Raw genomic sequence first — 72,089 nt, 5'->3', positions numbered from 1 at the left:
CCGTCTCTCCATCTTATTTTTGGTTACATTCAATTACTTTATTGGGGGAAAAACCTTTGCTATATTAAAGAATCTTTGTTACATTGATGCCCTTGACTTGAAATATTTCCTACTCATTACTTTGAGAGTGTGCACTTGCACTAGACACTGGTTTTTTTTTTCACATGTTTCATTTTTGTAGGTAGGTGTTTGGTCTCCCTCAACTATACAATTCATAAAACAATTAAAAAAAAATACAAATTATCCAAACTCAAACATCAATAATTTGCACTCCAAATGTAGACTCAAAAAATTCAAGCTTCCATATCTTGCATTCCAAATAAAGACATTTGTGATATATAGGCCACATAATCCTGTCAAATAAGTCCTAGACATTTGATTCTGAACTCTTGCATGTGAAACGCCACTAACACTTCTATGAAATTGGAAGGCTAAATAAACATATTTCTAAGACTCTGTTTGGTAACTATTTGATTTTTAGTTTTTTGTTTTTGAAAATCAAGTCTATGGAAACTATTTCTACGTTCAGATTTCTTCATTTGTTATTTGTTTTTTATCAATGGTTTAAAAAGTCAAATCAAATTTTAAAATTAGGAAAAAAAAAGTTTTTAAAATATAATTTAAAAAAAAAATGATTAAGAATTCAACTAATATTCAAATCAACGTAAGAAGTGAGAAAAAAAAAAATTTAATTTTCAAAAACTAACAAAGGAAAAATCAGCTTTTAGATTGCGGAATGCGTAAATAAAGTCGGCCTTCTCAACGTACTCCTCTACTCGTCTAAATAGCAAATTGTGATTTCAGCTTAGAAATTTGGTTGAAATTTTATAGAGCCACTGAAACTTCAATGCAGCATCCAGAGTTCAAATTCCCAAGAACATTCAACTTTCGCCCCATAGCTTTAACAAATCAAACTTCCAATTCTAGGATTTCTGAACTGAACTGAACTGAAGCTGATCAGCTCTTGTAGAAATGGCGTGGAGTCTGATCTTTTGGTTCATCTCTTTCTGTTTCAACATCGCCCTCCTCGTCCTCAACTTTTACCAGGTATATCCTTTCTATTCTCTCATCAACCGTAGTTTCGGAGATCAACTGTCTTTATAATTGGTTAAGTTTGAATGCGTCTGCTGAAACGTATCCCCAATGTTCTTCTTGTTGTAATCCGGTGGTTGCTTATTCAATAAGGAGTGAGGTTTGATGCGAATCTGAGATTCGTTTTGCTGCCAGACAGCATTTGGACTTCAATTTGATTTACGGCTAGATGCGACCTAGATTTTGATTGACGGGACCTTTACACTGTCGCTGAACCTATTTCTGAAATAGATTATATACCTTCTTACTATTTCACGTTTTTCTCTTGCTTTCTTAACCAAGTAGTAGAATAATCAGTTTTACGGTGATGAATTTGATTTTTATTTTGATCGACCGTGTACTGTTAGCCAAAGAAAACGTATTCTCAAAAGGGCATATCATCCTATCAAATAACCTGCCACTTCCAGGAAATTGATTGATCAACCGACTCAATGATGTAATTTGACCTTACTCTTCAGAAACGTGGATGTATATATATTTTGTGGAGATGAACGATAATAAATGTACTTGAACTACAAAATTGACTTGGTACTATTATAGTTGATATCGATGTTTATTATACTTCAATTACTGGTTCTTGTTGGATGTGCCCCCATTTCGTTTAACATGTTCATGTACATTGGCAGAAGGCGAGAAGTGACTGCTCTGATTTTCTATTGAACTGTGATGGTTTCTTCTCTCTACTGCTTTATATATTTTTATGGGCTTGATGAATACTAAAGTTTTCATTTATTTATCAATATCACTACCCATTGCAAAGTCTAGTATTAATTGTCTAGGTACATTTTTGCTTTCAAGTTGGAAGCATCTAATGGTCGTGGTGGTTCTTTTTGTAGCTTTTGGTATTAACGGATTTGGAGGCAGATTATTTGAACATCTATGATTCTTCATCTCGCATTAATAAACTTGTCATTCCAGAGTTTTTAGTGCAAGGAGTATTTTGCTCTCTTTTCCTCTTCACAGGCCATTGGTTCATGTTTCTTATAACCGTCCCTGTTAGCTGCTATCACATAAATTTGTAAGTATTTCTTGACGTTGATGTGAGGCATAGTTTAGTTTTTCCTTTTACTGTGTGTTATGGACGTGGTGTATTGTTGGTGTTTCTTTGTTATGGATGAAGCCCTTTTACTGTCTAAAGTTTTATGGATGTCAATTTGAGCATAGCTCAATTGGTTAAGACATATACCTTCAACCATGAGGTCAAAGATTTGAATCACCCATCTCATGTTGTTGAACTCTCTGAAGTGCTATGGATGGGGCTTATGATGTTCTTCTTTACTAGTAATCCGTTTTTTTTTTTTTTGTTATGGAAAAAAAATTATATAAACTTCTTACTGTTTTAATAACTTTCGGTTTGTCTTTAAGCACAGTATTCTTTAAGATGCAAATATATAGTGATAACTACTTTGAAGGGTCAGGAGCATTGAATATTTTCACTCTGAAGTTGAGTTGAGATAGCCATTTCTTAAATGAGTGAACTTTAGATACAAATTACCGGGTGTCCTTTAAGTTTATGGTAACAGTTTTCCCTCAATATTAGATATGTTCTGCGTAATTGGGTGCATGTACGGGTTTTCTGTTGGCACAATGAGCTTATAGGCTAAGATGTACAGTCAGTTAATAACTTCAATTTTACCTGGTCTGTTCAACTCCTGTTACCATGTTTTTAAATTGATCTTCGTCATCCCCCTTTATTGGGATGGTTCCATGTTTTTTAATATGAATAATGAGGAAAAGCAGTTGGTTTGTTCCCCAAGCAAATGTAAATGACTTTTGTGGAATACTCTTTATGGTAGGTGTTGTCTCTATTTATCTACTTTGTTTTGAACTTATTCATTTAATTATAAATTATAAATTTTGTATTTAGTTTTGAACTAACCTATAAAGTTGCGTATCTTGCAACTTGGGCGGCATTGCCACCTCTTTTCTTTTATTATACGGGTGAAGCAAAGATTTGTGTCAGAAATGTCCTGACTGAGAAACAAGAATCTAGAAACCCAATTATCCAACTTGATTGAGAGGGATAACCATTCTTCCAGATCTCTGCTATGGTTGTTCCTTCTGGCATTGGGCATTCACTCACCTAAATCTTCAAACCAGTAGTTCTAAATGGCTTTGACTTCTCAATCAAGGCAAAAAGTCTTTGAATCAAAGAGCATAGCCGACCTGGAGAAACATTAACCAAAAATCCCCTAAATATCTGATGGTGGATTCATTAGTGATTTTTAATATGGACCTTGAAAGGTCATGGGTCAAGAAAGAGGCACTCTTAGGATACCTCCTAACAAGAATACTCAATAAATACAAAGAACACTAAAGATAAAAATATACATTGCAATATCAATGAAGAAACTACAATATATCATAGCTTTTTGAGAGAGTTAGTCTCTCCCAAAATTCCCCAAAGGAAATGCCACAAAATTCTTCACATTTTTTATCCCAACCCCACTTCCTCTATTTATAACTAAAAGTCATAACAACTTACTTGTATTTACTAATATGCCCTTTCTAATAACCTTATTTATCCTAATTAGGGGTCTTATAGGCATACAACCTTCATTAAGCCTCCAATGATCTAGTTTGCTTTAGGATGTTATTTTCCTTATCATTCAAACTCTAGCACTTGGCAATAGAAGGTCACAAACTTGTGGAGCTGCTACGCTAACAACATTCAAACTCTTACACTTGGCAATAGAAAGGTCACAGACTTGTGGACCTGCTACGATAACAATGGGTTGTACACCATCGTGAAGGACCCTTGTCATATATGCTAGAAATGACCTTGTTCAAATTGATTTGGCTGATAATGTTCTCATTCCTCTTCGTAAGATTGCCTATGTATACTCCACCTCTATACAAAGGGACCCAGTATGTAAATTCACATGATGGTCAGTGGCTACCCCTTCTATGTTCATCCCTTGCCATAGGCTTATTGATGATCTTCAAATATTTTTAGATCATAAAAAAGTCTTTTTTTAAAAATACAATGCTATCAGAATGAGCTGATGATTGAATACTGAACAGGTCTAGTTGGATAAAACACTGAAAGTCAACGTTTTTGTATACTTGTGCAATTCTTTTTATTTTTGAATATTCAACTTTTTCATCAATATATAATGAAAGATAGGATTGCTTTGTAAATGTGGTGCCTGTGTGCTAACCCAATTATCGTGGTGCCTGTGATTGCTTTATTCTTTATTCATTCTTTGTAAACGTTATTCCACGTATGGACCGAGTTATGCTAACTTGTTTGAATTTGCGTCCTTAAATAAGTGTAATTGATTTTCAGTGATGGATTGCTGCTGATCTTTTTTAAGAATAAAACCAAAATTTTCAAATGTATGACAGCCTATTATATGTACCTTGAATCCTTCAAATATGTCTTTACTAGATTCTCTGTTATGGATAGACGTCTACTGCTGATATTTTTTAAGAATAAAACTAAAATTTTCTAATGTAAGTTTCTATTGCACTATTTGAACTGGGAAGTTCTTTCAAGTATTTCTCCATTTTTGTGTGTTTATGACGTTTATTATCCGGTTCCAATGTCTCAGGTTCTTGAAGAGAGAGCATCTTATTGATGTCACTGAGGTGTTTAGAGCTCTTAAGCGTGAGAAGTATTTCCGTTTGGCCAAGCTTATCTTCTACTTGCTTCTGTTCCTCATAGTAATCTTCAGGTCAGTCTGCATTTTTTATTGTCTCATTCCTCTCAACTATTTAGAAGATGGGATTCTCCTGATTGAAGTTTTCCTTATTGTTTTCTGTATAGAATAATAATGGTAGCAGGAATGAAATCTGTTTTTGACTCTGCACCTGAAGATATAGACATTCGCTCCTCTGTTCTCGAATTCTAGAGTATTTATTTAACCATTACCATCTATTTTGCAATAATTACATGAGAAATTATCTACTTTTTTATTCGTTGCAAATCTTAAAGATAATGTTGCTGAACTAATTTTGAGATTGTTATGTTGGTTTTAGAACCTCTCTCTGTTGCCTTGATGCCAGTATGTTGTACTTTGTTCTGTTTGCAAATCTTGCTTCTTTCTAGCTTTGATGGTTCAGTATGTGCTATAAATTTAGTGTTCGTAACTCTTCAAATATTAAAGAGATGTAGCATTTTGTTGTCTTATGGACGACTTCCATGCTTCTCGACATCCCAGTACATATGCACTTGTATAAACATAATTCTCCCTTATGCATCAAGGTTTCATTTCGTCTTACCAATAAAGATAAAGCACAAATATTGATATTGTTTATTCAGAACTTCGCCCGTATTACTAGCATTATTCTTACATGTATTGAACTAACATCCAATGCAGGCTTACTTTGTCTGCTTTCAACTCTTTATCTGACGAAGACGATGTCCTACATTTATTTTGATTGCCATTCTCGTATCTGAAGTTTGTATTGTGGATTCTATAGCGTGTCGGGTTGATATTTATGTGGGAATTACACGAACAGAATGAATTTGGACTCAGCAACTTCGAACACATTCAAACAGGTTTTTCCTCCCATTTCCAGTATTTTGGTTTGGTAGGCTTCAAGTAGCAATCTCATTGACTTTCACCCAAGCAATACTTGTATGTAGAGGATAGCATTGTAGGCATATTATGTGATTTGTCTTGGTACCTTTGACAACTCACTGGTGGGATCTTTAAGATTAGGGTTTCATATTTAATCATTTTTGGAATATCAACTACTTTCAAGTCTTAGTATTCTTGTAAGGATTAAAACGATTTCCATCATTCAGTGTCAAGAAATATGTCAAGTGTTGATGTCTTTGGTAATCAATAGTTCAAAATGTGTTTGACTTTGATATATAATATATTTAAAAATCATAAAACTAGTTGATACTAATATTAGGTTGAAATATAAATTATTATTAATTAAGTTAGCAAAATGGGAAACGTGTAAAATTTTTGTATAATTATTAATTTGATTGAATTGTTTTCTTGGTACAACAATTGCAAGGATAGAGGATCGAACCTTCGACTTTTAAAGAGGAATGCAATATCAATTATCGCTAAGTTGAACTCATTTTAGCATAATATAATATAACATAATATATTATATAATGCACAATTTTTTTAAAAAAATAATAGTACTATTTATATTATTCCTAATTCAATTATGCATTAAAACTTTAAATTCAATATATATATATGTATTAGAATTTGATTGTTTAGATGATAGAATTCAAAAATAATTTTCAAAAGTAGATCTTAGATTGCATATTGATGACTCAAAACGTATAAATTGATTTGGGTTAAAAGCTAATCAAAGCTGGCTAAGAATAGTTGATGGTCAAAGTTTAAGCACACTTCGAACGAGTAATTCTATATCGGTTCACAAGAGATTGTTTGCAAAATTTAAATTTAAAAAGAGAATGTTTTTGAGTTGAAACTTAAGGTAACCAATAAAATAGTTGTATGTTATGTGTAAGTGAAAGGTAACTATCAATGGAAAGCATGTGATTCGGCCAAGTATCAGCCATTAAAATAAGTCATTCAAAGATTGCAACCGCATTGTAATCACGCTTTGGGTTGTATTGTTTGAAAGGTTGAGATTGGTTGGATTAGATATTTTAGCCCATGAGACCGGATTTAGAAAGTCTTGACTTCCTACGCCATTTTTTCATGGGTTTGAATAGTAAATACTATTCGAACTCATTCAAACTCATACGTTACCATTTTTTCTTTTTTTCAAAAAAAAAAATTAATCTTGAAAGGTCGCCGACCAACTTTTGGACATCATGTGACCGTCATGGGTCAACTCCGACCACCACCTTCGATGACCACCACTAGTCAAACTCCGACCACCAACTCCAACGATTCCCACTGGCGGATATTTTTTTTCTAAAACATTCCAAAGAGATCCTTAGTTTAATCACAATAATATTTTTTAAAATACACTTTATCTTTCTTGTGGTTATTTTTTTTAGAGTTTTTTTTTTTTTTTAATAATTATTACTATTAGATTATCTTTTTTAATTCTCTCTCTTCTTTTCTTTGTTTAAAATTAATATTTTCTTCATTTTGGGAGATTTCGTTTATTTTTTATTTTTCTAGTTGAAAATAAATCACTTATCTATTGAGATCTCAAGTAAATATCGAATATACTAGCAATATAGTGGAAAATGTAAATATACATCGCATATACCTTGGTTTATTTTTTGGCATGTTTACAAATATACTAAAAAATGTAAATATACATTGAATATATTATTTGGTATATAAGACCAATTATACAAACTATATTGTGCATGCATTTATCAAATATACTGACTTATTTATAGAAAATTCAAATATCAAATATACCTCATTTATCCTTCAAAGCTTCTCATCGATTCTTGGTTTCATTTATGAGGACAACAACTTTTGGATTTTTAGGGATACTTTCCTTACTTGTATAGGTTTTGAAAAAGAAAACTGTTTTGGAAAGTTTAAAGCCACAAGAAACTTCCCTTACATTTGGACGGCTAAAAAAGTAAAGTGGATCATATTTTTGCATAAAATAATAGTTTATTAGACTACAATTGTATAATTAGGTATATTTATAAGCCATATATATATATAAAAAGCCCTAATTTAATTTAACATTTTTTTTCGTTTGTCAATTTAACTAGCTCGAAATTTAGGATTATTTTTTAAACGTAAAGGATTAAAATGTTGGTAATAACTTAGCACCAAATAAAAATTAAAACTCAAACTTTATGACTTTTTTATTCTTCAAATGTAATTTGATAAAAAAATATTATAATTTTTCAATAATTAAATTTAATACTAAAATCCTAGTTTATTTCAATTTGAAATTAGCATGTTAATGTAAAAAATTGATCAGTTCCAAATTAGTTAAAGTAACAAAATTTTACGAAGTTTTATCTCAAACCTAGTAAAATCAAAATACCAAAATATTAAAATAGTAAATTATTAAAATTATAAATTACTCACATCTCTATTTCAAAATTAAAAAAAAAAAAAACAAATATTCTTCTAAAATTTTTAGTTCATTTTAACTTTAATTATATTAAAATAATTAAGATGACAATTTTGAACCAATCTAAAATCTAACAACTGATTAAACACAATAAAATATTTCACAAACTCAAGATTTATAAATTTGCACTTCATTCTCAGGTTTCCTAAACTTGTAGTCCAAACATAGACTTTTTAAACCCAAACCTCCAAAACCTGCATTCCAAACACACTTTTCTTAAATCAGGCTACCTAAACCTTCCAACCTAACCCCACGCTTCACATTTCCAGGCTTAAAATTCTAAACTTCCACACCAAACACCTCTTTCTATACAAGTTGATGCCCTAAATCTCTTAGGATCCTATAATTTGTAATTTTATTGTACAAACATCTTATTCATCTAATAAAATATGTGATATTTTATTTGACATTTAGTTGCATTAATCCACAAACCAATAAACTAACATCCAAGGTTATCTTGTAGCTTAAATATATAGAGACATACGAGTGGATCATGTTAAGTCATACCTAAGTTATGACACTATGTGTACGACTCATTTTATAGATGTTACAATTGTTGTAAAGTGCTACAAATGATCTAATCCTGATAATTCATGTGGAGACATGTGAGCGGGGGTATTCTATACAAAGGAGTTTGTATAAGACCAGATCACGAAATGTTTAGTCTCATTACATAACGCCGTTCATAATAGAGGCTTACATTTCACCAAGATGACTATAGGTAACATGACCTGAATCCTGAGTGAGTTGTGAACTTCTGCCTATGAAAGCGGTCCTTTGATTTGTATGGGTGAGAGTAGCCAGATCGCCGACTCAACAAGCCTACCATTTTGGGGATTCGTCTAATTGGGAAGCTAGGAATACAGCTACACAAGAAGAAATTTACTCATTCCTCACGTTGGGGTAAGTAGATAAATTTCTCCATTAAGGGATGATTCTAGGACTTGAACAATGTGGTGTCACACCCTCTCCTGGCCCGAGATGAATTTGGTCATAGTTAAACCATGATTTGTTGTTCATTAGAGGGATCAGTGGTACTTAAGGAGTTAGATATAACTACAAGAGAAAAGTGGTAATTTTGGCCCAACTATACTTACGAGCAATTTGTGAAAGGTCATCGTAGTGTTCGTTGGTTATATCCAATGGACACAGAAACATATCTGTAGTTCAAATAGTGCAGCTGTTGATCTTTAGTGGAGTGCCCGACAGTTAAGGGATGATGAATAATTTAATTAAAGGAGTTTAATTAATTATTCACCTACCGTTAGAGCTTCAAGCTATAAGCCCATGAGGTCCTTTCTGTAGCTCAACGAGAATTAATGAGAATCAATTTTTGGATTAATTTAAATTGGTCAAATTAATTGAGGGAATTAATTATATGTGATATAATTAATTTAATCTAATTATATGTGATATAATTACTATAATGTATTTTATACATTATAATATAAAGTTGATTTGAGAGGAAAATATTTGAATATGATTCAAATATTAATTTATGAATTTGATTCATATAATTAAATTTAATATAAATCCGACATTGATGAGAGAAGTAAAGCTATAGGTTATATTGTATTTGATATAATATTAAACCATAGGTTATATGTTTTATATCATATAACTTATGGTTATATATATATATATATAATAGTTTTCTTATAAATTAAAATTATTTTTTTAATTTTTTTAAAATTTTGAATTATGATGAGAGAGGGAAATAATTTCCCTCCCAATTTTTCTCATGTACAGAGTGGGAGTGGTTATTTTGATTGGTTGTTTTGTTTTTTCTTCTTCTCTTTGGATTATCACATAAACTAATAGAACACATAAAAACACAAAATGGTTCTGATTTTCTTTTTCTCCTCTCATCTCTCTGAAAATCTCTCTCTTCCAAAATAGTCAGAGCCCACAAAACTCCTGGATTCTCACTCAGAGAATACTAAGGTAGCTTTCGTAGTGGTGTTCGTTTCGTTCAAGGGATTTCCATTGAAGATCAGTCTTCAAAGGTTAGGGTTTCTAAACCCAATGTATTTTTCTATATAATTCTTTAAGCATGCTATCATTATTCTCAAATGCATATCATTACTATAAAATTATTGTTCTGTAAAATTTGGATTTTGGGTCTGATCCCGTTTTTCGCTCAAGAACTTCCGTTGATTCCTTAAATTGGTATCAAAGAAAGGTTTTTGCTGNATTTACCATTTCTAGTGGGATTTAAGCATTCTGTAATTTTTCATATGATGAATGTTTAAGAATGTGTTTTGTTTAAAATTATTGGATGTTTCGGGATTGACACTTTGTTTATTACTTTGAATTTACAAAATTTGGTTTTTAGTAATGAAATGAAATTTCATGAAGCATGTCACCACTTTAAGGTCATTTATACTTGCTATATTATTACCTAAGTATACTTTTACATGCAATGTATGGTTTTAACTTTTTTTCATTTACTTATAATTGTTATAACAAAATGAAATTAGAAATTAAAATCGATAAATCAGAATTGCATGCGAACCTTAGGTTAAAATCATCTTTTAAAATTGTTTTAAAATATAATTCATTTAGACCTAAGATCATTTTTCTAATGAGATTAGAAATTTAAGTTTAATCTTTTAATCAGTTTAATAGGATTAAATTGATTCTTAATTAAAGATTAACATTGTAACAAATGTATCTATAAGGGACCTTTCGTCTAAGGCAAGTTCTGTCTAGGCTGGGGTATTTAAGTTGACGAAAACGTAACACCCCTACCTAGGAACTTACCTAGAAAAGTGAATTATATAGATTTGTTACAAGCATGCAACTATTGGTTAACGTTTGTTAAAGTGTTTAACGAACCTTAATAAAAAAATGTTTAACTATCCAAAGCAAATATTGTTTTTGGGCAAATTAAACAATCACTTAGTTAAAATCAGTAGCCAGATTTTCTTAAGTTAATTAACCCTAGGTAAACGCTCAGTGGGAGGAAATGAGGTATATGATACTTCATTTTATCCTCTTCATGTTTCTCTCTAAAAGTTCACACCATGAGATATATAATCGGCCTCGAGGAACCTTGAGTGTCACCCTACGGATGGTATTTGTATACATCAATATTAAGGTGAATAGAGAGAGTGTTTATAGTAAGTGGGAGCGGGATGTGTGACAACACATCCCTCGATCTCTCTCATTAGTTTGAAGTAAAGTCTCATGCACGGCCTCGTGGCACCTTGAGTGTCTCCCTATGGATGACATTTTTGCATGATGCTTTATTCAAACTCCAGAAATGGATAAGGGTTACTTTAATTTTTGCCTCAATCAGTTTTTCCCTACGGCTGGCTCATTAGGTCGAAACTCTAGAATCTAAAATGAGGGGTTACACTTACAAGAAATGTTAAGCGTGTTTAACTATTTTTGGACTGAACAATGGTGACTGATAGTTATACTAACAAGGAGTTGTTCTATCTATTGGTTGAGATTGTCTCATTTTAGTGAAAGGGCACTTAATCACCCTACGGTGGCTTTTGTCCTATCTTACTGAAGCATCATTGCAAAATAGATGTCACTTAGGGTACATTAGATTATTTTGAAAATATTGATTGGTTTTTCTAAGTGATTTAATGCAAATATACTAATATAAATAATTTGTATGGCTTCAGCAAATTAATTCAGAATGACTTCTGCAACTGTTAATTTACTTGTTGCTGACAAACTAACAGACGATAATTATACAACTTGGAAGAACACAATCAATACTACTTTGATCATCAATGACCTTCGGTTTGTCCTAATGCAGGACCTTCCTCCCATTCCAGCTTCAAATGTCGCTCAAAATGTTCGAGAAGCATATGAGCGATGGACACAGGCAAACGAGAAGGTCTGAGTGTACATCTTGGCAAGCCTTTCTGAAGTCTTGGCCAAGAAGCATGAACCCATGCTCATGGTCTATGAGATCATGGAGTCCCTAAGGGGAATGTTTGGACAACCGTCCACATAACTCAGGCATGACGCTCTCAAATTCATCTTCAATGCCTATATGCAAGAAGGAGAATTTGTTAGAGAACATGTTCTTAACTTGATGTCCACTTCAACATGGCGGAGATGAATGAGTTCGTCATCGATGAAGCCAGTCAGGTTTACTTCATCCTGGAAATTTTACCTGAAAGTTTCCTACAGTTCCTTAGCAATGTTGTTATGAATAGGATTGATTACAACCTGACCACCTTGCTCAACGAGCTATAGACTTTTCAATCCTTGATGAAAAATAAAGAACAGAAGGGTGAGGCAAATGTTGCTTCATCCTCTAAGAAGTTCTTCAGAGGCTCAACCTCTGGGACAAAGTTTGTGTCTTCTTCTTCTGACACCAAAAAGTGGAAGAAGAAGAAAGGTGGAATGGGGAAAGCTAACCCATCAGCTGCTGCCTAAAAGGACAAGAAGGCCAAGGTTGCAAAGGGAATCTGTTTTCATTGCAACCAGGAGAGACATTGGAAGAGGAACTGTCCCAAATACTTGGCAAAAAAGAAGAAGGCCAAGCAAGGTAAATTTGATTTATTTATTTTAGAAACTTGTTTGATGGAGAATGTTGATTCTGAAGGAACTCGTTTAACAGAGATCCTTGAGCGGAAGCGGATTATCCAAATTCCATTTTGATTGAAAAACTAAATCTACAGTAAAAATACAAGATATTCATTCATAAACAAATTACAGCATGCTTTTTACAAAGAACAAAGGGTTCAAAAGATATCACCTTTGAAGAACCTTTCTTCGTGTAAATCCCTCGAACGATCACGAGCCTCGAACTCAACAAAAACTTGAAGGCCTTCTTCAAGAACTTCACGAACCAAATAGAGACACTACCACAGTGAGCCTTTGGTATTCTCAAGGTGAGAATCTATGAGCAGTGGGCTCTGACTATTTTGGTTTGGAGGGTTTATTTGAGTTTGGAGGAGGAAGAAGATTGAAGAAGACAGAACGTTTCTGTGATGTTCAATCGTCTAGCAAATCTCTAAATCGTATAGGTACTGTCGTGTAGTGTACTAAGGAAGAATATAAATTAATTTCTTTTATTCCTTTTGCCAAACCACCCACTAAGGTGGTTGGAGAGAAAATAAGAATTTATTATTCAAAATAATAAAATAATATAAATAAATATGATAATTAACTTATCATATCTTATTTATATTAAACAATATGTTATATAAAATATAATATATAACCTATAGTTTTAATATTGTATCATATACAATATAAACTATAGTTTTTTTTTTCTATTTTATGGCATTTAATATAAATCATATTTATATTAAATTTAACAACTATGAATCACATTCATAGAAAATATATTTGAATCCCATACAAATATTTATTTCCTCCAATTAAACTATAATATATCAAATACATTATAACAATTATATCATATATAATTGAATCAATTAAATTATATCATATATAATTAAATTCCCACTTATTAATTTGAACAATTTAAATTAACTCAAAAACTGATTCTCAGTTAAATCCTTTTAAGCTAGGGACCTTATGGACCTGTAGCTTGAAGCTCCAACGGTACGTGAATAACTAATTAAACTCTTTAATTACATTATCCACTATCCGTTAACTCTCTGACACTCCACTAAAGACCGACAGCTATACTCTTCGCACTATAGACATATTTCTGTGTTTATTGGATATAATCAATCAACAGTACGATGACCCTTTACAAATTGTTCGTAAGTACAATTGGGCCAAATTATTGTTTTACCCCTATAGTTACATCTAACTCCTTAAGTACTATTGATCCCTCTAATGAACAATAGATCATAGTCCTACTATGACTAAACCTCTCTCAGGCCAGGAGAGGGTGTGGTGCCACATTGTTCAAGACCCCGAATTAGCCCTTAAGGGAGTAATTTATCTACTTATCCCTACTTCGGGGAAGGAGTGAATTCCATCTTGTGTAGTTGAGTTTTCAGCTCCCCAATCAGACGAATCCCCTAAATAGTAAGCTTATTGAGTCGACAATCTAGCCATTCTCACCCATACAAATCAAAGAACCGCCCTCATAGGTAGGAGTTCACAACTCACTCAGGATTCAGGTCATGTTACCTATGGTCATCCTGGTGAAATGAAAGTCTAAACATTTCGTGGTCCAGTCTTATACAAACTTCTTTGTATAGAATATCTCCGCTCGCATGTCTAATACATGAATGATAGGATCAGATCATATGTAGTACTTTACAACAATTGTAACACGTACAAAGCGGGCCATACTCGTAGTATCACCAGGATAAGGTATCCAGCTTTATCCGTATACTACAAACCATTTAGGTTATCACTTAAACATGATCTACCTGTATGTCTCCACATACATCTCCACATACATGTTTAAGTTACAACGACAACCTTGGATGTTAGTTTATTGGTTTTTGATTAATGCAACTAAAATATCACATATTTTATAGACAAAGTGAATAAAAATATCATAGAAGTTGACAAAGCGAAGATTGATGCCATCAAAAAGTTACCACTGCTAACCAATGTTAAAACCTTAAGAAGCTTCCTAGGGCATGCTGGTTTCTACCGAAGATTTGTGAAGGATTTCTAAAAAATTACTAGACCATTGAATCTATTGTTAGAAGTGGATAGACCCTTTTATTTCGACTCCAACTGTTTGAACGTGTTCGAAAAACTAAAAAGTGCACTAGTCATAACACCCATTTTGATCGCACCTGACTGGATGAAACCATTTGAATTAATGTGCAATACTAGTGACTATGCTATGGGCGTAGTCTTAGTCCAATGCATAGATAAAATTTTGCACCCTATCGCCTATACAAGCAAAACTCTTAACAGTGCTCAAGAAAATTACACCACTACTGAAAAAAAGTTGCTTGGTGGTCTTTGCCATGGAGAAATTCAGGCCTTACTTATTAGGGTCAAAGTTCATTATTCACATGGAAAATTTAGCAATTAAATATTTGATGACGAAGAAAGATTCCAAGCCAAGGTTGATTAGATAGATACTTCTTCTACAAGAGTTTGATACTAAGATTATTGATCGAAAAGGATCAGAAAACAAAGTCATGGATCATCTGTTGCGACTTGAAAGTCATGAAGTCGATTGCACCTAGCCTACTGTAAATGCTTCCTTTCCTAATGAATCAATATTGAAAATTGACGAATATTTGCCCTGGTTTGCAAACATTGTCAACTTTTTGGTCTGCAAACAATTCCCTGAAGATTGTACATTGTAGGAAAAGAAGAAGCTCATTCACGATTACAAGTTCTATTATTACGATGAGCCCAACAAGTATAAAAGAGGCCTTGATCACATTTTTAGACAATGCGTTCCTAAAATAGCATTTCATTGCATTCTCTACCAATGCCATGAATCGCTCTACGGTGGCCACTTTGGGAGCCAACGCACAACGGCGAAAGTACTACAAAGTGGGTATTACTGGCCTACCTTATTCAAGAATGCCCGGGAGTATGTCATGAAGTGTGGTAAGTGCCAGCGCATAGGAAACATCTCTAAAAGGAATGAAATGCCTCTGAACGTCATTCTGGAGGTTGAGTTGTTTGATGTATGGGGAATTGATTTTATGGGACTATTTCCACCCTCTAATGGCCATAATTACATCTTGGTGGCTGTCAACTATGTATCAAAATGGGTGGATGCAATTTTACGCGCCTTAAATGATGTGATCACTGTTCAAAGTTCCTATAGACGAACATATTTACTCACTTTGGCACTCTTCATGCTATTATAGCGATGAAGGAACTCACTCCATCAATCGCATCATTAGTAAACTACTGATCAAATATAATGTTCATCACAAAATAGCCACAGCTTACCATCCCCAAAAAAATGGTCAAGTTGATATGTCCAATAGGGAAATTAAGACAATACTTGAGAAAGTCGTTAACTCAACACGAAAAGATTGGGCGCTCAAGTTAGATGTAGCATTATGGGTATGTTGTACCGCATATACAACACCTATAGGAATGTCCCCATATGTGTTGTTCTTTGGGAAAGCATGTCATTTGCCACTAGAACTTGAACATAAAGCATTTTGGGTCACAAGGAAACTCAATTTCAATATGGAAGTTGCAGAAGAGGCAAGGAAACTATAGTTGCTGGAATTAGATAAGTAGAGATTGCAGGCGTATGAAAATGCCAAAATTTATAAGAAGCGTACAAAGCATTGGCATGACCAATGCATCTGTAAGAGAAATTTTAAAATCAGTCAAAAAGTATTACTATTTAACTCAAGATTGTGTTTGTTTCTAGGGAAATTGAAGTCGCATTGGTCAGGAACTTTTATCATTAAGGAAATCTACCCACATGGAGCGGTGGAGCTAACAAATGAAAATGGTACCAAAGCATTCAAGGTGAATGGCCAAAGGATAAAACCCTACTATGGAGGCGATTTCAATCACGAAAAGACCTCCATTGACTTGGGAAAATCTGAGTGATGAAACACACAGAGTCCCTACACCAAGAAGTGATGACATCTTTTTCAGGGACATCATATCCTTTTTGTATTCTTTCTTTTTGTTATTTGCATACTAACATTTTTTTTTTATGCTTTTCTTCTTTCTTTTGTTTTTGTGATCAATGACTGTTGGGCAATTTGGACAAAATATGAGAGAGTTTAGGGATTTTATGCGATGAGAATAGTGGTGCGTAGGGATTATCCCATCGCATACCTAACAAGCTCATCGCACATAAGGGAACCAAACGTCAGCCTGCCGTTAGGATAATGAAGAGACGTGTTGCCTGACATTCCATCAAATCTCATTTATTGTGCAGGCATCATCATTGCCTTAAATCGTAAGCATGGCCGATTGTTTCCTCTCCCACTCATGTGTCTATTTAATCCCTTCCCTTTCAACCTCCTAAGGCTCCTCACGCTTCAACTGAACTTAGCTCTCTGATTTTTCTTATGTTTTGTGCTTTTCGGCTATCTAAATCCCTCCGGCTAGCCTATTTTCCTTAAATCCCTAGCTCTCTTCATCCCAATGGCTCATCAAAGCACCCATTCATTTCTTATGCCACCACTCCCTCCACTCCCTATAAAGTGGTTGCCTCCTCTTCAAATGTGCATCCCATTGCCTTCTCGGTTGTCTCCACGCCGGTTTATGCACCACCACCCACGGTGGCATTTCTTCCTCATTCAAACCGGCCCTCCTCTAGTCTGCACCAGCGTTATTGCGATCTTCATCAACTCACGGATGTCTGCAACCAATTGTTTTCAACACCAATGAAGCCAGATGGCGAGACAAGCGAGAAGTTTACGGAGATATTTTGAAGAATTTGAATCCACTTGAATCCTTAGACGATAGAGTCAAAACTAACCAAGCAAGGAGAAGGTTAGTGCTCAAACGTCTTCGCATGTTTCCAACCATGTGATACGTGGCCCCGAGACATTGGCATCCAACGTGCCAAGCCCAATTAGTGTCAAGGAAGGGCTGTTGGGAAGAATGTTCGCCGCATTCAAAGAGAAAAAAGCGAATAAACAAAGTGGCAGGACGAGGGGATGTGATTGATGTAGAAGAGGAACCCCTGTTGAGGAAGAACGCAAGGGGAGAAAAGAGGAAAAACGATGAAGTGGTTCTCCTCACTTCATCTGTAGAAGTGTTGGCAGACAAATTCAAAAGCAAGGCAAAAAAAGTAAGAGAGGGCCTTAAAGAGATAAGGAAGGAAGCAACAACTCTCATCGCAGCAATGGAACTCCACCATGAAAAACACAATGAGGAGCTTGAAATACACGATAAATCGTCGAATAGTGTGGATCACGTCATAATTCAATTTGAGAAAGAATGGCACGAAGAGAGCAATGAGGAGAAGAAGGCCAGGAAGGAGAAGGCTCAGAACATGAAGCAACACTTAAAGAAAAATCAAGGAGAAATTAGATTGTTGAGAGAATAGAATGAGAAGAAAAAGAAGGTAAAGAAGAAAAAGAAAACAGAAGCGAGGCGCCAAAATGCGAAATGGCAAGAAAAGAAGACAAAGGCAAGGCGCCAATGGTTGAAGAAGAGAGAGTGCCTAAGAAAAGACCGCCAATTCTGATTTAGATGGGCTTCTTCCCCGAGAATGCACCATTGCCCCTCTTCATCACTGACACAATCGATGCACTGGGATGGAGAGTTTTCTACGAGGGGGCAAGGGTGGTCAAACCATCTGTAGTGACCGCATTCTATGAAAGGAAGCCTAAAAAAAATCACTACTGGGCAAATGTTGGATAAGCTACAATCAAATTCGACGTCAAGAAAATCAACCATCTATACAATTTGGAAGATATTCCCAATGCCGAAGGTAATAGAATCATTGATGCTTCAACACCTGAAGAGCAAAAGGAAACGCTGAAAGTGGTCGCACTACCTGGAACAAAATGGACCACTTCAGCAAAAGAGGTCAAGACATTGTCGCCTCACAGCTTAATGCTTGAAGCAAATGTTTGGTTGTACTTCGTCAAGAGGAAACTGCTCCCAACAACGCATGATCACTCGATCTCACAAGAGAGAGTGATGGCCATATTTTACATCATACGACTAATCCTAATCAACATTAGTCGTCTGATTGCAGATCAAATATGGTCATTCTTCTTAAAACCTAGGGGCAACTATTCTTTCCATCGCTTGTAACTGAGCTATGTGTTGTGCAAGTTTAGATTGAGGAAGAGGAGGATGTTGAAGTTAGAAGTACACTCACAAGTAATTCTCTCCACCACCTCATGAAACTGCCAGCTCAAACTGAGAGCCAGCCAAAATAGAAAGTCAAGCGACGATTCCAACAAAGCCAAACGCTTCCAAAATCCTTTCAACAAAAAAAGCAGAAGGTGACCATTGCCCCAGAAATAGAAGAAAAGGTGATCGCATCACCCCAAGAAGAAAGGTCCCCGCCGCCTCAGCCTAGAGCAACTTCTCTAAAAAATGATGATCATGAGAAGTCTCTTAGGTTGAGCATTAACTTCAACAAGTGCCCACTATCGCTTGAGAATCCCATGCTCTTGAAGATTACCCTCTTCCTATATCTCCCATCACATCTAAATTACCAACACCACCCCTCCCTTAAATCCAAATAAAGTTCGCCATGCACCACAACTGATGACCCAAGCTTGACTACACCTAGATTAGAACTGGTTAGTGTCACACCCCACCCCAGATCACTCTCTTAGCCTAGAGAAGGGCGTGACTGCAGCAGTTATCAACCCTTAGGCTGACACTTATTGCCTAAAAACTCTTGCGGAATAACTCTGATACCAAATATAAATTATATGCAATGGGACGGCTGTAGGCCCACAATTTATTAACTTAGAAATTTAATATGTTTAGAGTATTTACAACATTAGATTTACAAGTCCCAAAACCCACAAACCCTAGTCCCTATATGAACAATAGTAACATGTGTACAATATTAACAGTAACCACCTAGCAAATAGTTATAAGTCTTTTGGTCCTTTAGTGGCAGAGCAGATACTGAGCTGTCTTCAGAGGATTTGACCGCTATCTGTGGGGGGGAAAAACAAAAACATTTGAAAACGAGGTGAGCTTACCCCAGTGAGTAACCAAGAAAACATAGTAAATTCTCATGCATAATTTCAGAAAATAGTTTTATCTGAAATATAAACTTTTGCAGCATAAATAATTTCCAAGCGTAATGTATATAAAATTGTTTTAAACATAAAATAGTAAAATCATTTCTCAAATCAAAGTACTGTATATCTGGTAAAATAATCCCAACACCAACTACTAGTCCAGAAAGAACCCTTTTGCTCAATCTCTGACTTTATTCACCTGTGGCCACACTAAGTACCTTAACACATTAGGTACTACTACTCAGATACCTTCTCCTTATACTTTAGTATCGAGCTACTAGGATACCTTCTCCAACATACTTCAGTATCCCGTTGGCTTAGTACCTTCTCAAACGTATTTTAGTACCAATAGATACCTTCTCCTTGTACTTCAGTATCTAATTGGGTGGATGCCTTCTCCTTGTACCATCGCATTTTACCAAAACTATTTATAAACAACTTTTCTCTTTAAAGCATGTACAATATAACACATATACAACATAGCTTTAAAGATGGTAACGCATGCTGGATAAAATCAATACATATACATATGTAAATAGTTTTTCAACAATATGCATGCGTTCAAATCACAATTCAAACTTGCTTGGAAACCACTTTTTAAAACTAGTAAGCATGAGAATTATTTTTGCAAACATGCTTTCTGTAAAACTTTTGCAATCAAAACAGTTTAAAAACATTTTAGCTACTCACCTCGAACTCTTAGGAACTTTTCACTCTAGTAGCTCCTCGGGTCCCTTTTTCACCCCAAGAATCTAGATTCAACTTACAACTTAGATTACTTATAGTTCCGAACCTTATTTGGAAATACTTCCTTCTACCTTATTCTAAAATATCTTAGGAATATCATCCTAAACTTTCAGCTCAGAATTCCTCGTGGTTTGGCCGGAATCTCAAAATATTCAAGACTGGCTCAGACTGATCCGATAGTCTGACCCTTCTACCTTCTTCTCAACCTCCAGCCCAGTTCCTTTGAGCTTTTTCCTCTGGCAACCCTACTCTGAAAACTAGACTTCCAGAGCTTTCAGATGGCTTTAAAATCACTCCAAACGCACAAGTATATTGGAAGATCTCCGCATCCAAATTTGACACATTCCTCTGAACCCTCACTGCCCTCTACTTTCTCTACGAAATTTCTGATTTTTGTGTGATTTGAAAATGAAATCCCAACTCCCCATTTATAGGCATTCAAATTGCTCATGAGATTGACAACACCTACTTGGCTGCATGGCCAAATGTTTGATCCTCCCTTTATCAATGTAAGTTGACTTCACCTCAGTTCAATGTGTTCTTCCCAAACGCATCCAACACAATTTCTTGGTTTAAGAATTTCTCTTAATCGGACACCTAGATTTTAATTGACGTTTACCCTTACGTCTTCAAGCTTTGCTTGTATTCAAATTAGGGTTTTTACATGCATAATCCACCCCAACGCGTCCAAATACATTGCCCAGAAACTTGCTCGGCCGTTCAATGCATAGGTGAGGCGTGGGTGTGACGTTCGAATCAGACAAAGCAAGGCTAACGCATAGGTGCTCTCACTCTTTCCGCTCTCGACAGTGTCGCTCACTCCACTCTCGGCAGTGTCGCTCTCTCCCATTTTCTCGTTGGTCTCGCTCTCTCCAGCAATCTTGATGGTCAACTCTTTCCAATCTCGCTCTCTCCAGCTTTAACTTTTCTCTCCACTCTCGCTCTCTTCAGCTTTAACTTTTCTCTCCACTCTCGCTCTCTTCACTTTCTCGTTGGTCTCGCTCTCTCCAACTTTTCTCTCCACTCTCGCTCTCTCCAGCTTTCTCGCTAGTCTCGCTTTCTCCCATCTTCTATCCAATCTCGCTCTCTCCCATTTCCTCTCCAATCTCGCTGGTCTCGATCTCAATGATCTCGCTCTCTCCATCTTTTTCTCCAAGTTTTCTCTCCAATCTTTAGCTACTATGACAAATGTTCCCCGTATATATTTTTTACCCGTTTACTCACCACTTAATGATATTTTTACACGGATCTTCCAGGATAATTTCAAAATAATATTTTCTATATTTTTCCTTAATTCCTTACTCCGTACTTCACCTAATTTTTCATACTTAACCGTATTCTTCCCCGAATTTTCCAAACTCAATCTTCATATTATTCCACATTAATTCCACGTACTTAATTTCTATATTTATTCCCACTTAATAATTTTTCCCAACTTTTCCAATATTATTTTCTCCTTTCAAATCTCCATTCCTTCTTTCACCAATCACACTAACTGTTTTCAACAACCTATTTATTATACAAATTTCATTGCAATTTTACCAATTAAAGCTCAACTTAAATTATTTAAAGAAAATCTACTTAACACTTAGAAATTTCCTTCCCCTTAACTTAGTATTTAACTTTCACTTAGTTAATTCCTTTTATCACTTGCTTAAGTAAGGAAAATAGAAATTCGGGTTTCACAGTTAGTGGTTTAGACATTGGTGAGGATAGTGAGCAATCAAATCAATGAAGAACGTCAGCACGATGAAGCCAACGCATCGGAAGGAATTGACCCTGACGATGAATGGTATAAATTCCTTTATGATGACCTCCGAGAACCAATTTTAGGAGGTCTTGATTAACTGTTGCAGTAACAACAATCACTCCAAACGCAGATGAATGATTCGAGGCGACAACAAGAAGAACTTGTTAGGCAACATAATGAGTTAAAGGAATTTGTTCAAGGCTAGCAGAGTGTAACATGCAACTTCATTTGACAAAAGTTGCAGAGGTAGCATGACCAATTCTATTTCATGATCTAATTCTTTCAAGACATTGTCGCTTGCCTTATGGTGGGACCACCTATTCCCTCGCATCTCCAGGCTTCTCTCCAATTCCCTAACGACGATCCACCACAGGAGCGAAACAACAACGATGCGAGAAAAAATTAAATTTGGGGTTGTCTCCTATATTCTTCTTCTTCTTTGTATTATCGCATCGCATTATCAATTAAAGTCTGAATTTACTGTGCAATTGCCTACTTTTCTTTACCTTTTCTTTCTGTTTGTATCTTGTCTATACTTTTGATCACTTAAGTTGCTCGATTGCTTTGTTGCATTTAATAATGACCTCAATGATGATATCCTATATCAATGCATTAATTAGCTCGATTGGTGTCAGTATTAAGTTTTAGGATTCTGCCTCTGAGTGGAAGTGGATCATCCAAATCCCATTGTGATTGAACTCAAACATTTACAGTCACACAGAACATATTATGCATAAATCTTAAATTACAGCATGCTTCTGAAAATAAAACAAAGGATTAAGAGATTATACCTTTGAAGAACCATTCTTCAAGTAATCCCTCGATCCAACTCATTCACGAATGCATCGAACAATTAACTCGAACACTCCTCGAACAAGCAGCAAGCAGCAACTCGATCCTCACACTAACCGGACACTACCACTTGGTGACCTTGGTATTCTCGGTGTGAGAATCTAGGGGTGGTGGACTTTGGCTAATTTTGGTTAGAGGGAAGTTTGGTATGGAGGAGGAAGACGATCGAGAAGGGAATAACATTATCGTGTAGACGACAAAGTCTATTGCATAGACAAGCTTACTCGATCGTGTAGATAATGAGGCTATCATATGGTCTCTCAAGCAATCATGTAGATACTCGATTGTGAATGCTTATCTTACCGAATAATTAGAAAACCATTTTCATTTATCCCACTTTTTCCATAAAACTAAAGAACTACCCACTAAGGGTGGTTATTGAGAAAAAATAGTTAATTATCATATAATTAATAAATTATAAATAAATATGATAACTAACTTATCATATTATATTTATAACCTATAGTTTTAATATTGCATCATATACAATATATAAACCATAGTTCTTTTTCTCTATTTTATGGCATTTAATATAAATCATATTTATACTAAATTTAACAATTATGAATCTAATTCATAGAAAATATATTTGAATCATATTCAAATATTTGTTCCTCTAATTAAACAATAATATATCAAATACATTGTATCAATTATATCATATATATTTGAATTAATTTAATTATATCATATATAATCAAATTCCCTCTTATTAATTTCAACATTTCAAATTAACCCAAAAACTGATTCTCAACTTAAATCCATTAAGCTACAAAGGGGACTTTATGGACCTGTAGCTTGAAGCTCCAACGGTACATGAATAACTAACTAAACTCTTTAATCACATTATCCATCATCCGTTAACTGCCGAACACACCACTAAAGACCGACAGCTGTACTCTTCGCACTACAGATATATTTTCTGTGTCCATTGGATATAACCAATCAACAATATGATGATCCTTCACAAATCTTTCTATGTACAATTGGGCCAAATTACTGTTTTGCCCCTATAGTTACATCTAACTTCTTAAGTACCATTAATCTCTCTAATGAACAATAGATCATAGTCCCACTATGACTAAACCCTTCTCGGGCCAAGAGAGGGTGTGAGCCCACATTGTTCAAGACCTGGAATTAGCCCTTAAGAGAGCAATTTATCTACTTATCCCTGTTTCGGGGAAGAAGTGAATTCCATCTTGTATAACTGAGTTCCCAGCTCCCCAATCAGACGAATTCCCAAAATGGTAGGCTTATTGAGTCAGCGATCTGGCCACTCTCACCTATGCAAATCAAAGAACCGCCCTCATAGGCAAGACTTCACAATTCACTCAGAATTAAGGTCATGTTACCTATGGTCATCCTAGTGAAATGAAAGTCTTAATTATGAACAACATTATATAACGAGACTAAACAATTTTTGGTCTGGTCTTATACAAACTCTTTTGTATAGAATATCCCCACTTGTATGTCTAATACATGAATGATCAAGATCAGATCATTTGTAATACTTTACAACAATTATAACGCCTACAAAGTGGGTCATACTCGTAATGTCACCAGGATAAGGTACCCAGCCTTATCCATATACTATAGACCATTTAGGTTATCACTTAAACACGATCCACTTATATGTCTCCATATACATGTTTAAGTTACAACGATAACCATGGATCTTAGTTTATTGTTTGTGGTTAATGCAACTAAAATATCATATATTTCATGGACAATGTGAATAAAATATCATACATTATAAATTATAGAATGTTTGTTCATACAAGTGGTTACAAACTATAGGACCCTACAAACTACAGAACCCTACGAAATTTAGACATGTCTGGAACGACTTCCAGATCAGTCAAGAATTTTCTGAGCCGAACGGCCTCCTTAGTAGCTTCACAAGCAGCTACATACTCGGCTTCCATGGTGGAGTCTGCGATGCATCCTTGCTTGGTGCTTCTCCATACTACAACTCCTCTATTAAGAGTGAACACTGATTCTGAAGTGGATTTTCGAGAATCCTTATCAGTCTGAAAATCAGAGTCAGTGTGTCCTGTAAGGATCAAATCTTTATAACCATACACAAGCATGTAGTCCCTCATTCTCCAAGGATACTTGAGGATGTTCTTGACGGATGTCCAATGATCATATCCTTTATTAGACTGATATCTACTGACTATCCTCACTGCGTAGCAGATGTCAGGTCTAGCACATAACATCACATACATTAAACTGCCTTCGGCAGATGTATAAAAGACCCGTCTCATTTTCTCAACCTCTTGAGGTGTCTTAGGACACTATTCCTTAGACAAGGTTACTTTGTGCCTGAAAGGTAATAGGCCCCTCTTGGAGTTTTGCATCGAGTACTTGATCAACATCTTATCAATGTACGATGCCTGAGACAGTGCTAGCATTTTGTTCTTTCGATTCTGAAAGATCTGAATACTAAGAACAAACTGAGTCTCTCCTAAATCTTTCATTTGGAATTGGGTCGCTAGCCAGTTCTTAACTGTAGTTAGTAAGCCTACGTCATTCCCAATGAGTAGGATATCATCTACATATTGAAGGAACTCCTATCAAAGAGTACCTTTAAACGGAAGCAAGATCATTCCAAACTCATCGTGACAGAAATACCGCTTTCAGTATCAAACATACTAGTTATACATTTCTCAAGAAATTACAGCATGCTTTGAACTTTAAACAACAAAGGAATGAGATACATACTACTTGAAGAACTCTTATTTGCTTTATCTCGCTCTCGTCAAAGGACTGTACCTCTCGTTGTCGCTGTGCAAGCTAAACAAATCGTCCACAAAATCTCGCTGTTGTCTACCCACGAATGAACTCCTCACGAACAAGGCAACAATGGAGGACACAACCACTCGGAAACCTCGGTATTCTCAGAGTGAGAATCCAGAAGAATGTGGAATTCTTTTAGATTTGGTAGGGGGGGGGGGGGGAGGAAGGAATGACCATTTACCACGACCAAGCAAGTGGGAGATATCAGAAGTCTATCATATAGATGACTGTTTGATTGTTTAGTAAAAGGTGCACGATCGTGTAGTAAACTGGGGCTGATCATATAGACGATCATTTAGTAAAATGCTCGGGCGCATGATCGCTTAGAAAAAGCTAGATGATCATTTAGGTAAGAATATGAAATCGTTTAGGAAAAGCGTGCGAGTACACGATCGTTTAGTAAACTTTGAGCTATCGTGTATGCTATTGTTTGCTAGGCGATGGGCAGTGAACCAATTCGGGAGGTGATTATCTGATGTCTTTGCAAAATGAAAATCATTTTTATTTTATCCTTCAATTACGAAAATTGATTGCAACCTCTCACTATCTCATTCCTTTACGGAGAAAAAACCACCAATAATTATCCCATAATTGTTAAATTAAAAAATAAATATAATCATATTATATTTATAACCTATGGTTTAATATCACATCAAATGCAACATATAAACCATAGTTCTTTTCTTCTCCACTAAATATAAATCATATTTATATCCTTTTCCTCCAATTAATGCATCTCATACATCATGTCAACTATATCATATATAATTGACTCGTTTAATCATATCATATATAATCGAATTCCCTCTTGTCAATTTGAACTCTTCAAACTGACCCAAAAACTGATTCTCAACTTGAATCCATTGAGCTACCAAGGAGACCTTATGGACCTATGACTTGAAGCTCCAACGGTACGTGAATATCTTACTAAACTCTTTAGCCATGAAATCCACCACTCGTTAACTGTTAGACATTCCACTAAAGATCGACAGCTGCACTCTTCTCACCACAGATATATTTTTATGTCCATTGGATATAACCAATCAATAAGACGATAACCCTTCACAGATGTTTGTGAGTACAGCTGGGCCAATTTACCGTTTTGTCTCTGTAGTTACATCTAACTCCTTAAGTACCACCGATCCCTCTAATGAAGAATACGACATAGTCCTACTATGTTTGGACACCTTTCGAGCCATGAGAAGGTGTGTGGTGCGATATCGTTCAAACCTCAGAATCAACCCTTAAGGGAGAAATCTATCTACTTACCCCGGCTTCGGGGAAGGAGTGAATTTCATCTTGTGTAGCTGAGTTTCCAGCTCCCAAATCAGATGAATCCCCAAAATGGTAGGTTTGAGTCGGCGATCTGGCCACTCGCACCCATGTAAATCAAAGGACCGCCTTCAAAGGCAGGAGTTTTCAACTCACTCAGGATTGAGGTGTACCTATGGTCATCCTAGTGAAGTCTCTATCATGAACGATGTTAAATAATGAGACTATAACACTTCGTGGTCCGGTCTTATACAAACTCCTTTGTATAGGACGCCCCCGCTCGCATGTCTCCACATGAATGATCAGGATCAGACTATCTGTAGCAAATCACAACACTTGTAACTATTCTACAAAGCGGGCCGTATCCATAACGTTACCGGGATAAGGTTTCCCTCCTATATCCATATACTAAGACCATTTTGATTATCACTTAAGACATGATCCACCTGTATGTAGGTTGCTCGTAAGTACAGCTAGGCCAAATTATCATTTTCCCCTGTAATTACATCTAACTCCTTAAGTACCACTGATTCCTCTAATGAACAATAGATCATAGTTCAACTATGACTAAACCCCTATCGGGCCAAGAGAGGGTGTGGTGCCACATTGTTTAAGACCCGAAATCAGTTCTTAAGGGAGAAATTTATCTACTTACCCCTGCTTTGGGGAAGGAGTGAATTTCATCTTGTGTAGTTATGTTCCCAATTCCCCAATCAGACAAATCTCCAAAATGGTAGGCTTGTTGAGTAGGCGATCTGGTCACTCTCATTCATACAAATGAAAGGACCACCCTCATAGGCAGAAGTTCACAACTCACTCAGGATTAAGATCATGTTACCTATGGTAATCTTGGTGAAATGTAAGTCTCTATTATGAACGGTGTTATATAATGAGATTAAACATTTCATGGTCAGGTCTTATACAAACTCTTTTATATATAATATCCCCGCTCGCACATCTAGACATGAATAATCAAGATCAGATCATTTGTGGCACTTTACAACAATTGTAGGTGGCCATACTCGTAGTGTCACCAGAATAAGGTACCCAACTTTATCCATCTACTACCAACCTTATCCATCTATTACAGACCATTTAACTTAACACTTAAACATGATTCACCCATATGTCTCTACATACATGTTTAAGTTATAAAGATAACCTTGGATGTTAGTTTATTGGTTTGTAGTTAATACAACTAAAATATCATATATTTTATAGACAATGAATAAAATATCATATATTTTATTAAATACATAACGAGTTTGTTCAATAATGCTTACAAACTATAGGACTCTACGAGATTTAGAGCATCAACCCCAACACTTAGTCAATTCTTCACTTTCCTTGACCAACTTGAAGTTCTTTAAAGTTCATAGCATAACTTTCCTTTCGCATAGCATAGTTTCCCAAAATCTCATAGCGTAGCTTCTAAGATATCTTCCACGTGTCCAAAATAGCTTCTTTATGCATTCAACTAGGGTTACTTGGGGATCTTCTATGCACCCAACTAACTCCATGCGCCCACCACTATGCGTCCACGTTGGTGTTTCCATGCTATGAGTTGAACTTCTTAGTCTATGCTACAAATTTATGTTATTATACTATAATCTTAATTGCTATTCTATAAATCTACCAACTATTCTATGAGTTGAACTTAGACAACATTCCTCATTTTTTCCTATGCTATGAATTCAACTTTCATAGCATAGTTTGGACACTTAGCCAAAATTTTGACCCCAAGTTCTTATGCCTCTAATACGTTTCCTTCCTCCAAGCCATAGTTTAGGTACTAAGCCAATCTTTTCATTTCAAGGATTTTAATTTCAAGTTCTCCTCTTAACCTAAGGAATCTAGTGAGGACTTGGGTGTTACACTTATGCATTTGTATGTTTACCATGAGATCTATGAATGACATTTATAAGCAATTACATATTCAATTTATATGAAAATGTGTGGGACCTCATGCATATGTGTATGTTACATGAAATATTTAAAATCAGGATTTTAATCCTTTCATTCCCATAATTATTGACTAAATGAAATTGATACAAGTCCAGCAGTTCTAAGTTACATGAAATTGATGTACTTAGATATATTATAAGTGTGTATGAAATTGATGCATACTAATGCATGAAATTGGTGCATGCCCATAGATTCAGGGTTCAATGTATATGAAATTGATGTACATTGAGTTGATGTGTATGAAATTGATGCACATCCAAGGGAAAGGAAATGAGTTGATAGATTTTATTGGGTATAAAATTGATGCACACTTATGCATGAAATTGATGCATACCCATAAATTCAGGGTTTAATGTATATAAAATTGATGTACATTTAGCTGATGTGTAAGAAATTGATGCACATCCAAGGGAAAGGAAATGGAGTAAATGACATAAAAGTAAAGTTTTAGGTCCCACCAGTTAAGAATATTCAGATCATGTTGCATATGTTTGCATAGCCTAACCTCGGTAGTGGGGTTACTTGCTGAGTATTCTATATACTCATCCTTTCATATAATATTTTTTAGGTAAAGAAAATAATGTATTGGACGCATGATGAAAGGATCCGTGACAAGGCCTTGAGACTAGTGATTACACTTCTGCTCAATGTCACATCCTTTTTAAAAGAAGTTTTAAATGTTTAAAAGGGAACCATTGAGTTTAGAAGTTTCAAGTTTAAATGTTTTTATTTACTGATTTATTTATTTTTTTATCAACGTTTTAGGGATCTCGAACTAGACTTTGTTTTAAATTCTTTTAAGATTGTTTTAGTGCGCTTTTATTTACTTAGAAAAGCTTTACTTCGAGTTTAATTGGTTAATTAGTTTTCATTTAAAAAACGCATGCATAGTAGTAATAATGACCCCAGTTAGAGATATGAAAATGTCGGGTTGTTACAATTAAGTTGAACTCTACAGGTGTCACCGTAATCTTCATTATTTACAGATAAGTATAATGTTGTAATCACTTGACTTTTATATATTAGTGGATTATCTTTTTTAGACACATTGCTCCCAAGACGTAGGTGGTTTATCACCAAATTGGGTTATAAATTCCTGTATGTTTACTCTTGATTTACTCTCTGTTGCTTTCTATTGTCTCCAATTTTGTTAGAACATTATGTGTAACATCCATATAGTGTGCGAAGAACCACATTCCAAAATTTCAACGTTACAAAGCAAAACGATACCGAATTAAGCTAAGGTAAATAGTACAATTCAGGTGCTATTAGATAGAGCATCTCATTAGGGTTATTTGCAAAGAGATTGGAAAAGTTAGGACAACGGAACACTAGGATGTCATCATTTCTGTTAATTTTGACCTTAGTGATCAATCTTGTGCACCCCGATCATGCTATTTGGCTTAACCTTCCACCAATAGGAACCAAATGCATCTATGAGGAAACCTTAGTGAAATTTTATGAAAATGTTTGGGTTGATTGTGTTGAAATTGAAGAAAGGGGAAAGAGTTGGTTGTCAACGAAAATGAGAGGAGAAGAGGTGAGAAAAAACTAAAGATTGAGTGCCCAATTTTCATCTTTTTCATAAAATTTCAGTGCCCAATTTTCACACCTCCCCCTTTTTAATTATCTAAAAAAAACTAGGGTGCAATTTGTAGCATTTTTAAGAATAATAATCGAGTGTACATCATTTTAAAAATTACAAATATAGTCAAGTCTATCAGCAATAGAGACTTCTATTGTTGATAAATTCTCAAGTCTAGTAGCGATAGACTCCCAGATCTATCAACAATTTCTTCTTAATATAATCATTAAGAATGTAACTATTCTCCAATTGTTTGGCTTCGTTTTTTGTTTGAAAAATTTTGCATGATTATTGCTATGAAAAAATCTCTATTATGATAGGAATTTTGAATAATCGGCACAAACACCTATAGTGAGAGGAATTTCTTCAGATTAAAAGTGTATTTTGCTCGAATATAATATAACGCTTTGAAAATAAAAAATAATTTTTGTGGAGAGTTTGAAGGAATGTTATTAATTTTTGTTTTTTTTTCAAATCAAAACCATATATTGAATGGGAATATTAGAAACCATTTGTTGAGGTCTTAAAGAAAGGACCTTTAATATTAATATTGTTGTTTTCAAAACTTATTAGAGAAATATTGTTGTTTTGGGAATCCGAGGCTAGAGGTCGAACGTTGAGAACTCGACTAATGTGGAGGTCGAATGTTGAGAACTCGACGAATAAAGAAAAACTTGGAAACAATACATAAGCCAAAACTTCAACCCTCAACAAGGGAAATCTCGCGAATCTCGCTTAGGTTGTCAAAGGTTGAAGTTTCGACACACATCCACCATTGAGATTGCAGGTTTATTACTTTTCTTTTTCCCTCATAGAGGAAATAAAGTAATGAGATGGTATACTATATGTATCTGTGTACTCGAGCTGCTTCTAACAACCTATGCATTTTGTTATCATTTCGAATTAGACGGAGGCTTGTGGGATTGACGTGAGGGGGTGGGGGTGGCTATATTTCTGGGAGCGAACTCCAGGCGAATATGAAGCGTATGGATACAAGTTATGCCTTGGAATGAAAGACAATTCCGAATTAGCTTTGTATATGAACAAAAAAGTAGATCCATAATAAAAAAAAGTGTTTGTGATTGTTCCAGAAGAAATGAAAGCTAATAATCATTAATGGAAAAATAACAACAATAATAGAGAGAGCGAGATATTGAGAGAGAGCGAGAGTGAGAGAGCGAGATCTTAAGAGAGAGCGAGATCTTAGGAGAGAGCGGGAGTGAGAGAGCAAGATCTTAGGAGAGAGCGAGATTGAGAGAACGAGATCTTAGGAGAGAGCGAGAGTCTCCACTTTATTTGAACTTTCCATAGAAATATATATAAAAAAAGAGAAAAAAGAGCTAATAATCATACTATACTTGAATAATCATTAGACTATAATTGAATATATTAGATTATTATACTATAATTGAATAATCATTAGACAACAAATTGAATATATTAGATTATTATACTATAATTGAATAATCATTAGACAACAAATTGAATATATTAGATTATTATACTATAATTGAATAATCATTAGACAACAAATTGAATATATTAGATTATTATACTATAATTGAATAATCATTAGACAACAAATTGAATATATTAGATTATTATACTATAATTGAATAATCATTAGACAACAAATTGAATATATTAGATTATTATATGTCTCTTATACACATCTAGATGTGTATAAGAGACAAGTTTAATATGGTTATGAACACAATTTCGTGAGCTCACAGATGATGCAGACGAGGAAACCGTTATAAGATATGCGCGAACATATATACTACAAATGATGGGTGAAAGTCTGTTTTCAGATAAATCAAGTCATTTTGTGCACTCGATGTTCCTGCCATTGTTAACTAACCTCCATGATGCGGGGCGGTATTCGTGAGGTGGAGCATGGTTGGCATGGTTGTATAGAGATAGCTGGGCCTCTCATACTTTTGCAACTATGGGCTTGGGAGCGATTTCCAACAATGGCTCTACAGCTACATCATGTTAATGATGCTCAATTAATTGGACGAGCCTACGATTCTCGGTATGTTGTTTTAATTCAATTTAATTTTTATATCATTGATCTAGTTAATTTAAATTCTAAATTATCAATTTAAAATTTTAGGTGGAGAGACAAAATTTGTGTGACTAGGACAGCCATACATGTAGTCAACCAGTATAGATACATGTTTGATCTGCTTCAACCTGAACAGGTACATTATACTAAACCTAATTGATTATTTTATTCACATTTTTAATGTATTTGTCTTTAATATTCTCTAATATAATATTTTGTGTTTCAGGTTATTTGGGAGTCGTACAAAATTATTGTGCATACTTTGCCTAATTTTTGTACGAATGGTCAAAACATATGGCGGATGATGAGTCCTCTAATATGTTTTCACATTGGCGAGTGGCATCTTCCTGACAAGGTGATGAGACAATTCAGTTTTCAACAGGATATCCCATCGCCTTGTAATACTGAACCCGTACTGCATGATATTGACCTAAGGACTAGAGATTGGTCCAAAAAAGTTGCACATTTGGTAGTGCGATGGCACTATCATGCAAGGTTTATTGCAGTGGGGGTTTCTCTTGAATAGTTTGACACAGATGTCACTCCAGAATATATTCATTGGTATAATAATATCACAAGGCGCTACGTCACTCGTCCGGGAGCAGCTATGGGTCATCTGGTAAATGAATGAATATTATCTAATTTTTTTAATTTAAATTTATTTTAAATATTGTCTAATTGTTTTATAATTCACAGAGATCGAACAACAGTAGACTCCGTGAGGTTGCAAATGATCCGAACCAGGTTCTTGCTATATGTAGTGACAACCAAAGCTATATGGAGAAAATTCATTATATGTACGATATACCTATTGTTCCTCCACCAGCTCCTAGATGTAGAGGACTTGTTCGGGAAGAGGATGAGTTTGATGAGGTTGTACATAATATGGAAGAGTTGCCCCCTATGATGCAGACGCAGAGTCAAACTGATTATGTTAGTCCAATGATGATGATGTCAGCATTTGGTTCAGGACATTATGACTCAGAGGCTGGTCCTTCGTCTTCATACAGTGCATGGACATGGTCGGGGTCGTGGAGAGCATAATGAATATTTATATTATGAAGCGCCTGTAGAGGTACCAGAGCAACATTAAGAAGAACCCGAGCAACCTCAAGTTCGAAGTCGACGACGACAAACCAGCTCGAAATTGACGACGTCCGCCTTGTGGGACACATTGATTTTTGTAATTATTTTTATATAAATGAGATATTTAATTTATATATTTTTATTTATTGAGTTATTATTATTTTTAATTTATTCTTTTTTAGAGTTTAAATAAAATAATAAATATTTTTAGATTTTTTTTTTTAAAATGGAAAATTAAAAAAAAAAAAAAAAAGAAGAAAGGATTAGAAAGAAGAAGGTGGAATGTGTAATAAATTAATAATAAAGATGAAACAAAAAAAAAAAAAAAAAAAAAAAAATAAAAAAAAAAAAAAAAAAAAAAAAAAAAAAAAAAAAAAAAAAAAAAAAAAAAAAAAAAAAAAAAAAAAAAGGAAAAAAAAGGGAAATTTGTATGGTATTCTCGCTCTCTATCAAAATCTCGCTCTCGCTCTCGCTCAAAATCTCGCTCTCTCAAACTCTTGCTCTCGAATTTGATTAGTTCGTTAGTGGCAAAAAGAAGGAGATTCATTAGCTCGTTATTTAGTCAGACTTGCTGGGATGACAGAATCCATTTGAAAACAACAATATTTTCCTAAAAAAAAAAGGAAGGTTCTAGGTCGAATTTTCAACCCTCGACTTATTTAAAACAACAATATTTTTACAAATAGTTTGAAAACAACAATATTTTCCTAAATAGTTTCTAAAAGTACAATATCCTTTTAATTTTTCCCTTAAAGAAATGTGTTCCATTTCAGAGTCATTTTCTTCTTCATTTTTTTGGAAAATCAGAATAAATATTTTTAGCTTGAACCTAGAAACTCTCAGGACCTGTTTAGCAAAGAATTTAAAAATAGAAATGTGGAAACAATGAATTTAAAGAAAATAAAATTGTATTTCATGTTTTCAAAAATGTATTTGGTAATAGATTTAAAAATTAGATTCTAATTTAAATAATTGTCTTAGATATTATATATTTATAAAGGGGTCTTTTTAAATATAAAAAATATTTAAAAAATACTCCGTAAATCTTAAAATTAGTTGTGTTTCTAAATGTTTTTATCAAATTAATTTGTGAATATTTGATTGACAATAAACTATTATTAATTAATTCATGAATATGATTTATGTTAAAAATATTTTTAATAAGTTATGTTAAAAGAATATATATAATTATTATTATGTAATATTATACAATTTACAATATAGAAATAGAATTCAAGTTGTCTATCAAACAGATATTTCCTGAACTCGATAAATCTAACATAAAACATAATTTAAACTCTCTACCAAATAGATCCATAATTATTTTCAATTGTTTTCTTAAATTAAAGTCTAATACACAACATAGTTTATTAGTAAATCCTAACTTTTGTGAAAAAAAAAATTGTTCATTTGTCCATCGGTGTAAAAATGGATTTATGAATATTTGAACATTTATTCGAAAAAGAAAAAAACAATATTTGAACATTTTCTAGAATATGGATGAGATTTAAAGCTATGTAATTTACTCATTAGTAAATCATAATGTATAAAAGTTGGAGTGACTAAACTAATTAAATGTGTCAAAATTTGCTTAAAAAATGTGTCAAAGTAAACCAAAAAAAAAAAAAAAAAAGTTCAAAGTTTATACCATAAACCTATAAAATCTATGAATACCTAAAATATGGACCAAAAATGAAATACCTTTTAAAATTGAAGTTTCTTTTTCCTTTGCTTAAGTCATTGTGAAATTATCTAAATGGACAACTTTGTATGTAGTTCTTGCTCCTCAAGTCCTCTCTTACTGCTAATCTCTTCTCTCACTCTCAGTGACCTCATTCTCGGTCTCCTCTCTTTATTATTTCCCCTTTCTGGGAAAAATTTATAAATCTGATGCTTCAAACTCATATCTCTTGTTCTCCCCCGACTCACTTTCTGTCCAATAACCATAGATTTGATCAGTGGAAAAATCAAACGACGAAAAAATCTATGATCTAGTAAAACCTCACACATTCGAAATTTTAATAACCTCTTAGATTCTTTTTTGACAAGCCCACAACCTCTTCAAGCAACACACAATCGATGATCACTATGCAATAACAACTTTAAAAGGAAAGGAGAAAGAATAAAATTACAAGCACGAAAAAGATAAAAAGATTACATATCTTAGTAATATTGGCTCATGACGATGCAAGCAAAATGACCAAATTCTCACGGTTTAAAGAATTGGGGCAAAACTCATTTGGAACATTTTTTGAGGCTTCTAAACCATTTATCAAAAAAAAAAAAAAAAAAAAAAAAAAAAAAAAATCCTATAGATAAACGAGCTTCTCAAAACGACGACGCTTCATCTTGTCAATAGACCACAAGGTCTTAGTATCAAAACTGAATAATAATTTCTCTTTCTCTCTCTCTCTTTCTTCTTTCGCTCACGCTGGATCCCTCGCAGAGTCGCTGAAATCGAAAGATCAACTCAAAATGCCCTCGCCGACGCCCTTTACAAACGCCTCAAATATGCTCCGGCACCGCCTTCTCCCTTCTCTCCGCACCCGCGGTGGAGCCGCCGCCGGACAGAGCCGGTGGACCAGTCCCGGCCACGAGGATCGTCCCAAGGGCTATCTTTTCAATCGGACGCCGCCTCCACCAGGTCAGTCCCGCAAATGGGAGGATTGGGAGCTTCCTTGTTATGTTACTAGTTTTCTTACTATCGTGATTCTTGGTGTTGGCCTCAACGCCAAGCCTGATCTCACAATTGAGACTTGGGCTCACCAGAAGGCCCTCGAGCGCCTTGAGATGGAGAAGCTGGGTGTCTCTGGCTCTGGATCATCTGAATCTGATTGAGTTTCGTGGTCCTTATGCACGTTTGGGAACTGGGTTGTCCGATTTTTATTCCTCTGTTGAAAAGGGATTTCGGAAATATGGGGGGTTTCATGAGATGGTGTCGATATCCTGTAGTTCAATAAGTTTTCCTACATGTTTTTGCTGGCTCTTTTGGAGCTTCAATAACTGCTTCATTTTTAATTGTTAGTTTGGACATATTTGACGTCGTAAATGTCAAGTATTTTGAGAAATTTAACTTTCTGCTATGTTTCAATTCAGTTTCCAATGTGAATTATATATACGGATTCTCTAATAATATAGTTCTGTTGGGTGTCTTATGACATTGATTTTCGTGAACCTTTTTTTTTCCCTTTTTTTAATCCATCTTCATTTTGTTGAATTAGTATGTTATCCCATTGCTCTGTTAAGTTTCATCTGTTGTTCAAATTCAGATTCATGATATTTACTGTGAAGCTAATAAGTACTCCGTTGCCTTTGTATCCTGTTAAAAATATCCGATAATGTTTATTGTGGTTGTAAAAATAATGAATTCATCCCTCCCATTGAATTGGGTGTTCTTTGTGAAGTTTGGATTTATAAGAATAGGAGGAATGATCTTTAACATGGAGAGCAGTAAAGATGATCTGTGGGAACACACTGTTTTGGTTTATTGCTCTTGATCTTCATTATCCAAAAGTTTTAGTCATCTTATGTCCATGGCTCGCCAACTGAAGATCAAATTTTCTACTCCAAGCCTAATTTTGGATCAGTCAATAAAGTTGGTTCTTAATTGAACGATACAGCTTATGTTATTAGATTTCAAGTTATGCTTATTGTTTACCGTATTGCTTATGTGGAATGTAGATCAAGTAATTACTGTTGTGGATTCACACCTGATCGTGAGATTTCACATTTAGATAAGGAGAAAAGCTTCTTTAGACACCCTACTGTTTATTTTAGTCCTAATCATACTACTAATAGTACATCTACTTTTGTAGTTCTGCCCTTTTTTCTTTCAGTACCTAACAAATTGGTCTGAAGCTTTGAGATCTGAAACTAGGTTAATTCTTCAAATTTTGGACACTAGGTCCCAATTCTGTGTTTCTAGAATAACTCAGAAGTTCAAGATGTTAAAAGATCCCTAGCTGCAAGCAAGGAAAAGATGATATTTGGTGCAAGATCGTTACAAGTAAATACAGCATTAATTCTCATGGATGATAAAAGTACATGATTCTTATCTTGACCTTGTGGCCTGTGCTTTTCCATAGCCCAATTGTTATCTCTTTGATGACTGGGTTCCTGCTTGGTAAGTTTCGTGGACTTGGCTAGATTTTGAGGACATATGGGTGGTAGGTTGGAGGTTTCTGTGTTCTTTTCCTGGGCATTTTGTGTTTGCGGGTTGCAAGTCTTTTAGTTTTAGATATTGCTTAAATGCAGTTCAAAGTTGGATCCTGGGTTTTAGATGACATCTTTATGTCTAAAGAGTCTTCCCCCTTCATCCAATCAGAGTTTTCTCTGCAAAGTATTTTTTCCAAACCCACAGCCAGGAGGAAGCTCTCCCACTTCAGAGTAATTTGGAAAGGCAAATACCCGCGAAATGGATTAATCTTCGTGTGAAATTGTCTTCATGAATCACAACTTAATCCAAACTGTTACCTACCTTATATAACTTTTTGATAGGAAATGGAAGCCGGTCATTGATGTGATGAAATGGATACAAAAGGTACAAATGAAGTTCCTGTAAGTGATAAACTACAAAAAGCTCCTCTAATGATAAACGAGGGTAGATGAACTATAATTAATTTACAAAAAGGAGGAGATAGTGTGCTCCTTGAGATAGGTAAAAGGTACGTGAATTAAATACAATTGATGTCGCTAGTCTTGTCTAGATAATGCTGCAACCCATAAGTTCCAAAAGATGTCCCGAATGTGAATAAGTGAGAGGGTCTTTGTTATCATTTTTGTTTGAATGTCCCGTAAGTAATAGGGGGATAAGAGAGTAAATAGTCCAAGAGATTCTCATCTGAAAGTGCTTTGAAGATAATTTGAGGAATTAGTGGCCTAGACACAATTACTGAACGGTGGATGGGTTAAAAATGGGAAATTTAAGGACTTGAAACAAAGTCTTGTAGTTGTAGGCTAAGTGGCTTTGGTGTTTTCTCCTTGAGCCTTAGACTCTGTAGCATAAGATTAATGAGACTAAGTATGGTCATCACCCCTTTAAGTGATTGTCAAGTGGAGTCAAAGGCACCTTGTGTTATCTGTGGGAGACACTTCTTATGTGCTCCCCTCTCTTTCTCACCTTGCCCATTGTGTAACTGAGAAAGGGAAGGAAATGTACTTTTGGGAGAACTAGTGGGCACGGGATAGACCCCTCCGTATTTGTTTTCTCGTCTTTATCGCTCTCCTCCTTTACAAATAACTTCATGGCTTAGTTTTTGGTTTGTACAGTGAGCTCCATTTCTCTCTTTTGGCTTTAAACATATGTTGACTGATAGACAATTGGTTGATGTCTCCTCTCCTTTGTTTGTTTCGGGAGTACAACTTTAGGATTGGAAGGAGGGATTTTTGTGTTTGGAGTCCTGATCCAGCAGGTTTTCTTGTAAATCCTTTATCCAGTGCTTATTGGACCCTTGTCCTGTTAGCAATTCTACTTTTTCTGCTTTGTGGAGGTTTGAAAGAAGGTGTTCTTTTCTTGGCAAGTTTTACATGGAAAAGTAACACTCTCAATGTTGTCAAGGAAGTTACACTCATCAATGCGTTCTGTTGCATTCTCTGTCAGAAGACCTGGATCATGTTTTGGGGAAATGTGTGTTTGTGAGATCTATTTGGGATGGTTTCTTTCAAACTTTTCACTTCATGTTAGCCTACCATGGGATACTAGTGATATGATTGGGATGTTCCTCTCAGTTCACTTTGGGAACTTCGGGATGAGAGGAACAATAGAGTGTTTAGAAGTATAAGAGAGGACTCCTCAGTTGTTTTGATCCATCATTAGATTTCATGTCCTTTCCGAGCTTCAACTTCAAAAAGCTTTTGTATTTATCATATATATATATATTCTATTTTGTACAATTGGAGCCCTTTTATTTAGGAGGGTTTTCGAGGGCCTTTATTTTCGTATGACCTTCCATCATTCCTTCTCAATGGAAGTTGAAGTATCAATATATATATATATATATATCAAAAGAAGCGCAGCTTGGAGAAATATGAAGCCAATGGGATTTTCCCTATAGCTTGCGGAATGTGTTAATGCATGAATCCTAAATTCCCAGATAAGAAAAACTTTGACCCTTTCTAGGTAGTGTCCCGATCACACCTGATGATAGAAAGCTTTTGTTTGAGCTTTGTTTTAGTCCAGGTAAGGACATTGGACAGTGGATTTTATAAAAAGTACTCATCTGATTCCCATTCCCGGTTTCAGGACCATTTAACCTCTCTGCAGAGGCATTGAAAGAGCAGAAAAAGAGAGGATAAGGCGAATCCTCTCAGTTCATCCTCCCTAAGGTTTCTTCTCAAGTGGAGATTCCAGGATTCTGTGTGATGGTTCCATGAGTAGCAATGGATGCTTACTCATTGAGAGAGTTGACATAAACGAGAGGAAATTTTGAAACCGGACACTTGTTACCTAGATTAAATCTATATAAATATCCTAACATTTGCCTCGTTTCTAGAGTAGTTGAAGAATTTCCCATCTTAACTTTCTTCTGTTTTTCTTTTACATATAAGATTTGATCAGTCACTTCTAGTGAATTAACCCTCGCTGTGCTATTCCATGGTCCACTCACTCACTGGCTTCTTCGAGTTTTCCCCACCATCCTTTCAAGGAAATGGCCAAACTCTCCAGGTTTTATATGTTACCCATTCGTCGGGCATGTTCGATTACAGACATGACGAGCAGTTAGAAGGGTAAGGGAGAAAGGGGGTTAGTAGTCAATGGATGTTGTTGGGAAATGTGAATATTAGTTAATTGGCAGTACTATGAAGGTGAAGAAAATGAAGTACATAAGTCGGATATGATCGGCACCAAGGATTTTGTTCATGTCATAACTAGAGAAGTACTTGTGTACTTGAGGAATTCTTTATCTTAAATATTATATTTATATGGATGTGGATATTAAATATCTGAATTTCAAAATTCTAAGTTTTAAATGTCTATGTTTGGATATGCTGGATAATTAATATTTGGAAGTTAAATTAATGTGTTTAGTTTATCAATTTTATATATAGAAATCAAAACTAAATAATTATTTAATTAAAATGTAAAAGAACAAATAATGTAGTGATATTTAAATTTAACTATTTCATATATTGTTATATTGATTAATTATTTAATCAATTAAAATATCTTTAAATAAATATTTTTAAATTAAATATTATTTAATTAGAATATTAATAATTATTAATAAAATTTTATATTAAATAGTTAAAATAACATAATATGTCAATGGTAAATGTATTAGTTGGCATTTATTAAGGTTAAATAATATATTTATATTTAATAATTAATTAAAAATTAACAGTCATAATTAATTGATATTAATTTATTAATTAATTAGGTTCTATCCATCTTTCAGGTATAAAAATCCCACAAGTATGTAGGGTATTAAAAAACTGTGTTAGATGAGTTTTAAAGTTCGTAGATAATAGGGTAAAATGGACTTTTAATCCATGAGGTTTAAGTTCATGTCTAATTGGTCTATGAGATTTAAGGTTCATGTTTATTTGGTACTAGAGGTTTCAAAACGGATACTTCAGTCTCTCACATTTGCAAAATACTTCCAAATGGTCCCTCAATTTATGTTAACAGAATGCTTATTAAACTGTTATGTGTTGATGTGGATGTTAATTGTATTGGTGATATATTAATTATCTTTGATTTATTGGAACAACAATTAAGAACAATCGACAAACAATGTAGACGATGATAGTTGGCTAGCTGGTGGCAATGTGTACGTTCACCTTCTTCAGAACTTTGTACGACACTTACGGCACATAGTGAGTGTATTATTTTAAATTAACTTTTAATTGATTTTCCAACTAATCTAATACTTTTTATATGTCATCAGATACAATTAACATCAACGTCAACATACAATGGTCTAATAAGTATTTCGTTAACTTAAAGTTAAGTCAGGGACCATTTAGAAGGATTTTGCAAACATAAGGTACTAAAGTATCTGTTTTGAAGCTTCATGGATCAAATAGACATAAATCTCAAATCGGAGAGACTAAAAAAACCGGTTTATCCTAGATAATAATATCTTGGATTTTGAAAAGTGAAATCCTAAACGGTAATACCTTTAAAACAAACAAACGGTGAGTGGTACCATATTTAAATCTTGGGACAGTTATATTTTCGTGTCGTTTTTTACTCCTTGGATAGCCCATCTTCACAATATTTGTTTATTCTTATTTTCTTTGTTGTAATTATAAGGTACTTTTCATATAAACTGAACAACATTTTGGTAATCTCTTTAACAATGATGGTGAGATGATTCCCATCTTATTTTCATATGGTTGGTAATTTCATCTCAGGGCGTTAGTGCTTTGTATTTTGAGTTGTATATGTCTACAACTCCTTTAAGTGATTACAAAGAGGCTCTTCAATTTCTTTGAATCAAAAGTTATATGATACTTACATCTCTCAGAATCATTCTAATTTCAGCATTCCCCAAAGAAGTTTCTCTTTTGAGAATACTTGCATTTGTTTTAGCTTCCTCCTTCCATATTTTTTCTTTATTCACCATTGTATTAATCTTAAACATCTTTTCTTTGGGTGCTAAATTGTATAAAATAATCCTGAAATCGCTATATTAATTGTAAGGGGCATTTTTGAAATTGTATTTGAAAAGTTTTTAGTATAATGAAACTTCTAAAAATATAAGAGGCCGTTCGGTTTAAGGTTTTATAGGTACGTGAGAATAAATAATGACTGGGAATAAGAAATGAATGTGTTCGATTGTGCATGAGTAAAAATTATGTTTGTATTTAATTTATGAAATAAGTATGACAATCTTATACAAAATTTAATAGATTAATTAACTAAATAATAAAGATGATTTAATATACTCATAGGTATGAATTAATCAAGAATCAATAATAATTTTAATTGTAAATATAGAAATTAATCATTAAAATCAACCATTAATGACCATTAAACATATTAATGATCATCATATAAATTATAATTTAACACTTAATCATTTTTAATTAATTAAGTTTTACCTTAGTAATTTTAATTTTAATTAAATAATAAAATAAAATATATTTTAATAATCAATATATTATATAAAAAAGTGAAAATGAGTTAAAAATATGATATGGTAACAAAGAATATTGTTTTTATAATAAAAAAGATATGTTAAAAATTGATGGAGTAATAAAAGTTAGAGTTGTTTTCAAATATATGAAAATGAGCTAACTTACTTACAAATATAAAAGTTGATGATATCAATATTAGTGATAGTATCAGTATCTATCAGTGATACATTTTGCCTCGTTTAAGTGATCAGTGATATATTTTGCTATATTTGAAAATATTCTCAGCAATTTTATCATTTAAAACAATTAGCATAAAAGTTGATTACAATAAATAATTGGTCAATTATAAATAATCAATAATGATCATATATTCATAATGAAATATCAAATTAAAATTAATATCAATAAATGATTATTTGATTATAAAAAAGAATAACAAGTAATCCATTATTATTGGAAAATGAATTTTATACCCAATAAATTTAAATGATTTATGTAATAAGTAATTGCATTCATTTAATAATTTTTTTGTAAAGATAAATTGAGTAAGTATTTTAATTAACTACGGCTATGGTGCATAGGGGTGTTCGTGGGTTGGGTTGGGTTGGGTTGAAAGACTTTTTGGATCCAACCCAATTGTTCGGGTTATTAATTTCTTCAGTCCAAATAATCCTTCGTAAAAGATGATCCCAACCCAACCCAACCCAACCATGAAACATTTGGTTTGGGTTGGTTCGGTTTGATCGGGTTATTTTTGTTTTAAAAGAAAGTAAGTTGTTAATATGTAAAAAGTTAATTTAATTATTTTCATATATTGAATTAAGAATAACAACTCAATTTCAATTTATATAATGAATATTTTCTTTCCAAAGTGCTAAAAAATTTCTTTTAGGAGTTGTTGGAGAATAAATTATCCAAAAAAATGATAAAACTTATATAAATATATGTATATATGATTGTATCATGAGTAAAAAATATACATTGTAAATTTAATAATAAGTTCGGGTTGGTTTGGGTTATTTTAGGTGAACCCATGAACCAACCTATCCCACAAAAATTTACTTTATTTGAACCCAACCCAACTCAAATGAGTTGATAACCCAACCCAAACTGTATGAGTTGGGTTGGGTTGATCGGTTTTTTCGGGTTATCGGGTTTTTTGAACACCTCTAATGGTACACACAATTTTGTCTAGTTACGATTAAGAATTTCAGAGAAACGATATCATGATAAATGAAAAAAAAAAAAAATCAGAATAAGGAAAAGATAGAATGAAATCTAAGAACAATAAGAAATTCTAAAATTTGAAATTCAAACTTGAATGGGAAGAGAAAAATAAGGATTAATTGATATAAATCTGCTAACATAAGATACAATTACATTGTATATGTAATTGTATATTTAATTTTCGTCGTGTCAAAAATACCCCTACCAGCTATATTTTTAATGGAGGAAGAGAGAGTTGTATTGAACAAAACATAATAACCACAGTAAAAAAATCTAAAACTTAACAACCAAGAAAAGAAAAATCTAAGACTTAACAACTTGAAAAAAAAAAAAAATTTAAATTTGTTTCCATTTTTTTTAAATCTGGTTAAGTTCTAACTATAAATAACATTTATAAAATTCAAAATTTGAAAATTTAAAATTTGATAGATAGCATACAAACATGGGTTAAATGACCTGGGATTGGTACATATTGTGAATTATACCTAGATAACTATAAAACTGATTAAAATAATGTCCTATGATAAATAGAATATATTGAAAAAACAATATGATAAATAGAATATATTGAAAAAAACAATACATAATAATTAGTATTTATTGAAAAATACATTTGTTTATTAAAAGTTTAGATAAATACAAGTTGTATATGAGAGGTTCAAAAGACCCAGATTTTTGTTTTCAAATTTGTGTAGTTGACCACAATAACAGCGAACCCTACAAGAACTATGGTATTTATAGATGAAAAGAAAGTGTTGCTAATGCTTCCATTTCATTAGAGACGAAAAATATCGTCGCATAACGCACCGGTGAATCCTCGTTGCTGAAGACCTTTTGCGACGGTTTATTAAAACTGTTGCAAATTGCGACGCATTTACTGTGTAAGTCATAAGCAACAAGCGACATGTGGAAATTTGTCGCTCATTGCGATTACGATAGAAATATTGTAACCTTCGACATAAGATGTAAAAGTCACATTATGCAACGTGTATTGTAACATCGCACATTGTAACAAAAACTATATGCCTATATTTTCATCACGACAGCTGTCAATTCTTTGACCCGAAGAACTCATCATGGTTGCTTCCTCCATGATGATCACGTGTCAACATATAGATCACTACAAGAAAATTCACCATTTTCGAAGGTCACAACCTTCGAAAAAACATCTAATAGACTTTCGATACATCTTTTTTCAAAGGTTATCTCAACCTTTGAAAAGTGTCAAAATAGATCTTGTTGAAAAAAATTTATCGAAGGTTTACTAACTTTCAAAAATTATTATTTTTTAAAGGTTTATTAACCTTCGAAAATTATTATTTTTCAAAGGTTACATACCTTCGATAATTGTCAAATTATTTATCGATAATTATTTATTTTCAAATGGACTTTTTCGATAAATTTAGTATAAATATGATTTATATTAAATACTATGCATTATTGAGAGAAATAAAACTAAAGGTTATATTGTATTCGATATAATATAAGAACTATAGATTATGTGTTATATTTTATATAACATATAATTTAATATATACTATATGATAAGGTGGTTATCATATATATATATTATTAAAATTAAATTACTTTTTGAAATTCTTTTTTATGAAGGAGTTACCCCATTTTCTCTCAATTAATCGTGCTAGTGGGAGTCAGTTTTTATCGATCTATTTCATCTTCTTCACAAAGAGGGTCTCTATGAATTCTACTCATTGATCTCCCTAAAAATAATTCCCTTCTCAATATTCTCCCTCTCCCAAAACTCAGAGCCCACACCTCTTGAGAATTCTCATATCCTATAGAGAATATAGAGGTCTCACTTGTAGTGGAGTCTTTTGTTTTTCGAGGAAGGTTCGTGAAGAAAAAGGATGACATGAAGAATATTTCTTTAAGGGTAAAATTTTCCTTTTCCCTAATTTCTTCTATTAAATGCATGTTGTAATTTTCGTTTTGATGCATAATTTATGTACTGCAAATTTTGATTTATGTGAAAATAAAATATGGGACCGATCCCGCTTCAGCTATGGACCTTACAGTTCCTTCTCGATAAATAACACCTTAAGCTCCCCCTAAGGCTTAAGAAATCATTCTCTATGAATAAAATATTAGGCTTTCCCTAAGACCGAGAATCCCTTCTTATCAGCTGCACCTTAGGCTCCCCCTAAGAAAGAATAATATTCACATTCTTAAACAATTCACACAATGAAGTTGCATAGCAAAAAATAGTGAGTAAAGATCAAGAACACTTTGTTGAACAAAATGACCATCAAGAACAAATACACTTCTCACAGTAAACAAATACGAAAACCTTAAATGATGGTCAAAATTCCCCTTTAAAACCTTAAATAAGGGTCAAAATTCTTCTTTTAAAATCGTGGCCAAATAAGAAAATAACTTCAAAAAAAATATTTCCTTTTTTTTTTCAAAATAAGATCCACCATAAATAAAGAAAATATTGATCAAAATACTTCTGCTGAGATTTCCCAGTTTAGGAAATAAAAATATTTTGCATATAAATTCCAGATTAGGAAAGAAAAATATTTTGCAGGAAATAGTAATATCTGAGGCAAATGTTAAGACTTCATTTATAACAACTGCAAAAACCGGCAAAAGCTGTCTTAGAAAAATATAGAACAATCAGCAAATCTCCAACAATGGGGAAAGTTCTTCAGAGGTCAATATTTCTCCCCAAAATCAAGATTGAATGGTGAAAACTCATAAACGATATCATTTCTATGGCTTGTAATTTAGTGCAGAAAGGAATCAAGACTTGTTTACTTTGCTCTTTTTGCGAGTGTAATTTTGCAAAAAAAAAAAAAAAAAAAGTTTGGAATTTTTTTCTCCCTTCCAATGTATTTCTTATTTTATTATTATATTTTTTTTGTGGGCAGAGGTTTGTGGTCCGACATGGACTATTGGGATTGTATTAGGAAAATCAACACCTCTGAGGATTTGGGTGTTGCTCTTATGCTGCTTTGGAACCTATGAGATAGCTCTAAAAAAGAGCTATATTTTCTTACTTAAATAAGGCTCGTTAATGGATTTTATGTGTTAATTATCTTATTTTGTAGGTACCAAGCAACCAAGAGGTAGAGTCGACCATTTGGAGCTAAATGGGGTCAATTTGAAGCAAATTGGAGTTGATTTGAGCATTCGGGCTTCAAATGAGTGAAAATGACCAAAATGCCTTTGCTAGAGCGTCGCAACGCTCGTCACATGCCTAAGCTCAACGCTTGCCCGACGCTGTAAGGCAACATTGTAATGCTGTTATCAGCATTGCAATGCTACAAATTTTTAAGCTACCCACGAATTTGTCTATAAATTTTTTAGATAAATTTCATCTAGTTTCTTGGTTCAAGGATTCAATATTAAATTCTTTAGTTTTTTTCTTTCAATTGATGTTTTTCAATTCTGAATTGTGTATTCTTTGAATCTTCTTTAATTTTTGAATGCATGATTTTGAGGTTGACTATTCACGCATAATCATGCATGCTAATTGAATATTAGTTCATCACAATTTTGCATAAATAGCTTGTCAAATTTATTTTTGCATAAGAATGTCTTGCTAAGGTCTCCTAAGTAGCAATAGTAAATTAGGCATTTGATGGCTTCTCCTAGAATGTGCTAATTGTTAGGTTTAAAGATAAAATTGGTTAATTGAATATGGCGCTGGTATTCCTAATAGTTAATTAACATAATTGAATCCTAAATCGTAATGCATGTGTTTTTAGTTCTATATGGCTGCTATCGAACCCAATAGAATTTAAAAGTATGTAGATTAGTTAGGGTATGACCTTTCCAACCTTAATTAATAACTAGGACGCTTTCTTAGTTAGATTCATGCTAGTTGTCCACCATTGTAGAGCCTAGTTAGATCGAATCGAGTAAGTATTTATGCATATGCATAATTCAATTTCATAATCAATTTGCAGAAAACGATGATTGGAATTACATTGGATGTCTATCTTGATCTGAGAACTAGATGAGTCAATCACTGTTTACATTTATCCCTTGCAATTTAATTTCCTGTATGTTTTCAAATTATTCAAAAAAACCAAAACCCCGTTTTTACTGCTTTTCAAAGTCAAACTTAGCTTAAGAGAATTAATTCTTGGCCTCTTTGTGGTTCAACCCCTTACTTACTGTTGTTCTTACGTTTTTTTAGTAAGGAGTAGTTCAATGGTCTTTATAAATATTCTTTTGTTTTGAGGCCTTTTTGGGAATAAAACGACACCAAAAAGGAAGTCAAACACTATGGAACCAGAGAAACAATATCAAGTTCAAGAAAGCGTCTACAAATTTAAACTCCTATTTATTTTCTATTGAGAAGACTATTGATGTTCACTCTCCCAAAAAGGATGTCTCATATAATCTTCTTTGACCTATCTCGTCGGGAAGTCGTAATTGGAATCTGTCGATGAATGGTGTGTGGAAGATGGATGTGGATGCTGCTTGGTCTGAAAAGTTTGGTAGAGGTGACATCAACTAGCTAGTAAGAGATTTTAGAGGGAATCCTATTGTTGGCAAGTCCAGGTTTATTCCTTACAGATGACAAATTAAAGTGCTTGAGACCAAAGCCATCCTTGAAGGTTTGGAAGAACTAGAGGCTTTATGGAACGATAGAAACCCCACAGTGATCGTGGAATCTGATTCGCTTGAAGTTGTCGATCCTCTCAACGGTGTAGACTTGGATTTTTCTGAAGTTTATTGTTATTTTGTCAACGAGGCTCTCTCTCTTGCTTCCTCTGTGAATATTTTTGGCTTTCATAAAATTCCAAGAGAGGAGAACAACGTTGCTCATGAATTAGCAGCTTGGGCTTCTTCTTCAGGGTTTTTTTGGTTTGAAAAGACGTCTTTCCAAACGTAGGTCTTGGCTCTCATTCGGGAGGGAAGTTAAGGTTTTTTTTTTTTTTTTCTTCTATTTTGCTTGCTTAAAAAATAAACAATAGAGTTTTCAAATTAACTAATAAATTTGATCATTATTATCGTTAACCCATAAAAATGTTTAGGCAAAATATATTTTTCATTTTTGAAAAATTGGTTTTTGATGTCTATTTGGTCTTCAAATTTATTTCAAATGATACAATTTTAGTCTTTGAAATTTGTAAAATTGTTCTAGATTAAAAGTGGAATGTTGAAATGATAGTAAACCTGGTAAAAATGAATAGGTTTCTGACGGTTGAGTGTAAAAGCTAGCTCTCTAGGTAAAAGAAATACCTTTTAAAATTTTTGTGTGTGAGTTTGGACACCCTTGTCTTAGTTTGCCCTATTTTTTGCAAGTTTGGTATGTCTGAGGTTGATAACCGAGCCAGAGTAGGGAAAAACGGATTGAGGATCTTATCAAATTTTTTGGGTGTGCAAGCTTAACTAGCAAGACTCTAGGCTCACTCATGCATGAATAGATTTAGAAATATTCTTAAAAATGTGTTTCATTTATTGATTGTTGTTGGGAATGTCAGGAAACTCGCAATTCGTAAATATTGTTAACATATTCTATTTATCAATCAAAGCATTATTGAGGATTTTATTCAATAAATTGTTATTGGTATTGGATTCTGTTATAAAAATCCAATAAACAAACCCATGGCTATAATATGAACACTTTAACTTTATGTGCCGACATAAAAGAGGATTAAGTTTTATTATATAGCCAAATTGGTCTATAAGTATATGGATGAGATTGGGTACCTCATCCTGATGACACTAATAGATGCGACCCATTTTGTATACTTATACAAACGATGTGATCCCAAAATCATTCAAGTGAAGACATGTGAGTAGGGCATCCTATGCAATGGGTTTGCTTAAGATTGGACCTCGAAATAGTCACTTTTCTTTATAACGACCGTTTACTGTTAAAACTGACTATTTCAAATTCAATGGCCTAGGGTAACTTGATCTTAATCCTGAGCTAACTATGAACTCCTATTTATTTGAGTTTATCCTTTGATCTGCATAGGTGAGAGTAGTCCAACAACACTGCTCAACAAACCTCTCATTTTGGGGTTAAGACCAGATAGATAGTATGTCTTGCAAGATGGAATTCACTCCTACCCTACTTAGGGTTAACAGATAGATTGTTTTCTTAAGCGCCAATTCCTGGTCTTGAACAATGGGGCCCCGCCTTCTCATGATCGAGAGAGTAATGGTTTATAAGTTGGACTATAAACTAATTGTTCAAATAGAGGATCAGTGGAAGTTGAAGGAGCAAGATGTATTTATAGGGGTAAAATGGTAACTTTGACGTAGTTGTAAATACGAACGATCTGTGAAGGATTGACTCACTAATTATGGTTAAAATGGACAAAAATATATTTACAGTGAGGAGAGTGCAACTATCGATCTGTAATGGTATGTCTCAGTAGTTAACGAATATTGATTAATTTAGTCTAAAGAGTTTAGCCAATTAATCTCAAATCGTTAGAGCTCATGATTTGCAGGTCCATAAGATCCCTCTACTAGCTCGTATAATATATCTTAGATTAATGAATTGAGCAGATTTGAAATGTTCGAATTCAGTATTAGAGTTTTGAATTTGAAGTATTCAAATACAATTTAGGCTTTGATTAATTGTATTCGATAAAACTAAACATTTAATTTATCGAATTTGAACGAGATTGAAGAGATTAGAATATTTAAATATTGATTTAAATATTGAATTAACATGAATTTGATTCATGTTTAAAGTAGGTGTTTAATTAATTTAATATTTAATATTAAATTATTTTTATTTAATTAATTAAATAAAACATTTTACAAATTTATGAAGTTCAAAATTCAGTTTTGAATTTAATTAAATTTGATTTTATGAAAATTAAGTTTAATTTTGAAAAAATATTTTTTGTTTTTTAAAAATGAAAATGAAAATGAGAAGTTTGTGGATTAATCTAACATTTGTTGGATTAATCCTCTAATCAACACTTAGCCCATTTTAATAAGCTCATTGAGATGTCAATGAACTAAAGTTTGAAGTGCTTGCATGATAATTCTTCATAACAAAAGTTGAGATTTGAGTTTTGTTTGGTTCATGCAAGCTTAAATTTATTTTTATAAAAATTCTCTCCAAACCCTTGTCTTCTCTCAAACAATTGACCTAAATTATGAGATTCTACCTTTTATTCCAAGTTAGGATAATAGAAAAGATCTCTGTGGTGGTCCATTGGTATTTTGGAGATCAAATTCATAGAAAAGAAGAAGAATTTCAGTTGTTCATCAAAGGTATTTGTTGATAAAAAAATTAATTAGGAAAGCATATATGATGCATGTCTTATGCTATGCGTTTGTACCCATGTGTCGGTGGTCATGCATTGGAATGGAAAGTATGCGTTAATTTCGCTGTCTCTTATACACATCTAGATGTGTATAAGACACAAGTTTTCTTGTCTTCTCGCCAAGTATAACGAGAACACAAGTTTCTCGGGTGATCCAAGGTCGAATTCAGGGACTTGTAACTCAATAATGTTGTGAAGTAATGTGTTTGAGGCGTTGAATATAAGTAAAAAGAAGAAGTTAATGGATTACACACTACTCCTACTCCTAACTAAACAGATTGAGCGATGGAAGACTTACGATGAGAATTGATAGATATGCAACAACAATTAACGCATAGTAATGTTCATTTATCTTAAGTCGCTCGAGTAATCCCAGCTTGCCACACTAACGCATTGCATACCTCTTGGTTGCCAGCCGCATGCTTATATCTTTATAGTGAATGGTTGCATCGAGCATAAGACCGTGCCTATCTCTAGGAACAATGCATACTTTGCTTTAGTGCGTTCCACCTTTTACCTTCTCAGGCAGTTAGATGCGGCTAATTAGCTCATAGACAAGCATTGTAACAGCTCACAAGCGTTACTACAGCCTTACACCAAGCAAAGAGGATTGACTCACTATACTCGCACAACGCACACCTCTCTGTGGTTTACTACATGCGTCCTATCTCTAGGCTACACGATTGAGTATGTGACCGCCTTTGATAAATAAACGATGAAGGTAAACAATGATAAAGATAAAGAAGAGGAAGAAGATGGCGTTGAAGGAATGATGATATGCATTGATTACAAAATGTCTTAATATCTTAAATGTAATACAATACAGAGGCTAAAGAAGAAATGAAAGGGCTTTGCGCCAAGGCTACTGGTGGTGCCATGGATGGATGGTGGAGAAGTCTCTCTCAAGCTCTATCTCCAGCGAAAACTCCAATCGTCACTCGGAATGGGCTATGGAGGTGAATAATCCTCAAAGAAAATCTCGCTCATGCACTCATCTGTGACCGCAAGCATCTGCCTTAAGGCAGAAGCTCGGATCTTTGAAGTGAATGTCCAAGGTGCTATTTATAGAGCTTAAATGCCAACAACCTTCATGATTGCGTTCTGCCTCAGTACCACCTTTGTCGTGGTATGGGCAGTGTCAACATCACCTTATCTTATTGATACTCCCAAGGTATGCGTTCGTGCTTGCTTCTCCTGAGGTGCCAACGCATTCCATCTACCTTGCGAGCAGACTTCTATCAATTTTTGGACGCAACATCCTATGCAGCGAACTTAATCAATTCATGCGTTCAACCTTGTGGTGGACTGAGACCGACGCATGCAATCAACTCTTGTAATATCTGAAAAAATGAACATTTTGACCCGGAAAAACGCATGGTATAGGGTTAGTGAGGATTTTTGGTGCTGATTGACGCAAGCTCACTTTTCACATGAATTCTTAGTATTATCAATGCATATTCTACTTATTGGTCCTCATAATTCTAAGTAAAAGGGCTACAAAAGCTTGCATTTCTACGAGCTATCAGTATTCTTGCATGAGACCCTATTTTCTACAAAACTGTTTTAGCATACTTTTGTTGGGATTGATACACTAAATCTCGTAAGGTCGTATAGTTTGTAAAACCTGTATGAACAAACGCTTGTGATGTAATAATATGAGATATTTTCTTCACTGTTGCCTGTGAAATATGAGATGTTTTATTTGCATTAACCACAAACCAATAAACTAAGATCCTAGGTTATTGTTGTAACTTAAGCATGTATGTGGAGACATACAAGTGGATCATGCCTTAAGTGATAACCTAAATGGTCTGTAGTATATGGATAATAAAGGGAAACCTTATCCTGGAGACACTACGGATACGACCCACTTTGTAGATGTTACAAGTGTTGTAAAGTACTATAGATGGTCTAATCCTAATCATTCATGTGGAGACATGCAAGCAGGGGTGTCCTATACAAAGGAGTTTGTATAAGACCAGACCACAAAATGTTTAGTTTCGTTATATAATGCCGTTCATGACATAAACTTTCATTTCACTAGGATGGCCATAAGTAACATGACCTTAATCCTGAGTGAGTTGAGCACTCCTACCTATGAGGGCGGTCCATTGATTTGCATGGTTCGAGTGGCCCGATTGCCGACTCAAACGTACCACTTTAGGGATTCGTCTAATTAGGGAGTTGGGAACTTAGCTATACAAGATGGAATTCACTCCTTCCCTAAAATAGGGGTAAGTAGATAGATTGCTCTCTTAAGGGCTGATTTAGGGGCTTGAATAATGTGGCGCCACACACTTTCTCATGACCCGAGAGGTGTTCACTTATAGTAGGACTATGATGTATTATTCATTAGAGGAATCAGTGGTACTTAAGGAGTTAAATATTACTATAGGGGCAAAACAGTTAATTGGCCCAGCTGTACTTATGAGTGATTTGTGAAGGGTTATTGTACTGTTGATTGGTTATATCCAATGGACACAGAAATATATCTGTAGTGAGAAGAGTTCAGTTATTGGTCTTTATTGGAGTGCTTGATAGTTAACGGATGGAGGATTTCGTTATTAAAGAGTTTAGTCAGCTATTCACGTATCGTTGGAGCTTCATGTTACGGGTCCATAAGTTCCCCTTGGTAGGTCAATGGATTCAAGTTGAGAATAAGGTTTTGGGTTAGTTTGAAGTGTTCAAATTAACAAGAGGAAATTTGATTATATATGATATAATTTAATTGGTTCAATTATATGTGATATAATTGATATGATGTATGAGATATATTAATTGGAGGAGTTGATATAAATATGATTTATATTAAATAAAGGAGAAAAAAACTGTGGCTTATATATTACATATGATGTGATATTAAATTGTAGGTTATAAATATAATATGACAAGTTAGTTATTATATTTATTTATAATAAAAACAATTATGAGATAATTGTTTGGTTGGTTATTTCTTTTTTAAATTAACCGTGAAAGTGGAAGGTTATTTTTCAGTTTTGAATAACTAAAGGATAAAATGAAATGTATTTTCATTTTGTAAAGAGATTGCTTACTAATTGTTTACTCACGAGAGACTACACGATAGCCTTCAAGCGAAAGTCTAAACGATCATGTAAAATGACTTTGACTAAATGATCGTGTAAACGATCCAACGTGTTTTATTAAATGATGGTGTACCTTCAAGATTTACTAAACGATCAAGCATTCATAGTCTACGGGATAGATAGTACCTTCTCCCACTTGCTTGATCGTGTAGTTCGATCGTTGCCTTTCTCCATCCCTTTACCAAATTCATAACAGAGCCCACACCTCTTGGATTCTCACTTCGAGAATACCAAGGTTGCTGAGTGGTGGTGTCGAAGGGTGCTTGTTCGTGGAGAAGACTGTTCGTGATTACCAGACGATTGGGTAGGTGATCTAAACGAAAGCAAGAGGTTGTTGTCCAATCTTCACAAGAGCGAGAGACTCACAGAAGAAGAGTTCTTCAAAGGTATTTCTCTCGTTCCTTTTGTTTTTTTAATTACTTAAGCATGCTTTAATTTATTCTAAGATGCATAAGTGTTCTGTATGTTTATGAATGCCTTTAATTCTTTCACAATGGGCTTAGAAAGATCTTGCTTTCGATCACTGGTTCTTTTTAATAAGAGTTCCTTCAATTGGTATTAGAGTCAAGTTCTGATATTCCAAATCCATTGCTGTATAGAATTGCATTTACATTCTTGGTGGGTGTAAAGCATGTCTACATTTTGTTTAAGTGTTAAATATGTTTGTAGATGTGGATTCATTTAGTTTATGGAATGATTGCCTCTTGTTATTACTTCTTTTACATTTTCAAAGTTAATTGTAAAGACCCCTGTGTTTTTTTAGGCATATTAACTTGCTATCGAGTCTGTAATTCAAAGTGTTTGAGTCTGTTTGAGTCGCTCGTGATGAAGCTTCAAGGTATGGAGATGCACATTACTTCGAGGAAGAAGAAGACCAAGGGTTAGTCAGATCGTGTAAACAATGGCGTAAACGATCATTGAGTATGGGATACTCATTGTAAGGTAGACGCTCATGCACTAAACGATTGTGTAGGTCAGTATGCTTAATCGCATAGTCACTGACTACATGATCGCTCAATAAATGTTACTCAGCGCTTGTTCTTTGATCATCTAAATGATCATGCTTCATAGCATTGTAGTCGTCTACACGATCGTTTAGACTTGCATTTTAAATTGGTGCATTGCATGATCAAGTGGCCTTCATGCTTCATCACATAGTCAAAGGTACTTGATCGTGGTTACTCGACCATTTTTACTAAACAATCAGGAAGAAGGCTTCGTTCGGGTGGTTCAAGACCCAGTTTGCACGATGGTTTAAATGCAATAGATAGTTTTCATTTCCGGTTTTTTTAGGTTAATCATCCCGGTTCATTAAGTTTGTAAATGTACATAAGATGTATGTTTTATATATATCATATAGTATGCCATATAGTTAAGATCCCACCATAGGTTATGCATTGTTCAGACATCATCTCTATGTTGTAAGAGTTATGATATAGTAGTTTGCATGATTAAATTACTTCAAGAACATGCTCATGCATCATATAATATAAGAGTTATATTTAAGCATGCCTTAAGCATATTCATGCATCATCTTTGTATTATAAGTATTATAGTATAAAGGTGTATGGAAGCATGCATGCTTAGTTCATTACTTTAGTATATAAGAGTTATATATAGTAATGAATGGACGTTGCATGAAGCATGACACATAGGTTAAATTTATAAGAGTTATAAATACCTAGTTTTGCTTAGCAATGTGAATGGTTTTGATTGTTTCTTTTATAAGAGTTATAATGGAAATTAGAACTAAAATCAATAAGAAACACATGTATACAAACTTAGGCTTGAATCATGTTTCAAAAGAGTTTAACGGAGATAAACCTAAGATCATGGTTCTAACGAGATTAGAAATCTAAGGTTTAATCTTTTAATCAGTTTAATAGGATTAAATTGACTAATAAAAGATTAAAAATGTACCAAATCTATCTATAAGAAATCTTTTGTCTAAGGCGGGTTCTGTCTAGGCTGGGATACTTAAGCTAACGAAAACGGAACACCCCTACCTGGAAACCTACCTGGAAAGATGAATTAGATAGATTTGTTGCATGCATGCAAATTTGATGATAGCCCATTAAAGAGTTTAATGGAACTTAATTTGAACTTGTTTAATTATCAAAGATAAGAGTTGTTATTGAGCAAATTAAACTCACACTTACATAAAATCAGTAGCCGGATTATCTAAGTTAAGGAATCCCTAGGTAGAACATTCAATGGGAGGTACTTGGATATATGATAATTCACTTAAACCTCTTCACATTTTCTCCCTACTGTTCACACCGTGATATCTATCCTTGGCCTCGAGGCACCCTGGGAGTGTCCCCCTAAAGGATCGTGTTTGGGTAGGTCAATACTAAGGTAAATGGAGAGAATGTTTATAGTAAGTGGGAGCAGAACGTGTGACAACATATCCCACGATCTCTCTCATTAGGTTGGATAACGTTTTGTGCATCGCCTCGAGGCACCCTAGGAGTGTCCCTAAAGGATGGCAGTTTTGCACGACTCTTTATCTGATCTCCTGTATAGGTTAAGATCGCTTTAGTCTCTTGTCCTAATATGCTTTTTCCCTATGGTGGGCATATTAGGGTGGGACTCTAGGACCTAAAATGAGGGGTTACACTTATGCAGAATTGTTAAAGATTAACAGTTCTGGACCAAAAAATGGTGACTGTTAAAGTCAGTTACAAGAGTTGTTTCTGTCTAATGGTTGAGAATTTCTCATCCCAGTGGGGGGCACTTGATCACCCCACCGGTGACTTTTGTCCTGCCTCGTTGGGGCATCCTTGCAAAATAGATGTCTTTTTACTTAGGGTACATAGAAACTATTTTGCTAAAACTAAAATTGGTGTTAAAAGTGGTAATGCATAGACTTATTAAGTTTGTTCATATTTTTTATCAACATTAAAATGGCTATAGCCACATTAGCTCTATTAAGTGCCGACAAATTGACTGACGAGAATTACGCTAGTTGGAAAAACATGATAAATACCATACTGATCATCGATGACTTAAGGTTCGTCCTTATGGAGGAGTGTTCTCCTATTCCGACTCAGAATTCCACTCGAAATGTTCGAGAGGCTTATGAGAAATGGACATGGGTGAATGAGAAGGCCCGAGCTTATATCTTGGCCAGTATGAATGACGTTTTGGCCAAGAAGCGTGAGATCATGAAGTCCCTGTGGGGGATGTTTGGACAACCGTCTAGACAGCTCAAGTATAAAGCTCTAAAATGCATCTTCAACTCCAAAACGGAGGAGGGCACATCTGTTCGAGAACATGTTCTGAACATGATGGTCCACTTCAATGTGGCGGAGATAAATGGGTCATGCATCAATGCGTGCAACTAGCTTAGCATCATTATGCACTCGTTGCCAGATAGTTTCCTGCACTTTATTAGCAATGTTGTGCTGAAAAAATTTGACTATACCCTTACAACTCTCCTCAGCGAGTTGCAAACATTCCAATCCTTATTGAAAAGTAAAGAGAAGAAGGTTGGCAAGGCAAATGTTGCTTCATCTTCAAGGAAGTTCCATCGAGGTTCGACCTCAGGGACTAAGTCTGCACCTTTTACTTCTAACACTTCTAAGTGGAAGAAGAAGAAGGGTGGAAAGGGGAAGGGGAAGGCACCTGCTAACTTGCAACTTGCCGCACAGTGGGGAAGGCGACCAACGCCAGTTGAAAAAGGAAAATGTTTCCATTGCAACAAGGATGGGCACTGAAAGCGGAACTGTCCTTGCTAATTAAAAGAGAAGAAGGAGGCTAAGTCCAAGGAAAAACAAGGTAAATATGATTTACTAGTTTTGGAAACCTGTTTAGTGGAGAATGATGATTTTGCCTAAATTATTGATTTTGGGGCCACTAATCATATTTGTTCTTCTTTTCAAGGGATTAGATCCTAGCGACAGTTTGAGGTTGGTGAGATGACGATGCGAGTAGGCATCGGACACGTCGTCTCAACTGTGGCAGTGGGAAGACTCCAGTTGACTTTACAAAATAAATTTATCATTTTGAATGATGTCTATGTTGTTCCCGAGTTAAAGCATAACTTAATTTCTGTAAAGTGTCTGCTTGAATGTAAATATAATCTCAACTTTTTGGTGAATAAAGTGTTTATTTTGAAAGATGGTGTCGAGATTTGTTCAACAAAACTGGAAAATAATTTGTATATGCTAAGGCCGTTAGCAACAAATTCCCTCCATAACATAAAGATGTTTAAAATTATCGTAACTCAAAATAAAAGACTTAAGGTTTCTCCTAAGGAAAATATCCAACTTTGGCACCTTCGATTAGGACACATCAATCTCAATAGGATTGAGAGGTTGGTGAAGAATGGACTTCTAAGTGAGTTAGAGGAAAATTCTTTACTTGTGTGCGAGTCATGCCTTGAAGCCAAGATGACTAAAAGACCTTTTACTAGAAAAGGTTATTGACCCAAAGAGCCTCTAGAGTTAGTGCATTCAGACCTTTGTGGTCCGATGAATGTGCGAGCCAGGGGAGGCTATGAGTATTCCATCACTTTTACTAATGATTACTCTTAGTATGAGTATGTTTATTTGATGAAATGGAAGTCAGAATCTTTTGTAAAGTTCAAAGAGTTCAAGGCTAAAGTTGAAAACACATTGGATTGTTCGATCAGATCGGGGTGAAGAGTTTTTGGATTCTAGTTCCAGAATTATATGATAGAACATGGAATCATTTTCCAACTCTTAGCGCCTAGTACACCTCAGCAGAATAGTGTATCAGAGAGGAGAAATAGAACCCTGTTGGACATTGTTCGGTCGATGATGAGTTATGCTTCCTTACCAGACTTGTTTTGGGGTTTTGTAGTGGGGACTACAGATTATATCCTCAACTGTGTTCGTTCCAAGAGTGTTGCTAGAACACCTTTGGAGTTATGGAATGGGCGTAAAGCTAGTTTGCATCACTTCTGCATATGAGGTTGCCCAGCACATGTGCTTGAGGCTAATCCAAAGAAACTAGAACCACGTTCGAGGCTAAGCCTAATTGTAGGCTCCCCAAAGGTACACGAAGGAGTTACTTTTATGATACTAAGGACAATAAGGAGTTTGTGTCGACAAATACTACATTCCTTGAGGAGGATCATATGAAGGAGCATAGTCTACGTTAATCGTGTTGCGTAAACTTTCCAATGAAACTACTGAAGCTTCAACAAGAGCTGTTGAAGGGCTTGCTCCATCATCAAGAGTTGTTGATGGAAGTTCATCTGGTAGGTCCAATCCACCTCAAGAGTTGAGGGAACCTCGATGTAGTGGGAGGGTTGCAAACCCACCTAATCCCTATATGGATTTCACTGAAATCCTGATTATGGTAGACAATGGCGAGGTTGAGGATCTGTCGTCTTATCAAAAGGCAATGGAGGATGTTGACTGGTATGAATGAGTCAAAGCCATGGATCTTGAGATGGAGTCTATGTATATAAACTCAGTATGGGATCTTGTAGATCAACCTGATGGGGTAAAACTTATAGATTGTAAATGGATCTACAAGAGGAAATGAGGTGCTGATGGAAAGGTGCAAACCTTCAAGGATATGTTGGGGATGATGCCCTAAACTCTCGTTGGGTCCTATAGTTTGTAAATACAGTTTTGAACAAACGCTTGTGATGTAATAATATATAATATTTTCCTCACTTTTGTCTATAGAACATTGGATGTTTTAATTTCTTTACCACAAACCAATAAACTAAGATTCCTGGTTATCGTTTGTAACTTAAGCATGTATGTGGAGACATACAGGTGGATCATGCCTTAAGTGATAACAAAATGGTCTATAGTATATGAATAGAGGACGGAAACCTTATTCTAGTAACGCTACGAATGCAGCCCACTTTGTAGAATAGTTACAAGTGTTGTGACTTGCTATAGATGGTCTGATCATAATCATTCATGTAGAGACATGCGAGCGGGGGCGTCCTATACAAAGGAGTTTGTATAAGACTAGACCACGAAGTGTTATTGTCTTGTTATATAACGCCGTTCATGATAGAGACTTCAATTCATTAGGATGACCATAGGTAACATGACCTCAATCCTTAGTGAGTCGGGAACTCCTGCCTTTGAGGACGGTCCTTTGATTTGCATGGATGTGAGTGGCCAGATCGCCGATTCAAACCTACCACTTTAGGGATTCGTCTAATTTTGGAGCTGGAAACTCAGCTACATAAGACGAAATTCACTCCTTCCCATAAGAGGGGGTTAGTAGATATATTGCTCCCTTAAGGGCTGATCTTGGGTATAATTGTTGTAAATGATTATGGTTCATATGTTGCAAATGATTATGGTTCATATGTTGCAAATGAATATGGTTCATATGTTGCAAATGATGTAATATTAAACCCCAGGGGAAAAATATAATAAGATTATATTTATTTTTTAATTTAACAATTATGGGATAATTGTTGCCCGAATTTTTCTCCGTAACTGAATGAGATAGTGGGAGGTTGCATTCAGTTTTTATAACTAAAGGATAAAATGAAAATTGTTTTCATTTTGCAAAGGATCAGACATTCACTCATGAATTGTGTATACTGCCTATCGCATAGCAAACAGAGAGCCTACATGATAGCTCAATGTTTCTAAACGATTGTATACATGCACAAGATTTACTAAACGATCGCATAGGTTTTACTAAACGATCGTCTAGCTTTTTCCTATGTGATCACGCGCCCGAGCATTTACGAAACGATCATCTTTCCGTCCTTCCCTCTACCAAATCCAACAGAGCCCACACCTCCTAGATTCTCACTCTGAAAGTACCGAGGGTTTCAAGTGGTGGTATCTTCCTCGCTGTCGAGTTTATAAGGAGTCCATTCGTGGGTAGACGACCATGATTTGGTGGACGACTTGCTAGGACGATCTCAATGAGAGTGAGAGGTGAAGTTCGTTTGACGAGAGCGAGATTTCGGTGTAAAAAGGTTCTTCAACTGGTATGTATCTTCTCTCTTTATTGTTTAAGTTTCAAAGCATGCCTGTAATTTGTTGTTATTGTACAACTAGTCTATCTCATTGTGAATGCGTTAATTCTATCACAATGAGTTTAGAACGATCTTGCTTCCACTCAGAGGTACTATTTGATAAGAGTTCCTTTAATTGGTATCAGAGCACTCACCAATTGCTCCCATAAGGACTGATCCCGAGGCAAGGGTAAGTAGATAGATTGCTCCCTTAAGGGCTGATCCCGGGGCTTGAACGATGTGGCGCCACACACCTTCTCATGGCCCGAGAGTTGTCCATATATAATAGGACTATGTTGTATTGTTCATTAGAGGGATCAGTGGTATTTAAGGAGTTAGATGTAACTATAGGGGCAAAATGGTAAATTAGCCCAACTGTACTTACGAGCATCTGTAAAAGGTTATCGTACTGTTGATTGGTTATATCCGATTGACACAGAAATATATCTGTGGTGAGAAGAGTGCAACTGTTGGTCTTTAATGGAACGCCTAGTGGTTAATGGATGGTGGATCTCGTGGCTAAAGAGTTTAGTAAGCTATTCACGTACCGTTGGAGCTTCGAGCCATAGGTCCATGAGGTCCCCTTAGTAGCTCAGTGGATTCAAGTTGAGAATCAGTTTTTGGGTCAGTTTGAATTGTTCAAATTGACAAGAGGGAGTTCGATTATATATGATATGATTGAACTGGTTAATTATATATGATATAGTTGACATGATGTATGAGATACATTAATTGGAGAAAAATGATATAAATATGATTTATATCTAGTGGAGGAGAAAAAGACTATGTTCAAATGTTGCATATGATGTAATATTAAACCATAGGATATAAATATAATAAGGTTATATTTATTTTTTTAATTTAACAATTATAGGATAATTGTTGCTCGGATTTTTCTCTGTAACCGAATGAGATAGTGGGAGGTTGTATTCAATTTTCGTAACTGAAGGATAAAATGAAAATTGTTTTTATTTTACAAAGGATCAGACATTCGCTCACGAATTGTGTATACTGCCTATCGCATAGCAAACCGAGAGCCTACACGACAACTCAACATTTCTAAATGATCGTATACGCGCATTCGATTTACTAAGCTATCATATAGGTTTTACTAAACGATCATCTAGCTTTCTTCTACGCAATCGCACGCTCGAGCGTTTACTAAATGATCGTCTATACGATCGCGCCCCTTTTACTAAACGATCGTGTACCTCTACCTAAGAAATCAAGCATCATCTATATGATAGACACCCGATATCTCCCACTTTCTTGGTCGTGATAAACGATCATCTCTTCCTCCTTCCCTCTACCAAATTCAACAGAGCCCACACCTCCTGGATTCTCACTTCGAGAATACCGAGAGTTCCGAGTGGTAGTGTCTTACTTGCTGCCAAGTTCGTGAGGAGTCCGTTTGTGGGTAGACGATCGTGATTTGGTGGACGACTTGCTTGGACGATCTCAGCAAGAGCGAGAGGTGTAGTCCGTTTGACGAGAGCGAGATTTTGGTGAAGAAAGGTTCTTCAATTGGTATGTATCTTCTCGCTTTGTTGTTTAAGTTTCAAAGCTTTCCTGTAATTTGTTGTTATTGCATAACTATTCTGTCTGATTGTGAATGCATTAATTCTATCACAATGAGTTTGGAGCGATCTTACTTCTGCTCAGAGGTACTCTTTGATAAGAGTTCTTTCAATAGGCTAGACTTGTGGTAAAGGGTTATACACAGGTGGAGGGAGTTGACTATGAAGAGACTTTCTCGCCTATTGCCATGTTGAAGTCATTCTACATCCTCCTATCCATTGCCTCGTATTATGACTATGAGATATGACAAATGGATGTCAAGACTGCCTTTCTGAATGGTAATCTTGAGGAGACCATTTATATGGTGCAGCCCGAGAGATTTATAGCCCGGACGTCTGCAAACTGAATTGGTCCATTTATGGGCTAAAACAGGCGTCTCGATCTTGGAATATTAGGTTTGATACTACGATCAAATCTTACGACTGTGACCAAAATGTTGATGAAATTTGTGTCTGCAAAAAAATCATCAATAGTTCAGTAGTTTTCCTAGTGTTGTATGTAGACGAATCCTACTCATTGGGAATGATGTAGGTTTACTAACTTCAGTTAAGAACTGGCTAACGACCCAATTCCAAATGAAAGATTTGGGAGAGGCTCAATTTGTTCTTGGTATTCAGATCTTTCAGGATCGAAAGAACAAAGTGNCCCAATTCCAAATGAAAGATTTGGGAGAGGCTCAATTTGTTCTTGGTATTCAGATCTTTCAGGATCGAAAGAACAAAGTGCTAGCGCTGTGTCAGGCATCGTACATCCAACGCTCGACCGACGCTATAAGGCACTAGTTACTTTTGCAAGGTAGTGTTGCAATAGGTTAGAATTTAGTTTAATTTTGGATTCCAAGCATGGATTGGGTCATTATTCACAGATTTTTCTATGATTTTTTTAGGTAAATTTCATCTAGTTTCTTGGATCAAGGATTTAATGTTAAATTTTTTAGTTTTTTGCTTTCAATTGATGTTTTGCAATTCTGAATTGTGTGTTTTTTTAATCTTTTTAAATTTTTTAATGCATGATTTTGAGGCTAACTGTTCACACATAATCGTGTATGCTAATTGATTCTTAGTTCGTCACAATTTTGCATAAATATCTTGTCAAATTTATTTTTGCATAAGAATGTCTTACTAAGGTCTCCTAAGTAGCAATAGTAAATTAGTCATTTGATGGCTTTTCCTAAAATGTGCTAATTGCTAGGTTCAAAGATAAATTGGTTAATTGAATATGGCTTTCCTAACAATTAGTCAACATAATTGAATACTAAATCATAATGCATGTGTTTTTAGTTCTATATGACCGCAATCGAACCCAACAGAATTTAGAAGTATGTAGATTAGTTAGGGTATGACCTTTCCAACAGGGGCATCCTATGTAATGAGTTTGCATAAGACCGGACCTCAAAATAGTCACTTTTCTTTATAATGACCATTTACTATTCAAACTGACTATTTCAAATTCAATGGCCTAGGGTAACTTGATCTTAATCCAAAGCTAACTATGAACTCCTGTTTCTTCGAGATTATCCATTGACCTGCATACGTGAGAGTAGTCTAATAGCACTGCTCAATAAGCCTCCCATTTTGGGGTTAAGACCAGATAGATAGCTGAGGACATAGTTCTGCAAGATGAAATTTGCTCATACCCGACTTAGAGTTAGCAAATAGGTTGTTCTCTTAAGTGCTGATTCCTAGTCTTGAACAATGGGGCCCCACCCTCTCATGATCAAGAGGGTCATGGTTTATAAGTTGGACTATAATCCAATTGTTCAAATGGAGGATCAGCAGGAGCTTAAGGAGCAAGATGTATTTACAAGGGTAAAAAGGTAATTTTGAAGTAGCTGTAAATATGAACGACCTGTGGAGGATCGACTTACTAATTATAGTTAAAATGGATGAAAATATATCTACTGTGAGGATGTCTCGGTAGTTAACAAATATTGATTAATTCGGTCTAAAGAGTTTAGTCAATTAATCTCAAATCGTAGGAGCTCATGATCTGTAGGTCCATAAGATTCATCTACTAGCTCGTATAATATATCTTTGATTAATGAATTGAGCGGATTTGAAATGTTCGAATTCTATATTAGGGTTTTGAATTTGAAGTGTTCAAATACAATTTAGGCTTTGATTAATTGTATTCGATATAATTTAACATTTAATTTATCGAATTTGAACAAAATTGAAGAGATTAGAATATTTAAATATTAATTTAAATATTGAATTAACATGAGTTTGATTCATGTTCAAAGTAGGTGTTTAATTAATTTATTATTTGAGATTAAATTATTTTTATTTATTTATATTTAATTAATTAAATAAAAATTTTTACAAATTTATGAAATTCAAAATTCAATTTTGAATTTAATTAAATTTGATTTTATGAAAATTAAATTTAATCTTGAAAAAATGTTTTTTGTTTTTTAAAAATGAAAATGAAAATGGGAAGTTAGTGGATTAATCCTCTAATCAACACCTAGCACATTTTAATCAGCTCATTGAGGTGTCAATGAGCTGAAGTTTGGAGTGCTTGCATGATAATTCTTCATAAAAAAAAAAGTTGAGATTTGAGTTTTATTTGGTTCATGCAAGCTTAAATTTATTTTTCCAAAAATTCTCTCCAAACCCTTGTCTTCTCTCAAACAATTAACTTAAATTATGAGATTCCACATCTCATTCCAAGTTAGAGGATAGTAGAGAAGATCCTATGGTGGTCCATTGCTGTTTTGTAGATCATATTCGTAGAGGAGAAGAAGAATTTCAGTTGTTCATCAAAGGTATTCTTGCATGAAACCCTCTTTTCTACAAAACTATTTTAGCATGCTTTATAAACTCAAATTAAGTGTAATTGTAGTGCTTATTGATTCTGATTTCTTCCATTGACTGTTAATTTTATCTAGAATTTCATTGTTGATTGAAAATTTCATTCTATTTGACTGTTGAGACAAGAGTAACAACTTTTGTAACATTAGCAAGCATGATTCTGAATGATATCTATGTTTTTTTGTATGCTTCGACCTTGCCCAGGATGAGCAAGAATTAAGTTGGGAGTGTTTGATAGCCCTAAAAAAGATCTATATTTTCTTGCTTAATTAAGGCCCGTTAATGGATTTTACTTGTTAATTATCTTATTTTTTAGGTACCGAGCAACCGAGAGGTAGAGTCGAGAATTTGGAGCTAAAAAGGATCAATTTGAATCAAATTGGAGTTGATTTGAGAATCTAAGCTTTAAAAGAGTGAAAATGACCAAAATGCCCTGCTTGAGCATCGCAATGCTCGTCACATGCCTAAGCCCAACGCTCGCCCGATGCTATAAGGCAGTAGCTGTTTTCGGAAGGCAGCATTGCAATGCTACAGATTTTTGACACTAGCCACCGTCCGCGCACGCGTCTCTTCTTTGCCATATACGGGACAGCGTTGCAACGCTATTCATAGGGTGGCAACTCTGCAGCGATTTATATAAATTCTGGTACTGTTTTTCATGGAGGTCGAGGAGAGGCTTAGATTTCTTCCCTTCCCCTTATCTTTTCAGCATCAATAGGTTAGATTTTAGTTTAATTTTGGATTATAAGTATATATTGGGTCGTTATTCATAGATTTTTCTATGATTTTTTTAGGTAAATTTCATCTAGTTTCTTGGATCAAGGATTTAATGTTAAATTCTTGAGTTTTTTGCTTTCAATTGATGTTTTGCAATTCTGAATTGTGTGTTTTTTTAATCTTTTTAAATTTTTTAATGCATGATTTTGAGGCTGACTGTTCACACATAATCGTGCATGCTAATTGATTCTTAGTTCGTCACAATTTTGCATAAATATCTTGTCAAATTTATTTTTGCATAAGAATGTCTTACTAAGGTCTCCTAAGTAGCAATAGTAAATTAGTCATTTGATGGCTTTTCCTAAAATGTACTAATTGCTAGGTTCAAAGATAAATTGGTTAATTGAATATGGCTTTCCTAACAATTAGTCAACATAATTGAATACTAAATCATAATGCATGTGTTTTTAGTTCTATATGACCGCAATCGAACCCAACAGAATTTAGAAGCATGTAGATTAGTTAGGGTAGGACCTTTCCAACCTTAATTAATAACTAGGATGCTTTCTTTGTTAGAATATTCATTTTAGTTATTCACCACTGTAGAGGCTAGTTAGATCGAATCGAGTAAGTAGTTATGCATGCATAATTTGATTGCATAATCAATTGGCAGAAAACGATGATTGAAATTACATTGGATGTCTATCTTCATCTGAGAACTAGATGAGTCAATCATTGTTTTACATTTATCCCTTGCAATTTAATTTCTTGCATGTTTTCAAATTATTCAAAAAACCAAAATCCCATTTTTACTACTTGTCACAGTCAAACTTAGCTTAAGAGAAAATTAATTTTTGGCCTCTCTGTGATTCGACCTCGTACTTACCACTGTTGCTACGTTTTTGTTGTAATTTGAGTAGCTTAGTGATCTTTATAAATATTATTTTGTTTTGGGGCTCTTTTCGAGAATCAAACGACACCGGAAAGGCAGTCAAACACTATGGAATCAGAGAAACAACATCAGGTTCAAGAAAGTGCCGACAGATTTAAACTTCTCTTTATATTCTATTGAGAAGACTATTGATGTCACTCTCCCAAAGAGGATTTCTCATGTAATCTTCTTTGACCTGTCTTGTGGGGAAGCCGTAATTGGAATCTGCCAATGGACGGTGTGTGGAAGATGAATGTGGATGCTGCTTGGTCTAAAAAGTTTGGTAGAGGTGGCATCAACTAGCTAGTAAGAGATTTCAGAGGGAATCCTATTGTTGGCAGGTGCAGGTTTATTCCTTACAGATGACAAGTTAAAGTGCTTGAGACCAAAGCCATCCTTGAAGGTTTGGAAGAACTAGAGGCTTTATGGAACAGTAGAAACCACCCAGTGATCGTGGAATTTGATTAATTTGAAGTTGTCGATCTTCTCAATGGTGTAGACTTAGATTTTTCTGACGTTTGTTGTAATTTTGTCAACGAGGCTCTCTCTCTCTTGCTTCCTTTGTGAATAAAATTCCAAGAGAGGAGAACAGCACTACTCATGAATTGGCATCTTGGGCTTCTTTTTCGGGGTTTCTTTGGTTTGGAAAGACATCCTTCCAATGCAGGTCTTGGCTCTCATTCGTGAGGGAGGTTAAGGTTTTTTTTTGTTTGTTTTTTCTTCTGTTTTGCTTGCTTAAGAAATAAACAATAGAGTTTTCAAATTAACTAATAAATTTGATCATTATTATCGTTAACCCACAAAATTTTTTATGCAAATATATTTTTCATTTTTGAAAAGTTGGTTTTTGACGTCTATTTGGTCTTCAAATTGATTTCAAATGACACAATTTTAGTCCTTGAAATTTGTAAAATAGTCCTAGATTAAAAGTGATAATATTTTTTTGAAGGTCTTTCATTGGGAGAGAATTGGAGTAATCATCAATCATATCTTTAAGTTTTGAGCATATTTAAGAATGCGTTATTTATATTTTACCCTTTCTTATTTATTTAGGTATCACAGTAATTTAAAATTTACTCAGAACTTGAAATTGTAGCAATTTGTTAAATGGGTGTTGTGATTCCACTAGTGAGACAATTTAATTATATTAAAATTTATAATTGTTTTAGGGTTTTAAAATGTGAGATATAACAATTTTACAAACAATAGAAGTAGCTTTTTGGTTTATATATTTAAAATGTGATCGGGTCATCCACCTAATATAAATATAAATTAAACTAAAAGTTATATAGAATAAAAAAACATGGAAATATTGAGATATAGAAAGCAAAAAGAAAAATAATTAGAAGGAGGCATATTTATTTAGGATATAATATAGAAAATAGACATAATTGGTCCATATTTTGATCACTTTCCGGCCTTCTGAGAAGCATGAAGGTCTTGGAAGTAACCTCTTGCATTGTGAGATATGAGCAGCTCCTCCACTTCCCGGAGCAACCATTGTTCCACTACCACCACCTTTGCTGCTCCCATTTCCACCGCCGCCACCTCCTCCTCCGCCACAATTTTATCCGCCTCCACCGCCACCACTTTTGCCACCACCGCCAGCCATCAGATAGGATTTCAAAGAAGATTTTCTGATTTATGAAGAAGAAATTAGTATAAAGGTAATGTTGGAGTCAAGGGAATGCACACAAGATTGGAGTATTTATATATACAAGGTAGGGTGCCATATAAAATCAAAGAGCCACAAACTGATTACTTGAAAATTGGAATATTAATCAACTTTTTACTTTTTTTTTTAATATGTTTTAATTTAATTAAATTACGTTCACAAATTTCAATTTTCATGGAAAAGAACAAATCTGTACTGGGGAGCAGGTTGTTCAAATTTGAAAATTGTAATATTAAAGAAGATTTTCTGATTTATGAAGAAGAAATTAGGCATGCATGTTGTGATCCTCATGCATTTGTTTTCTTTTTTCTTCTAAGCTATCAATCATGGTTATTATTTATTTATTTATTTTTATTATTGGAAATGAAGTTGAATGCATTGATTTAAATATTGGAAAATTATTTTAAATAACAAAATTATTGAAAATATTAAAAATATAGGAAAATGTCACCGTTTATCAGGCATCAATGTCTATCAGTTGACAGATGATAGTAACCTATTAATATCACTAATAGACAGTAACATTTTACTATACTTATAAATATTTTGATTATACACAAACAAGTTCATGTTTTTGTATTGTTAAAAACTACTTTTAAATTTCATGTTTTTCCTGATTTTTCAAAATTTCATGTTTTCTTTCCCTCATATCTTTAAAAACTACTTTTAAAAATGATTGCACTATACCATTTGAAAATTTAAAGTATTGTTTTTATTATACAAAAATAAGTTCGAGTTTCTATTTTGAGCGGTTTAAAACTGAACTTTTAATGATTTGGACAACTTAATATTTGTAATAGAAATGGTATAAATATAATGTGAACAACCAGGATGTGGGAGAGAGAATTCGATGAACTGAATAAAAACATAAATATTAGAATATTTGTAATAGATCGTAAAATATGGAAAAAAATTCTAAAATTATATCACTTCTTTAAAATATTTGCATCCTCTTACCATCCTGTGTGAAGTTCTGTCATAGGTTCAGAATCTAGATCTGAAGATCTTACCATCCCGTACGGTATTACGGAAGCATATTCACGTAGTATAAGTGATCATCCATCCGAGTACAATATCAGTGATTGAAACCCATTTTCATCAACACAAATCTACCATAACAGGGTTTTCACAATCATAGTCAAAGCTCAGTGATTTCAACCAAAACCAAAAACAAATATTTCCACAATAAGCATTTATAAACATGGAATAATGTCATCATAAGACATACTTCCATACAAACAATAGATAAAACATATTTATTTACATTAAGTAATTCAAACACATACCGAACATATAAAATCTTGATCATGCCCATTTTAATTCCTTAATTCATACCATATTATAGTATCATAGATTATAAGACGCAAATTTGAAAATAAACCATTAACAGTTAAGCAACTTTAACTCAGATTTCTAGTTCCTTCAATTTCGATTTAACTTGAAATTGAGTTGACAACCCCCTTCTTTTTCCCTAATCAGTCACACCTCAATATTCAATAATCATCCCATAGGAATAACCAATTTCACTTAAATTTTTATTAACTCTAATCTCTTCCAATTTTAGGGTTCAATTTGCAATTTAGTCCCTAAATTACTCCAAATTTATCTTAAGATCCAACTTGATCCAATTCCAGGGTCATAATATCCTAAAGATACCAATTAGATCTTAACTCTCTTTTAAGAACACAGTTAACCCAAAATTTAAGAATTCAACCTTCAATGACGGTCATCATCTTCAACCTCTTGCCATGGTTCCCTTCCTCGGCCCTATTTTCGGATCGGATTTTTAGATTCAAATTCATCAATTTTCGGCCAACAAGCCTTAATTAACCTATATAACACTTTTTCCCAACCTTAAATTTAACTAATCCCAAATTCTGATAATTCGAATCACTCTAAATCTTAAAAAATCAACTCAATACTCCACGGTCCCTTATTTTCGAAGAATTCCGTCTAGCTCACTATTCTTCCTTGATTCAACAGCCTTCCCGAGCTTCAATCATCTTAACAGGCCTCCAGCTTCTTCTCTCGACTCCCTTTTGCTATGCTACTGAGAATAAAATATTGCAAGATAAATTTCTACCCACCAACTTAAACTTTCTTCACTTATATAGTCCACCGATCAACAACAAATCTTCAGCAATTAGGATTGGCCAGGGTTACACTTTATGTGTTGACAATATATTTTTTTTAGTCCAGCTGATGTGATTAAGATTGCTCTGCATTTGATCTCGTTGGTTTAAGGATGTCGCATGGAAATGTTGTCTCTGCAAAATACTTTCTTTATAATAGAATATTCTTTCTGCAATATTTTTGAGCTTTTTTCTTTTTCCGTGCGCAAGTATTTTTGTAAGTTAGGGTTGGTTATCTTTACATATACTACATATATATAAAGACATTTATCTTTTTTTTAGGATTGGCCGTTCTAACAAAATATTTCAAGTGTCGTTTGTCTTGTGAATTCTCTGATCACAAGTGTGTTAATTGTCAATCTTCTTGAGTTGTGAAGATTGTGCTGCTGTGAGATTGGAGATATACTCCAAGCCATTTGTGTGCTTCATCAATAGTTTTCTTGAGAATGGAATCTCAAGCTTATGGGGAGCCTGAGCTAATAAAGTGAAGTGATCTTTACTTCAATGGGAAAGATAAGCTACAAGTGAGAGGGAGTCTCATGACTTAAGGGAAGCTTATGTCTTGCCAAAAGGGATTCTTTGTCTTAGGGGGAGCCTGAAACGTTCTTCACTGACATCATTGCTTAGGAGAAGCCTAAGTATTCGCGAAAGGGAGCCTCACATCTAGGGGAAGCCTAGGTATATGGTTGAGTGGTTGAGCTCTACAGAGGTCAATATATTAGAGTTGTCAATACAGATACGTGCTATTTTGTAATTGCTTAACATTTATATTGGTGAAGTTATCTTTCCATGAGCA

At 34.3% G+C, this 72,089-nt stretch overlaps 2 protein-coding genes across 3 annotated transcripts; both read left to right on the top strand.

Moving 5' to 3' along the window:
- Nucleotides 1-759: 759 nt before the first annotated feature.
- On the top strand, nucleotides 760-5,882 carry LOC120074755 (protein cornichon homolog 1). 2 transcript variants are annotated; one of them, XM_039027987.1, is made up of 5 exons: nucleotides 760-1,047; nucleotides 1,929-2,110; nucleotides 4,647-4,769; nucleotides 4,862-4,947; nucleotides 5,415-5,882. In XM_039027987.1, the coding sequence occupies exons 1-4, from the start codon at nucleotides 973-975 to the stop codon at nucleotides 4,944-4,946; spliced, it is 465 nt and encodes a 154-aa protein (XP_038883915.1). In that variant the 5' UTR covers nucleotides 760-972; the 3' UTR covers nucleotide 4,947; nucleotides 5,415-5,882. The 2 variants fall into 2 exon arrangements, with proteins under 2 accessions (XP_038883915.1, XP_038883916.1); XM_039027988.1 differs by lacking the exon at nucleotides 4,862-4,947 and having other exon boundaries at nucleotides 766-1,047.
- A 30,288-nt stretch (nucleotides 5,883-36,170) lies between these two features.
- Nucleotides 36,171-36,965, top strand: LOC120072731. Its single transcript, XM_039025201.1, has one exon. The coding sequence runs from the start codon at nucleotides 36,267-36,269 to the stop codon at nucleotides 36,627-36,629; it is 363 nt and encodes a 120-aa protein (XP_038881129.1). The 5' UTR covers nucleotides 36,171-36,266; the 3' UTR covers nucleotides 36,630-36,965.
- The last annotated feature ends 35,124 nt before the right edge of the window (nucleotides 36,966-72,089 follow it).

Source organism: Benincasa hispida, chromosome 3, assembly GCF_009727055.1.
Source record: "Benincasa hispida cultivar B227 chromosome 3, ASM972705v1, whole genome shotgun sequence".
Lineage (NCBI taxonomy): Eukaryota > Viridiplantae > Streptophyta > Magnoliopsida > Cucurbitales > Cucurbitaceae > Benincasa > Benincasa hispida.
Note: the sequence above shows the minus strand (reverse complement) of the source record. Positions and strands in the feature narration are given on the sequence as shown.

Bases quoted from the DNA above. Each gene is read 5' to 3' on its own strand.
- LOC120074755 (XM_039027987.1), top strand. From the start codon at position 973: ATGGCGTGGAGTCTGATCTTTTGGTTCATCTCTTTCTGTTTCAACATC. The intron at 2,111-4,646 runs GTAAGTATTTCT...CCAATGTCTCAG, and splicing joins AGCTGCTATCACATAAATTT to GTTCTTGAAGAGAGAGCATC. The intron at 4,770-4,861 runs GTCAGTCTGCAT...TTTTCTGTATAG, and splicing joins TTCCTCATAGTAATCTTCAG to AATAATAATGGTAGCAGGAA.
- LOC120072731 (XM_039025201.1), top strand. From the start codon at position 36,267: ATGCCCTCGCCGACGCCCTTTACAAACGCCTCAAATATGCTCCGGCAC.